Here is a 72,089-nt window from a genome sequence, read left to right on the forward strand (position 1 = left end):
ATTACAGCACCCTCTGTGACGAAATGAATGTTCCAGCCAAACGGATGTAGATAATTCTCGTAGAATCGTAATCTGCAATACAAAACGGGAGTTCTCATTGAACATTTCAAAGTTGCCGCCCGCCCACCACGCACGGATTGGTGTGACTGATCTAGTATGGTATCGTTGGATGACCTCATCCCCGACAGACAAATTGGAACTGTATCTGTTCTTCATCCGATGTGTAGTTTTCGAGATATTTCAATGTCTTCAGCAAAAATGAGCACCCTGTATAGGGGCTACAATTTCTATGATCTTTCCATCGTGGTCATTTTGGCATGTATATGTGGGAAGAAGTGATATGTAACGGGACTCTTCGTAGTAATATGGGGTGATCATGGCGTACTTCACACTTAAATAGCCATGAAAAGGGCTAAGTTCGCCAGAGTTCCTAAGTCAATAACATTTCTACTTTCATCTTGACTTTCACCTTTTCACTGTCCGCAGCCATCACCAACATCTTGTCATCGATGACCTTTATCTCAAGATGTTATCAGTTAGTCAATTAATATTAAGAAATGAAAAACCCTCTTCAATCTCACACAACGCCCTGTTCTCCTTCTTCACCTATTTTTATGTAAATAATGTAATTTATACTACTTTTTAGGCCAGAGGTATATATACTTTGGATGTAATGAATATTCTTGACTTTAATCTGTGTGTTATTAATTTTTTTAATATTTTACTGTATATTTGTTTCTATTTTTAGTGCTACATTCTGACTTGTTGGAGACAGGGAACTGTACACTGGAAAAGATGCAATTTGACACCATTGTTACATATCATTTTAATTCTGATTGGCTGGAAAAAGAGAAGAGGTGCGATGTACAACACACACATTTGTTCTATTCCCATCAACTTGGACTACTACCTTACGACTGTGTGACGAAGCGAGCTGGGATAATTTTAATTCCCCTCTTGTTTTGCCATCTACCTCCTTAAATTCTTTTCTTCACTTTCAACAATTTACCATTAACATACGTGAATATAATCTGCATTTTCATAAAATAGAAAGGTTGGCCCTCAGTTTTAAAGAATATAACACCAGATCTAATTTTGTGCTTAGTTTATGTACGTAATTGATTCTATAATTTATGTCAACTATTACTGGTTAGTATTTTTCATTATATGGTAAAATCAGTAATTGTTTCGGAACTTAAACTCTATTGTTTACATGTAAGTAAATATAAATTCTATACTAATTATAAACATTTGGAAGACGAAATATTAGTCATCTTAAAGTACTTATTTTGTTCTATTTGAAAACATGTTAGCAAAGTCAGCCCTTAATTAATTCCAAAGTAATTAACAGTTTTGTCAAAGATGTTATTTGCCTAACGATATTTGTTAATTTCGTGATTTAAACAATTAATTTGGCCAAACTCTTGCAGTAGAAAAAACTGTTAAAAAACACAATTTTTCGATATAATCAGTTAATGTAATGATTGAAATTTTTATTGAAATTTCTGTAGATTTAACTTCGAACAATGTATCGTTTCAGCGCGAATTATTGTGGTGATATACAAGGGGCCGATTTTTGGTCACGGACAGTCAGTCCACGGCCGATTGTCAGACGAGAAACCTGTGTTGGTTAGAAGAATAATGCTTCAAATTAACTGTGAAGAAGTGTCAAATAAATAGGCCGTGTGTAAAAGCAATGGCAGTGGCTGTTTCCATGCGTACCTGTTTATTCTTCAAGAACTGTGAACTTTTTGTTTAGTTTTTTACTGTTCATAGATGTTCAATAGTAAACTATTGTAACAGTATGAGGAGGGTTGCCTGCAAACGATTAATGAGGCTTATCTAAAGTTAAACAATAGTGCACTGGCCATATAACTGTGTATTATTAGGGAGTTTTGAACAGTGAAATTAAACTACTGTGAAACAAAACTGTGCACCTGTCCTCTACATTATAATCGGTAGTCAGTATCGGAATCCACAACCCATTTTTCAGCCAGTGTAGCAACGCAACGCAACAATGAAATTAAAGTAATGTGAAACAAAACTGTGCACCTGTCGGCTACGTTATTTACAGTAGTCACCATCGGAATACACAGCCCATTTTTCAGCCAGTGTAGCAATGTATTACGTCGACACCGAGGAGAAACGAAGAAATAAATAAAGTAGGCGAACCGCTACAACTGGTTGGAGATAGGGGTAATGGACTGTGTGATTGGTTGAATATAGGGGGAGGGAGGGGTTTTCTAATTTTTTCCACCGATGCGATTGGACTGTACCATCTTGAATTTTTCACACTACAATTGGCTGCAGATAAGGAGTACTGCCGTGTGATTGGTTGGGGACAGGAGAAAGGAGAGTTTTTTAAATTTTCCACTAACAGAATTGCAGTATTTCCACCCTCTTGGATTTCTCGTTCGCTCTTCCATATTTAATACTGTACCATGGTCGGCTGGAGATAGGTAGGGTAAGGGGACATTGAGGTGTGGGGAATGGGATGGGAAGAGTTTCTCATTTCTAATTATTGACTAACTGATAGATTGATTGATGTAGTTGATAGATGACATGATGAATTCAAGGTCATTGAAGAATCATACATAACTTTTTCTGAATCATTTGATGGTTACATGATGTCAGTCAAGGTCAGGGTTTTGACCAAGGTCAACGTCGTAATTCTTTGAACTATGAGAAATCTTGCACACTTCACACTTTTCAAGGACATTTAAGTGCACAGTGCTTCAGCATTACCTTATCGTTGTTATTGCTCTTCATCCTCGTAATTCTAACAACTGATCTCTCTGTGACGCACGACTTCTATCTTACAGCATCTGCCAATGGAATGCGACGAACTCACCTTAATGCTCTGTCCAAAATGAATTCTACATAGTAAGGGCCCCATACTTACAAGTAAAATTCCAGAATTGGTAGAACAGATGACTTACCTTCTCTTAGGATTATGCCAACAAATCCTGGCATCTGGTTTTCATAAAACTAGTTTTCTGTAGTCGCTCAGCTTCAGGTCACTCCAGACGGTTTCTGACAGATTTTTTTACACTCGTTATTTTTTCCAGTAATTGATAGCCAATAGTGTAAACGAACAGTAATAGATTTTGCAGCTTATTTAAGTGTAGTACGTTAAATTACTTTGACAGTCAACTGTACGAAATCCTGACACTCTTACTGCATTTCGCCGTGGATTTGAGTCATTGAAGTGGACTTATAGGAAAGATGAGAAGATTCTGCGTAGAATCAGCGAGGATATGAATAAATCTGAAATATTAATCAGAAGAAAGAACAGTATGAGAGGGCACCTGTGGAACTTGGCTACGCTCACAGGAGATAAGGAATCCAAAGTGTAAATGATAACTGCTTCCAATTTACCACAGTGGTGAAGGGGATGTCCAGGCAAAAAGTTTTGATATAGGACACTTGTGGGCTATTAAGCCGGTAAACTGTCTCAAACTGACCTACGAAAACCGCTTAAGGTACAGGACTAGCGCATCGCACGAGGATTTCAACACTCTCTCACTCTCGCTCTCGCTCCCTTTGCGAAAACTGCTAGCCCTAGAGAAAAAAATGAAAAAAATGAATAGTACATTTCTCTGTAGAGAACTCAATGAATGAGGATTGAACAAAATATGTAAATATAGACGAAAATGTACACTTCAACATTAATGCCGTTTCTAGCCAAGCGTTCAGGTTTCGCGTATGTATTTGACCACGAACGTCATCTGTGTAGTGTCCTCAATATGCGGCAAGTGTCGATTGTGGCGAGAACAGTGTTCAGTGTAGTCGTGAGTGCGTTGTGTGGGAGCGCCGTGGTTTTGAACGTGGGTAGCTGTAGGCGCTCGTCTGGTGGGAAGAGGCACCATTGCCAAGATATCTACCACATACAGGGAAAGCAGGAAAACATTCCATAAGTCACAACTCGAACGAAAATATGTGCTGCATAATGGTGATGGACCGTCACTGAAGAGGATTGTTGTTAAAAGTAAGAAGATGACAGCTGAAAATGTCACTGCAGAACTGAATGTCGCACTCGTGAACCCTGTTATCACAGAAACAAATGGAATGGAGAGCCATAAGTAGTAAACTACAAGCAGATCTGGACTTCCAAAGCCAGCGATCACTGATGCAAATACCTATAACAAGAAAATGTGATGCCAAAGCAATAAAACCTACACTTTGCGGCGATGGAAGTCAGTCGTCTAGTCATATGAGTGTTCTTGCACACTGTTCCCAACTTCTGGCCGAGCTAACGTGCGAAGAGTGAAAGATGTCAGGGGCTGGGTGATAATTTGGGCAACCACATCATGGTATTCCACATGCATCATGATTACTCTGTATAGTCGCATTTTGGTCAAGGATTATGAAGCCAGTTTGACTGATCAGGATCAGATCATGCTACAACGTTTATTGACAAGTGGTGATACTGTGTTCGAAGACAACAGGGTCCTTGTTTACACAACTCGCATCACTCACTCCTCGTTTTATGACCTTCCGCTTCTCCCCTGCCTACGACAGTCACCATATCTCAATATTATGGAGGCATTTTGCTCTGCTTTGGAGAGAAGGGTGTGACCAGTAGCCGCCTCTATCATCGTTACCGGAACTTTCCATTGTTTTTCAGGATATATGATATAAAATTTTCTTGAAAACGATAAATTATCCATATTTATCAGTTTCGAGATCTGTATTTATCCATTCTCAGGCTGTTTTGAATTTCAACAGTTTTCCCATACCGTATCAGGGATGGTGATGTGCTAAGTTTTTGGTTTTTCTTATTTTTTTGCATCCCCTGTAGTTTAAATTTGTAAGAGATGCGTGTATGCTAAAGCCAGCGGTTTTCGAATCATTCAATAAAAACATACAAAAGTGACCTTCAAGCGCACTTTCAGCTCCATATGTCTCTACAACTAACACCGCTACCACGAACTGCACCTGCTGTTTCAGAAATTTTAGTATGTTGGTATGTGTACCCCCTCCCACCACTGTACAAAGGGTTGAAACTACATAAGTTTTTTCCCAATTGACAGTCCCAAGATGATGGTTTTTGTGGTCCAGGAATTATGGTGCTGGATGCATAAAGTTACATGGCCGGTACTTTCAGCTGTCAGCATTATTGCGACACCAAACTCCGTCCCCATGTGAGACTTTTCAGTTGTACATTTCGTTCCAACTGCAATTTTAAGGCTGACTATAAGTCACCGCATTGAACTAAGCAAGTGGGGAAGCTCTTGAAACGAAAGAATATTCAGTGGCTGGATTTACTTTCCCGTTCCCCTGACTTAAATTCAATCGCGCACGTGTGGGATGCCTTGGGAAGACGTACTGCAACACGCCCACTTGAGAGAACCATCCGGCAGTTGTAAGCTGCGATGGAGGAGGAATGGAGCGCCCTGCTACAACGTTCCGATCGGTAGGGGAGCAAGTTGCAGAGCATGCAGTGCCGTCCGTGGGGGTCATACGCATCGTTAATAAACATGTCTCACCCTTACTAATGTCAAGGGAACAATCAAAACTCGCTTTGACTTCAGTGCAGTTATCTTCTTTGTAGTTTTTTCGCCTCTCTGCGGGCTTTATCAGTTGCCTTCTGTACTATACTGTAACAGTTCTTTCTATGTAAGGTCCAAATTTCGTCAGCTATATTACTTGGCAAAGACCCATCATGCCAAAGTTACTGTCGTCTTACGTTTTGCACACCAGTGTATAAGATCCCACTGGCCGTGTCTCGACGGGACGGTACTATGCTCGTCATCCGCTTGGACCTGGCTTGTTAGTCTTTGGTTCGTACAGACCAGAGAACTTGACGTGGACTGGGCGGCGTGAGATATGCATCGTGTACAGCTACATTATTTCGGAAATAATTAATGTGGCCTACGCACACTACATGCACAGGATTTTCCCCACAGGTAATGTGTCTTCAAAACACCACTTTTGGCGTAACTGATTCGGTATATTTGAAAATGAAATTTCGCGAATACATCTACATCTGCGAGGATACTCTGAAAACCACACTGAAGTGGATAAAACGTTCTCGGTTTTCCAGCCGCGTCAATTCGAATAATATGCTCGAGCTTTCGATGGCCATCTCCGCCATCGTCCTCAGGAGTTCACTGACTGCCGGGGCTGTTACGGTCTCTCGCTTATATAGGCATGATGACATTATCAGCAACCAATCAGATCGATCCAATGTGGCGCGCGCGCGTAAGTCGACCCGGGCAGCTCGTGGCAGCACCGGTGACGTCAGGTGGCGCCAGTGGAAGGCGCCACGTTTGAAACTGCCGCTCGCGCGTCGCGCATTTGTCTCTGCTTACTTTCGATGTCCAACACCAGTCCCCATGCCCTGCTGAGGGCATACCTATAAAAGCAAGAGACCGTAACAGCCCCGGCAGCCAGTGAACTCCTGACGACGATGGCGGAGATGGCCATCGAAAGCTCGAGCATATTATTCGAATTGACGCGGCTGGAAAACCGAGAACGTTATATTCATGTATGCCGAAGCGAAAAACTCCGAGGACACTACACTGAAATGCGTGGCGGAGGGTTCGTCGAACCACCTTCACAATAATTCTCTATTATTCCACTCCCGAATAGCGTGTGGAAAACCGAACACCTACATTTTTCCATGTGAGTTCTGGTTTCCCGTATTTTATTATGATGGTAGTTTCTCCCTATGTAGCTCGGCGTCAACAAAATATTTTCGCATTCGAAGGAGAAAGTTGATGATTGAAGTTTCGTGAAAACATTCCGCCGCAACGAAAAACGCCTTGTTTTAGTGGTGTCCAACCAAAATCCTGTACCATGTCAGCGACACTCTCTCCCCTATTTCGCAATAAAACAAAATGTGCTGCTCATCTTTGAACTTTCTTGATGTACTCCGTTAATCCTATCTGGTAAGAATCCCAAAACGCTCGACATTACCCAAGAAGAGGAAGGACAAACGAAGTGTAGGCAGTCTCTTTAGTAGATTTGTTACATTTCCTACGTGTTCGCCAGTAAAATGCAGTCTTTGGTTTGCCTTCCACACAACATTTTCTGTGTGTTCTTTCCAATTTGAGTTGTTCGTTATGGTAATTCCTAGGTATTTAGTTGAATTTATTTCCTTTAGATTCAACTGATTTATCGTGTAACCGAAGTGTAACGGATTGCTTTTAGCACTCATGTGGATGACCTCACACTTTTCATTATTTAGGGTCAACTGCCAATTTACGCATCATTCAGATACCTTATCTAAATAGCTTTGCAACCTGTTTTGATCTTCACATGACTTTAATAGACTATAAAGGACAGCATTATCTCCATACAACCTAAGACAGCTGCTCAGATAGTCTCCTAAATCGTTTATGTAGATAAGGAACAGCAGGGCCTTGTAACTCTACCTTGGGGAATGCCAGAAATCGCTTCTGTTTTGCTCGTCGACTTTCCGTTATTTACTACGAACTGTGACCTCTCTCACAGGAAATCACGAATGCAGTGGCATAACTAAGACAATATTCCATAAGCACGTAATTTGATTACAAGCTGCTTGTAAGGTACGGTGTCAAAAGCTTTCTGAAAATCTAGAAATACTGAATCAATCTGAAATCCCTTGTCGATACCACTCAACAATTCGTGTGAGTGAAGAGCTAATTGTGTCTCACAAGAACGATGTTGACTACGGTGTCAATAAGCCTTTCTCTTCAAGGTAATTCATACTGTTCGAACACAATATACGTTCCAAAATCCTGCTGCATATCGACGTTAATGACATGGGCCTGCAATTTAGTGATTACTCCTATTACCTTTCTTGAATATTGGTGTGACCTGTGCATCTTCCCAGCCATCGGGTACTGATCTTTCGTCGAGCGAGCGGTTGCATATGATCGTTCAGTATGGAGCTATTGCGCCAGCATATTCTGAGAGAAACCTAATCATTATACAGTCTGTGTCGGGAAACTTGCTTTTACTTAGTGATTTACGCTGATTCGCTACTCCGAGAATATTTACTTTTAACTTATGATAGCAGCTGTTGATTCGAACTCTGGAATATTTACTTCGTCTTATTTGTTAAGAAATTTCGGAACACTGATTTTAGTAACTCTGCTTTGGTAGCACTGTCATCGATAGTATTTCCATTGCTATCGCGTAGAGAAGGTGTTCACTGCGTCTTACCGCTAGCGTACTTTACATACCACCAGAACTCCTTGGATTTTCTGCCAGTTAACCAATTAACATACGTAAGTGATTAACATTGCAAGATCACAGCGCGAGATAATCCATTGCAAATATGAAATCCTGGTATATAATAAACGGTGTAACCGCCAGAATGTTGAATGCAAGCATGCAAACGAGTATGGACTGTGCAGGGTGTCAGTTTGTGGGATGGAGTTCCAGCCCTATTGCACGAAGTCGGCCAATAAAGGGACGGTTAATGCTGTTTGCGGATGGCGCTGAAGTTGTCGTCCGATGATATCCCGTAGATGCTCGATTGGAGACAGATATGGTGACCGAGCATGCCAACGCAACATTTCGACACGCCGTAGAGCATGTTGGGTTACAACAATGGTACCTGGGCGAGAGTTATCCTGTTTGTAAACAACCCCTGAAATACTGCGCATGAATGGCAGTACAACAGGTCGAATCACCAAATTTACCTACAGATTTGTAGTCAGGATGCGTGGGGTGACCACGAGAGTGATCCGATTGTCATTCGAAAATCTCATCCCAGACTACAACTTCATGTGTGGGACCACTGTGTCTAGCATACAGACAGGTTGTGTGCAGAGGCTCAACTGACGTCTTCCTAACAAAGATACGGCCACTACTGGCACCCAGGCAGAAACAGCTTTTATCAGAAAACACATCTCTGTCCTACCTTCCACTGAGCTTTCGCTTGGCGATGTTCTGGGGTGAGTGGAATGCGCGCTCCAAGGCATCTGGTTAGTTGATGTCTCTGAAGTAAACGATTTTTTACAGTTTGATGTCTCAGTATGGTGACAGTTAGTGCTCAGATTGCTACTGTAGATTCAGTGAGATGCACCCCAACCACATGTCGAAATAGCGGTTCTAGGCGCTCATTCAGGAACCACGCGACTGCTGCGGTCGCAGGTTCGAATCCTGCCTCGGGCATGGATGTGTGTGATGTCCTTAGGTTAGTTAGGTTTAAGTAGTTCTAAGTTCTAGGGGACTTATGACCACAGATGTTGAGTCCCATAGTACTCAGAGCCATTTGAACCATATGTCGAAAACGATGGTCTTCCCTCTGGTTAGTGTCACGTGGTCGCCTCCAGCACGGTCTTTTTGATACCGTACATCGCTGCCAGCAACCATGTACAGCGGCTACATTCCTGCAGTGTCGCAGAAGGAACCATTCAGCTTCTCGTAGCCCCATTACGTGACTTCGTTCACCTAGTGAGCTGTCGATTTTGTCACCTTAAAGGTGCCCTTAACAAACATCAGTTCATCACGTCCAATATCAAGGCTAACTAAAGTGTGTATTTAACGCAAACTCGATTTGAATCATCTTAGTGGTCTACTAGCGCCATTCTTATGCGACTAGCGCTAAATTTGAAAAAACATCGTCTATCAGGTTAAGAAACACCCCTAGCAATTTTCCTTTACGTCGTGCAACACCTTCTTGACGCTGATATTCTTTCCGTGTATCTATTTCAATATTAGGTATAAGCTTCATCTTTTTATTGTATTAATTAAGGGAAACCCTTTTACCTTGTATTATTTTACGACCTAGATTTCAGATAATATGTCTATTTCTTGGAATTCAACTGATCCCATAGATGGCAACCGAGCAAAGATGAACACCTCATTTCTTATTTTATCGATTCTTGACTTCACGTTTAAAAGTTATCTCTGTTAACAGTTTTGACTCAGTTACATTTGTATACTACAACACTCGTTCTGATACCAAGTACAACTACTACGAAAAAAATACGCGTGAGCTGAACTAGGTGCACAGTTACAGGAATTTTTTGTAGTTATCTGTTGATGAGTGAAGGCAGCAAGGGTCTTGTCCTATGTAGAGGTTGTAACAATGTCTCTAAGGGGTGAAAAACTGAAATGAGTTTGCTAATTTGGTAGTATATGTGAGACACACACACACGTGTTTTCTTTTCATTACCAGTCTTTACAGGTGCGTGAGCTTTGCTTTCGTTCCATTTATGTGTAAGACATCTACACTGATTACGTATCTGTGGTTTTGATTCAGGCGTAGTTCACCCATGGGAAAACCCGCCTCCCGCTCTCTTTGATCTCCAGCTTCTGTGGCGTTCTCTGAGCCTCGTTCAGATTGACCTCCCAGTCCCTCCATTGTCGCAGGTCTAACGCCCCTGGCGGATTATCTTACGAACTCTACTTTTCATGATAACCTGTTCTTTACCTTTTAGTCTGAAAAATCATCTACGTAGTGTCTGTGGGGTACAGAAAAACACAAACGAATCTTTGGCCTAAAAATGTTGCGTATCCTTTTAGAAACTTTAGCTACAAACGGAAAGCTATGCACTCTCCTTTTAGGTTTGTGTACATCGTTCAGCGGTGACAGTGGCGATCTGGCTCGCTTTTTCAATTTTTTATTGAGTATGTTGTCAGTAAAGTTGGATGAAAATACATTATTTTTAGTTAATGGTTTTATTGTGTTCCGTTCATGGTCATAGTCTTCCTGGGGTTTGGGGATAGAAAGGACACAGTGGATAGTGTAGTGGAAGCTTATATAATTGTAGGCTGTTGAATGCTGAAAGAAAAGTGGGACCAATGTATCAATACGGGAGTCTGTCAAGTATATTTTAAATCTATGTTAGCTATTTTCTGTCGGTAAGGTGATGTCTAGGTAATTAATGGTGGAACCCCCTAACTTCATTCTGACCTTTATGTTAGTATGTCGCTGATTCATATTTTCCAAAAAATTAGAAAGTTGTGTAGTAGAACCTTTCCACCTCTTAAAAAGATCAGTCTCCCATTAGTTCACTCACATTTTTACTAGCTATGGGTGTGAAAGTGAACTTTCTGTCTGTCCATCTACTTACTTAAAATAGTTTTGTTGATAGGCGAAACAATTTTGATTTAAACTACATTCTAGTATGCTAACTATGTTCTACTGTCCTTCTGGGTTAATGTTATATACGTAAAATGACTCCGACCCAACATCTATACACTTGTAAGTAGGCTAGGCTGTTTAGGTTTTTATATTGGTAACGCCACAGCCACGTAGCGCTCTGTATGAAAATCACTGGCTGTGCTGCGTGCAGTCTGTGGCTGGGTGGCATTGTTGTAATATTCGCTATTGTAGTGTTGGGCAGTTGGCTGTTACCAGCGCGTATCGTTGTGCAGTTGGAGATGAGCCGCCAGCAGTGGTGGATGTGGGAAGTGAGATGGCGGATTTCTGAGAGCGGATGGTTTCGACGTGTGTCCATCAGAAACCGTACATTTGTAAGAATGGATGTCATGAACTGCTATATATATTGTGACTTTTGAACACTATTAAGGTAAATACATTGTTTGTTCTCTATCAAAGTCTTTCATTTGCTAACTATGCCTATCAGTAGTTAGTGCCTTCAGTAGTTTGAATCTTTTATTTAGCTGGCAGTAGTGGCGCTCGCCGTATTGCAGTAGTTCGAGTAACGAAGATTTTTGTGAGGTAAGTGATTTGTGAAAGGTATAGGTTAATGTTAGGCCATTCTTTTCTATGGATTATTAAAAGTCAGATTGCGTTGCGCTAAAAATATTATCTGTCAGTTTAAGCACTGTCATGTATAATTTTTCTAAGGGGACGTTCCACACTCTTTCACAGGAATGCTTGAAACCAAGCTATGTATGCCAAACGAGACTGCATTTGTTGGAATCTTAACGTCTTTTAACTTGTTTACTAAATTTCAACTTTTCTTAATGCTGTATTTCCCAATGAAGTTCAGTTATTTCTTGATGGTGAAGTTGATGCTCCTGGTGGTATTTTACCCTGTTGCCTGTATTACAGACAGCACTGATCTGCTTGGCTCTTCTGGTTTGTCCAGCTGTAGGATTTATTTGAAGAATACTCTCACAAATACATTCAGAAAAAATATTGGAGCACTTATTTGCGAACTGTTTAACTTCCTCACTGTTTTACCTGTTGGATATCTCTGTAGTTTCAGTAGGTGAACTGAATGCCAAATTTCTTGCACTTTGTGTGTATAATCTGTTGTTGTTTTTTATTTTTTTTTAACAGCGTTTAAGTCCCTCCTTTACCTGCTCTAGTCACAATCATGTTACTGCTTTCAATCCTGTTTAAAGTTTCTTTGTGACTAAGAACTCATTGTTCTCCCCATACTGAAGTTAGTGTTAATTCTGCTGCTGCACCTGCTTAGTTTCTTCTGTATGTTGTACGTTTGTAGCTATATCTTTCTCTAAGGCACTAGTTCTAAATCTACTTTTAGGTGGTCTAACACTTTCTTTGTTATTAACATGGATATGGACGCAATCTTTTCTGATTCAGCTGTTAGAAATTGAATCCTCATTGACTATAACCAGGGTGTCGTACAATAAAGCTAGAAAATATTCACAAGGACGTTATTCGTATTCAAATAAACTTAAGTTGTAACTGACAATTAATTATACGAAGTAAAAATATCTGTAAACTTGAGATAATTTGGATAACAACAAAAACAGCTGACACAAAGTACCACATTACCACCGTTCGAAGTGAAGAAACACTGAGGAAACTTGTAGAAAACCTTATTCAACTTCAATGCCATCCAAACAGTTTGCTTCAAAAAATCTCATATATGGTGACGTTAATGGATTTATTGCACTGCTTTCTTTGTCACTATCTTCTTAAAGTTGAGCAGCTTAAGTAAACTGAAAAAATATGTTTTTAAAGCTACATTCTTTTTGTGGATTAAGCATACTGTAGCCCTGAGACAATATATGAACCGAAGTACATGAGAATCTATGAAAACCGCCCTAAAATTGGACGACATTGGCTGACATTTAACAGCCTAGGACTGAACAATGGCAGTCTTCATGATCCCTCTTTGTGACATTTAAGTACAGTCATGTCAGTTGACTACAAATTGCGTCGCCCTGTGACTGAACATGGTGCTATGTAGCACACAGTCCTGGACGGATTATCTTTTATATCTGAAAATTGAATACTTTTGCTCTGTATTTTCGTGCAAGAAATGGTATATGTACATATCTAAGCTAAAGCACTGTTGTCTTCTTCAGAGTCTGCGATGGAGATATCGTTTTACGTAATTTGTATTTGTTAACTGATCGGTACTTGTTAATTATCTTAGTTTCTAGTGCAAAGCTGCTGCATGTTTATTTACCGGTATCGTTCACAGAAATATAAAATATTGATGACTGTATCATGCTCTACGAAAATTTATTTTTAGGTGTATTTATTTCCAAAAAACTTTTTGCCATGTAAGTTTTAGCAATATATGTCGTCAAATACTATACCAATTAGGTCAAAATTAGTATCTTTATTTTGTATTTGGTGTGAGTGACGAGTGATACTTAAGAGTAGAAGTGTGACAGATGGAAATTCGTTACAGTGCGGACAGGGATGTAATGCGGTTAAGAGGAAGTATTTTCAAGTAATGTATAGACTGTGATGTGTATAAAGAGTGTGGAAGGAAATAATGTAACGAGGAGGAACTGAAGTTAAGTTATCTTATGATATGGCCAAGGTAATGAAGAGTGTTGTCACCTGTCACGGGCGATAACGGCCTTATTTTAGTACGAGCTAACGAACTGTACCCTGCAACATCGTTATGTAGTCCTTAAGACTGTATAAACACTTCTGGATGGCAGATGAAAATACGAGAATGTGGTAGAGAGAACAGAAATAGTGTACTGAAGGCGTTTCTCAAGAAAGGAGAAAAGAACTGCAGACATCGGGATTTGTTCAAGCGAAGTATTAATAAATATGCACTTCCCAGAGAAAATATAATAATAGTTTGGGTACTTATTGTTAGAATATAGCTTTAGTTTGTTACCAGGACACTTCAATTATATCTATCCTGAAATTTTCCCTGGATTACCCAAGACATTCAGTTTTCACCTAACTTTTGTGTGGAGTGAAATCTTCGGTTCATTAATTTTCAGCAAAATTTTATTAAAATTTGTAGAGGAGACGTCACCATTTACCCACCTGACAAAGCTGATCAACCACGGCAGAGAGAGACATGAAATATAGCAGCCAGCCGTAGCCACAGCCAACTACGAGTATCTCGGTTCAAGGGTAGGATCTTCTTTAAATACATCTTTACAGTAGCCGCAAAACAATAACAAAAATGTACTTGTTATGACTCCATACGTCGCGATCGTCACTAAATCAGTTTATACAATGGATTTAATGGAACCTCAAACTATCTATGCGTAGTAGGAAATGAAGTAAAAAAATTAATTTAACTTGCAGGCTAAAAGCTCGAGAGTTCACTCAAGGTTACGATAGGTAAGCCGACGTTAGTAGAACAGAGAGGCAGTGCAGTTTCTCTCGCAGTCTATCACCGTAAAACGGGAGAACAAACGCGAATACAGATTACTTATATCAGACTCATTGCTGATAACCTGACAGATAGAAAAACGATGGTAACAATCGAAGACCAATCACCCGACGCCCGTCCGGTAAGAGCGGGGCTGCATCAAAGATCGGTTCTATCACCCCTATTACTCAATATATATGTCAACAATATGCCAACAGTCGTTGGAGTACAAATAGCACACTTTGCTGATGATACGGCCTGCTTTACTAGCGGAAGATAAATAGAGGTTCAAATGGCTCTGAGCGTTATGAGACTTAACATATGTGGTGATCAGTCCCCTAGAACTTCGAACTACTTACACCTAACTAACCTAAGGACATCACACACATCCATGCCCAAGGCAGGATTCGAACCTGCGACCGTAGCAGTCGCGCGGTATAAAGCGAGGCCTAAATCAGACAATTGCAAGAACAAGTCGACGCTACAGCGACATGGCGCAAGATTAACTAAGTGCAGGTAAAGCTGGCTAAGACGACTGACATTTACTTCATTGAAAAACGCTCGCAAATGCCTTTTACACTGAGACTGAATGGACAAGACATTCCATGGAGTACTAAGGAGACATACGTAGTGGTACCCTGAACAAAAACTTTTTCCTCCATAAACATATAGAAGATTTTAGAAACAAAGCCACAGGAATAACTAAGAAACTTTTGCCTCTTCTAACAGTTCTGACCTAAGAACCACAGCCAAGTTATGACTGCATAAAGGCACAGTCCTTCCAAAAATATTGTATGGCAACTCTGTTTGGGGTATGGTTAGCAATTACAGATGAATTGCCTCCAAGTAATACAAATAATATCATACTCCGATGGATACTTGGTGCTAGCCGTTACACCAGAATCGTTGATCTACATAACAAAACTTAGCACATCGTACTCGCATTCGGGAGAACGATGGTTCAATCCCGCATCTAGCCATCCTACTTTACGTTTTCCGTGATTTCCCTAAATCACTTAAGACAAATGCCAGGATGGATTCCTTTGAAAAAGAACAGCCGCTTTCTTTCCCATTCCATCCTTCATCCGATGGGAGCGATGATTTCGATGTTTGCCCCTGCCCCAAATCAACGAACCAAACAACATAACGAACTCCATATGGACACAATAAATGAAAGATCAGGAATCTTTCTACGAAAATACATAGTAAAGTAGAAAACTTGAGAGTCTCAATAAAGCATATACGGACATCAGGTCGGACAATGCTACTCTCATAGAACGTTTATAAGTTACCACGATCATTAGTACAACGGAAATATGAACCACTACATTAGCTGGAGGTATCTTACGGACCAACTTAAATACACTGATAAGTAAATCCAAAAAGTTTAACAAGTAAATAGAGAGAGCACACATCCCTGCTTGAGTCCTGTAAGTGTGGATAGACGCTTACTTCATTTCTCTTTCTTTTTTTGAGTCATCAGTCTTCTGACTGGTTTGATGCGGCCCGCCACGAATTCCTCTGCTTTGCCAACCTCTTCGTCTCAGAGTAGTACTTGCAACTTGCGTCCTCAACTATTTTCTGGATGTAACTTTATTTGCTGGATGTATTCTACAGTTTTTTGGCCTCTGCAGCTCCTTCTAGTACCATGGAAGTCATTACCTGTTGTCTTAACAGAAGTACTATTATCCTGTCATTTCTTATTGTCAGTATTTTCCACATGTATCTTTCCTGTCCCATTCTGCGTAGAACCTCCTCATTCCTTACCTGATCAGTCCACCTAATTTTCAACATTCGTCTGTAGCACCACATTTCAAACGCTTCTATTCTTTTTTGTTCCGGTTTTCCTAGAGTCAATGTTTCACTACCATACAACGCTATGCTTCAAACATACATTCTCAGAAATTTCTTCCTCAAATTAAGGCCTATGTTAGATACTAGTAGACTTCTCTTGGCCAGGAATGCCCCTTTTGCCAGTGATAGTCTGCTTTTGTTGTCCTCCCTGCTCTGCCCATCATTGGTTATTTTGCTGTCTAGGTAGCAGAATTCCTTAACTTCGTCTACTTCGTGACCATTAATTCTGATATTAAGTCTCTCGTTCTTCTCATTGCTGCTGTTACTCATTACTTTCGTCTTTCTTCGATTTATTCTCAATCCATATTCTGTACTTATTAGACTGTTCATTCCATTCAGCAGATCATGTAATTCTTCTTCACTTTCACTGATACCCTTTCACCTTGAATTTTCGTTCCACTGCTGACCCATTCTTTAATTTCCATCATTGATTCTTCATTGTACAGCTTAAATAATAGGGGCGAAAGACTAGTTCCCTCTCTCTTTTTAATCTGAGCAATTCATTTTTGGTCGTCCCTCTTGGCTCTTGTACATATTGTGTACTACCCGCCTCTCCCTATAGCTTACGCCTATTTTACTCAGACTTTCGAACATTTTACATTCTCGAACGCTTTTTCCATGTTCAGAAATCCTATGAATGTGTGTAGAGTTTTTTTTTAGTTTTGCTTCCACTATCAACCGCTACTTCAGTACCGCCTCTCTGCCGCTGTTGCATATCCTAAAGCAAAACACATTATGAATTTTCTTTTCCACTCTTCTGTTCATTATTCTTGTCAGCAACTTGGATACATGAGCTGTTAAGCTGATTGTGTCATAATAATTGCACTTTGCAGCTATTGCAGTCTTCGAATTTATGTCGATGATATTTTTCTGAACGTCAGATGGTATGTCGTCACACTCATATATTCTACACACCTAGGAGAACAGTCGTTTTGTTGCTACTTCCGCCAATATTTTAGATATTCTGATGGAATGTTTTCAATCCCTTCTGCCTTATTTGACCTTAAGTCCTCCAAAGCTCTAATACTGGACTCCCTATCTCAGCTAAATAAATTCCTGTTTCTTCTTCTAACATCTACATCTACATCTACATTTATACTCCGCAAGCCACCCAACGGTGTGTGGCGGAGGGAACTTTACGTGCCACTGTCATTACCTTCCTTTCCTGTTCCAGTCGCGTATGGTTGGCGGGAAGAACGACTGTCTGAAAGCCTCCGTGCGCGCTCTTATCTCTCTAATTTTACATTCGTGATCTCCTCGGGAGGTAAAGTAGGGAGAAGCAATATATTCGATACCTCATCCAGAAACGCACCCTCTCGAAACCTGGCGAGCAAGCTACACCGCGATGCAGAGCGCCTCTCTTGCAGAGTCTGCCACTTGAGTTTCTTAAACATCTCCGTAACGCTATCACAGTTACCAAATAACCCTGTGACGAAACGCGCCGCTCTTCTTTGGATCTTCTCTATCTCCTCCGTCAACCCAATCTGGTACGGATCCCACACTGATGAGCAATACTCAAGCATTGGTCGAACGAGTGTTTTGTAAGCCACCTCCTTTGTTGATGGACTACATTTTCTAAGGACTCTCCCAATGAATCTCAACCTGGTACCCGCCTTACCAACAATTAATTTTATATGATCATTCCACTTCAAATCGTTCCGCACGCATACTCCCAGATATTTTACAGAAGTAACTGCTACCAGTGTTTGTTCCGCTATCATATAATCATACAATAAAGGATCCTTCTTTCTATGTATTCGCAATACATTACATTTGTCTATGTTAAGGGTCAGTTGCCACTCCCTGCACCAAGTGCCTATCCGCTGCAGATCTTCCTGCTTTTCGCTACAATTTTCTAATGCTGCAACTTATATCAGACAAATCTTCCCCCTCACAGAAGCCTTCAACGTACTCTTTCCATATAATCGCTCTCTCTTCGCATTTCAGAATGGAATTCTGGTTGCACCTTAATGTTACCACCCTTGCTCTTAGTTTCACCGAAGGTAGTTTTGACTTTGTTGTATGCTGAGTCAGCCACCCCGACAATCTTCATTTTCGATTTCTTCACATATTTCATGTAGCGATTTCATCTAAGCTTCGCTGCACTTTTTATTTATGTCATTCCTTGGTGTTTCTATTCTTGAATTTCCCTGAACATTTTTGTACTTCCTTCTGTCGTCGATCAACTGGCGTTATTCGCCGGTTGTCCATGGTTTCTTCGCAGTTACCTTCTTTCTACCTATGCTTTGCTTTCCAACCTCTGTGGATGACCTTTTCAGAGATGTCCATTCCTCTTCAACTACCGAGCGAGGTGGCGCAGTGGTTAGCACACTGGGCTCGCATTCGGGAGGACGACGGTTCAATCCCGTCTCCGGCCATCCTGATTTAGGTTTTCCGTGATTTCCCTAAATCGCTTCAGGCAAATGCCGGGATGGTTCCTTTGAAAGGGCACGGCCGATTTCCCTCCCCATCCTTCCCTCACCCGAGCTTGCGCTCCGTCTCTAATGACCTCGTTGTCGACTGGACGTTAAACACTAATATCCTCCTCCTCTTCAACTCTACTGCCTACTAAGCTACTTCTTGTTGCTCTATTTATCGCCTCGCTACAGTCTGGAACCGCACGACCGCTACGGTCGCAGGTTCGAATCCTGCCTCGGGCATGGCTGTGTGTGATGTCCTTAGGTTAGTTAGGTTTAAGTAGTTCTAAGTTCTAGGGGATTTATGACCACAGCAGTTGAGTCCCATAGTGCTCAGAGCCATTTGAACCATTTTATCGCCTCAGAGAACTTCAAGCGCATCTTGTCATTCCTTAGTACTTGCGTATACGACTTACTTGCATATTAATTCTTCCTGTCTAATCTCTTAAACTTGAACCTACTCTTCACCATCACTACATTGTGATCTGAGTCAATGTCTGCTCCTGGGTACACATTACATTCCAGTATCTGATTTCGGAATCTCTATCTGACCATACGTATTCTGACTGAATTCTACCAATATCATCCAGCCTTTTCCAAGTATTCCTCCTCTTGTGATTCCTGAGCAGAGTAGTCGCTTTAACTAGCTGAAATTTATTACAAAACTCAGAACGTTCTCCTCTCTCATTCCTTGTCCCAAGCTCATACTCTCCTGCAACTTTTTATTCTACTCCTTCCTCTACATCTGCATTTCAGTCCCCCGTGACTAATAGTATTTCATCTCTCCTTATGTACTGTAGTACCGGTTCAATATCCTCACATACATCCTCTGTCTATTTATCTTCAGCTTAAGACGTTGGCATGTACACCTGAAATATCGGTGTCGGTGTTGTTTGCTGTCGATTGCGATTGGAACAACACTATTACTGAACCGTTCATAGTAACACACCTTCTGCCCTACGTTCCTACTCGTAACGGATACTACTCCTGTTATACAATGTTCTGCTACTGTTGATGTTATCCTACACTCATGTGACTAGACATCATGTTTTCTTTCCATTTCAATTCACTGATCCCTTTGAGCCTTAGCATTTCTCTTTTCAAAATTGTCTAGCTTCCCTACCACCTTCAGGCTTCTGACATTCCACGTTCCAACTCGTAGAACGTTAACCTTTCGCTGATTATTCAATCTTCTTCTCATTGTAATCTCCCCCTTGGTATACCCCTCCTGGAGATCTGAGTGGGGGACAATTCCGGAATCGTTTGGCAATGGAGAGGCCAACATGACACTTTTTCTTCAATTACATGCCACATGTCCTCTGGTGTGTACGTTACGTGTCTTTAATGCTGTGGTTTTCATTGACTTCTGCATCCTCCTACCGTTGATCTTCCGCCTTTAGGCGCAGTTGCTGCCCATCCCAAGTACAGAAGAATGTCCTGACCCTCTGTCTCCTCCTCCATGTCTGAGAGCGACTTCTTGTACCCGGAGACTTCGGACACTAATGCTGATTATTAATAAAAATTGAAGCGGTGGCGGGACTGAGAACATTTTGATTACTAATCGAAGACGCTACAGCTACACCACCGCTGCCTTCATTGGATGGGGTGCAAAAAATAGTGTATGAAATAACAATAAATCAACACGTACTGAAATTACTGTGTGGCATTTTTGCATTAAATTCAGACATTAAATGGAAAATAGCATATACTTACATCAACTAAATGCGGTAGTGTATTATTGTTATTATTATTATTATTATCATTATGATAATTAATTTTTGTCTGTCATGAGTGTATAAACGAGTGTTCATACTTCTGTTGCCTACATAGAATTAGTGAGGCAATGCAGCATCAGAGGAGCTTAAAAACAGTGTGAAGTTACTGGCTAGATAGGTGCGAGGAAAGGGGTAACATTGTTTCATTGGATTACCACTTCGTCCTAAAGATGAAATAACCAAGTTAAGTTTAGTTACAGCATAGTGTGGTGTTAGTTGGACGCTGCAGTGTACAACACGCGTATCAGGCGTTGTAGTAAACAGTACACTGAAAGAGATTCATAGAAATAGGCAGCTTCGTATAGGAAAAGATCAGGATCAGCCAAGAAAATAGTATCATGCAAGCACAGAGATCTAACAACATTTGCGATCTAACATCCAAAACATGTTCGGGCTCACATGCAGTTCCTCTTTGTCGAAATGTCTTGGATCAAGCTCGTCTAGGGGTTGAACCGCACATGTCACATTACTCTCCATAAATTACCCACTTGTGATTCGTTGGCAAAATTGTCTGGATGATGGCAAGTTTGCGATATACAAAGTTAACATAACATATAAAAACAATAATAATAGTATCGGGAACTAAATTTCGACCCATAAATGATGTAGGCCACACAGTTGCGATTTGGTTAGAATAATGGTTAGAATAATGGTTCAAATGGCTCTGAGCATTATGGGACTTAACATCTGAGGTCATCAGTCCCCTAGACTTAGAATTACTTAAACCTAACTAACCTAAGGGCATCACACACATCCGTACCCGAGGCAGGATTCGAACCTGGGACAGTAGCAGCAGCGCGGTTCCGGACTAAAGTGCCTAGAACCGCTCGGCTACTCCGGCCGGCCAAACTAATAGCGAAAGTGGTCATATTTAGAGCTAGTATTACACTCGAGAGCATATCCATTTGACACAGTTCGATCATTCAAAATGTCATCGCGTAATACAAGTTATCTAGGCGAGAAGTTAGATTTCACACCTGGTGCGTGGCTGCTCACCGCTCAGAGACTAAGTCCTGCGATACCACACAACACGAAATTTTCAAAGACGTTTCACTTCCTAACTGCCTAAAGACCGACTGTCCGCTTTCGCGTCTCAATCCGAACTGTCCCTTTGGTGCCTCCAATCGATCTATCCGATTTCGCGTCTGCAGCAGCACTGTCCCTCTCTCCGTCCCCAGCCCCGTTTCTCACGCACCGAATATCCTCGCTCAACTGACTAGGGCAGTTCCCTTTCCTGAAGCCGACCATCTGATTGGCTACGGCTTATTCTACATTATTTTACATTTTAACATATTTAAATAATCAAAACTTGACCACTTTCGAGTTCTAAAAAAGGAACAATAATATCCATTACATAATAAATGTTAAATTCTTTTACATGAAACCGATACGATTTCCTTCTTAGCTTTGAATGCCACGGCCAGTACCCTTGTACCAATGTGCTTTTTGATAAATAAATAAAGAACAAAAGTAGCTATTATCCGCTAAACTTTACAATTGTCTTATTACATAATGATTCAATAAGGTGTCATGCTGTCATCGTTCAATGTGTTTTGTGTGGAGGCAATGATGACCAGATACTTAACTGTAAATACTGATAATTTAAATTTACTATACCTTTTAAATAAATAAAGTTACAGAGTTGATATTTAGAATGTGTGTCATTTTAATGACGAGCTTCTGTATGAAATGTCGATCGTTAAGATCGACCAAAGCGTTCAGATTTTAGCATTCCGGTCTTTGTTACAAGACTTCTTAGTTTCAATAAAGGCTAAACTATTATAGATATGATCAATATTCAATTTTTATTGGGATCACCATGAAAATTTATGGACGATGGCAGATTAAAATTACTATGGCTTGGTTCTCTGCATTACTACTGAATTAAATAGTTTTCATAAACGTTTCCCTTTATGGCCGATCTTAGAACCACCATATTTTACACTGTTACGTCTCCTTGGCCACAAACGGCTTCTACTGGGTTTCCCTATGACGTAGGTTCTCGTCTGTCTCACATGCACACTACAGCGCTTAGGCCTCAATAGGTAATAAACGCCAGTGAGTTTTTCCAGCTCTTGGTGAATCTGCGCCTTTGTGGCACGCGGTCCTGGACGATAGGGTTCGTTTCACATTTCCTGTCGCCTGACTCTTTCGGCCATATATTTTAAATGAGAACTCAATGCTCGTTAACTCACACATTTTGTATTCAGTAATGTAGGACAGACAGATTGCTACTTATCATAAAGAAGACACTTCAAGCTTCAAACAGACACAACTCAAAGACACTCACATAAAGCTTTCGGCCACAGCCTTCGTCGGTAAAAGAGACACACACATACATACACACACACCATTCACAAACACACACACAAGCAAGCACACCTCACGCAAACACGACCGCCAAAACCAGCATCTCGCGTTGTAATGCGACATCATTTAAGACGCAACAATCTGTAGGGGGCGGAGTAGGGAAGGGATGGTAGTGTACGGGTGATGAGAGAGACGAACGCCGACTGGTGGAGTGTGCAGCGACTAGACTGCCAACACACGGAATGTCAAGAAGTTGTGGGGAAGGGAGTTGGGGAAAAAACGGAGCAAGAAAGGAGAGGTGTGGGGAAAGTTGGGCGGATGCATTGGCACAGGGCTACAAATAAACTGAGTTGGAGATGAGGACTTTGAGGAGATGATAGTACAGAGGCGATGGAAACTGTTGGTGGAGGGTGTGGGGACAATATGTTACCGCAGGTTTAGGCCGGAATAACTACGGGAGCTGAGAATGTGTTGTAAATATAATTCCCATTTGCGCATTTTAGAAAAACTGGTGATGGCGAGAAGGATCCAGTTGGCTTGGGTAGTGAAGGAACCCTTGGATAGTGAAGGAACCATTGAAATCGAGTGTGTTATGTTTAGCTTCATGTTATGCCACAGGGTGGTCTACTTTGTTCTTGGCCATAGTTTGACAGTGTACGTTCATCCTGGTGGGTAGCTGGTTGGTAGTCATACCAACATAAATGGTGTGAATGGCGCGTGTGGGTCTCTCTGACTATGGCAGTGGCCGAAAGCCTTATGTAAGCTTTTTAACTGTGCCTGTCTGCGACTCGACATGTCTTCTCTTTCGCTAAACAGCGATCTGTCTTTTCCTATGTTGTTGATATTCCCACCTGCAGTTTCCTTTGTTTGAGATTTTCCTTTCATTTGATAAATTGGTCTTAAGTATATGAAAACAGTACCGATATGTGAAACAATGTGCAGTCAGAAAGCCGTCACGGGGCCTGGAATTAATCATATTTCGAGCAACAAAACTTAAACCTTTCATGCTACCCTGTTACATCCACTGTAGAACTGGATCAGCACTTCCTGAGCAATGTCTGGCAACGCACTGTACTTGGCCCCGAACAGTAGCATCGACGAAATGTGGTTGTGCAGCTGCTCATTTACTTAGCCACGCGTATTATTTGTCTACTGCTAACACCTCAGAAAAATAATAGCCTAGAAAAGACTCTTCTTCATAAGTGTAATTCAGATTTGACGAAAATAAAATAGCCACTTGGATACTGTTGCCAGTTTGAAAATAAATCTAATTTCACTTAAATACAGAATGCTTGGAAATCATTACGTAGCTAAACAATGTAGCATCATAATTGAGTTCCTATCTCAACGAACAGTAATTGCGATCCTTGAATGCTTTCGCCAAATACCATTTGAAAAAAAAAAAAAAATGGCTCTGAGCCCTATGGGACTTAACTTCTGAGGTCATCAGTCCCCTAGAACTTAGAACTACTTAAACTTAACTAACTTAAGGACAGCACACACATCCATGCCCGAGGCAGGATTGGAACCTGCGACCGTAGCGGTCACACGGTTCCAGACTGTAGCGCCTAGAACCGATCGGCCACCTCGGCCGGCACCGTTTGAAGGTATTAGAGCAGACTCCCCTGGCGCAAGGTAGCCTTCTGTATGTACTGCACTGTCTCACATTCGCTTTAAATGTACATCTACATGTACAGCTTCGTGATTACTTTGCAGTTCACAATCAAGTGCCTGGCAGAGCGTTCATCGAACTCCTTCAAGCTAACTCTCTAACGTGCTCTCAAAAAGCACACCGGAAAAAATAACACTTCATTTTTTCCGTGCCAGCTCTAATTGCCCTTATTTTATTATTGTGATCGTTTCTCCATACGTACATGGGTGCCAACAAAAGCAATAGAAAAGCAACTGGAATCACTCAACAGAGGAACGTCCACTGGACCTGACGGGATACCAATTCGATTCTACACAAAGTACGCGAAAGAACTTGCCCCCCTTCTAACAGCCGTGTACCGCCAGTCTCTAGAGGAACGGAGGGTTCCAAATGATTGGAAAAGAGCACAGATAGTCCCAGTCTTCAAGAAGGGTCGTCGAGCAGATGCGCAAAACTATAGACCTACATCTCTGACGTCGATCTCTTGTAGAATTTTAGAACATGTTTTTTGCTCGCGTATCATGTCATTTCTGGAAACCCAGAATCTACTATGTAGGAATCAACATGGATTCCGGAAACAGCGATCGTGTGAGACCCAACTCGCCTTATTTCTTCATGAGACCCAGAAAATATTAGATACAGGCTCCCAGGTAGATGCTATTTTTCTTGACTTCCGGAAGGCGTTCGATACAGTTCCGCACTTTCGCCTGATAAACAAAGTAAGAGCCTACGGAATATCAGACCAGCTGTGTGGCTGGATTGAAGAGTTTTTAGCAAACAGAACACAGCATGTTGTTATCAATGGAGAGACGTCTACAGACGTTAAAGTAACCTCTGGCGTGCCACAGGGGAGTGTTATGGGACCATTGCTTTTCACAATATATATAAATGACCTAGTAGATAGTGTCGGAAGTTCCATGCGGCTTTTCGCGGATGATGCTGTAGTATACAGAGAAGTTGCAGCATTAGAAAATTGTGGCGAAATGCAGGAAGATCTGCAGCGGATAGGCACTTGGTGCAGGGAGTGGCAACTGACCCTTAACATAGACAAATGTAATGTATTGCGAATACATAGAAAGAAGGATCCTTTATTGTATGATTATATGATAGCGGAACAAACACTGGTAGCAGTTACTTCTGTAAAATATCTGGGAGTATGCGTGCGGAACGATTTGAAGTGGAATGATCATATAAAATTAATTGTTGGTAAGGCGGGTACCAGGTTGAGATTCATTGGGAGAGTGCTTAGAAAATGTAGTCCATCAACGAAGGAGGTGGCTTACAAAACACTCGTTCGACCTATACTTCAGTATTGCTCATCAGTGTGGGATCCGTACCAGATCGGGTTGACGGAGGAGACAGAGAAGATCTAAAGAAGAGCGGCGCGTTTCGTCGCAGGGTTATTTGGTAACCGTGATAGCGTTACGGAGATGTTTAATAAACTCAAGTGGCAGACTGTGCAAGAGAGGCGCTCTGCATCGCGGTGTAGCTTGCTCGCCAGGTTTCGAGAGGGTGCGTTTCTGGATGAGGTATCGAATATATTGCTTCCCTCTACTTATACCTCCCGAGGAGATCACGAATGTAAAATTAGAGAGATTAGAGCGCGCACGGAGGCTTTCAGACAGTCGTTCTTCCCGCGAACCATACGCGACTGGAACAGGAAAGGGAGGTAATGACAGTGGCACGTAAAGTGCACTCCGCCACACACCGTTGGGTGGCTTGTGGAGTATCAATGTAGATGTAGATGTAGATGTAAAATATTTTCCCCCTCTGAGCAAAAAGATGGTGACTGAAATCTAATGAAATGGTTCTACAGTGAAAAGCGCCCGTGTATCATATCCATGGCACAATACATAACACATTAAACAATACAAAAAGAGCTGTCCTTCTTTGAACTTCTTCGATGTCCTCCATCAGTCCTATCTAATGTGGGTCCCACAAAGCACAGCATTATCGCAGAAGAGGACAGACAAGGGTAGTTTATGCAGTCTCCTTAGTAGATCTCTTACATTATCTAAGTGTATGGCCAATAAATCACAGTCTTTGGTTTGCTTTCCACACTACGTTATCTATGTGATCGTTCCAACATATTCGTTATTGTAACCTCTAAGTATTTGCTTCAGTTTATAGAATTTATATTTGTGTGGGTTACCGTGTAAACGAAATTGATCGGATTCCATTTAGTACTCATGTAGATGACTTGACACTTCTCGTTATTTAGGTCAGTTGCCACCTTTTGAACTATATAAATACGTTGTATATATCGTTGTGTAATTCATTGTGATGATTTGATGGCTTTACAACACCATAAATGAGAGCATCATCTGCAAACAATCTGAGAGGGCTACTCAGATTGTCTCCCAAATCGTTTATATATGTCAGGAACATGAGAGGTCCTATAACACTTTCTTGGGGAACGCCAGACAGTACTTCTGCTTCTCTCGATGACTTTCCTGAAGTTACTACTATCTCCCTGGCAAGAAATCACGAATTTTGTCGCACAACCTAGAAAGTATTCTGTAGGCAAGGAATCTGAATAGAGGTCTTGTGAAAATCTAAAAATATGGAATCAATTTGACGTCCCCTGTCTTTGGCACTCATTACCTCGTGAGAATAAAGATGTAATTGTGTTTCACAACAACGATATTTTCTGAAACCTTGTTGGCTGTTTGTCAATAAATCGTTTTCTTCGAGGTAATTCATAGTGTTCGAGCATAGTATATGTTCCAAAATACTATTGAAAAACGACGTTAGCGAAATGGGTCTGTAATTCTGCTGATTACTACTGTTTCCTTTCTTGGGTATTGGTGTGACTTTTGCACATTTCCAGTTTTTGGGTACGGATCTTTCTTCTATTTTAGAGGTTATATGTGATAGATAATTATGGAGATGTTTTATCAGCATACTCTGAGAGGTATTTGACTGTTATAGAATCTGAACGGAGTCTTGTTTTTGTAATATTTTAAGCTGCTTCATTACACCAAGGACATCTACTTATAAATTACACATGTGGGCAATTGTTTTTGATTCGAGATCTGGAATATTTACTACGCATTCTTTTGTGTAGAGATTTCGGAAAACCGCGTTTAGTAACTCTGCTTTAGTGGCACTATAATCAGCATCATCACCGTCGTCATCCCGCAGTGAAGGTATTTATTGCATCTTGTGTACTTTACATACTACCAGAATGTCTTTGGGTGTTGTAGGAGATTTTGAGACAGATTTTCGTTGCGGAAATTACGAAAAGTTTCTCGCACTGAAGTTCGTTCTAAATTTCGAGCTTCAGTAGAACTTCCGCAGTCTTGGGAATTTTGCGTTCTATTAAATTTGGCACGTCTTTTTTCGTTGCTTCTGCAACAGTGTTCTGAACTGTTTTGTATGCGATGGGTGATCAGTATCATCTCTTATTAATTTATTTGATATATATCTCCCAATTGCCGTCGATACTGTTTGAATTTCAACCAAGTCTGGTCTACGCTTACATAGTGAGATTGGATTGGGTGGAGACTGTCTCTTAGGTAGCTTGTCTGGAGCAGTGTTATCCGGTTTTTTTTTTGTTAAATGTACGACGGCTTCCCATGTGCAATGGTCAAAGTCCACAGTCCTTTTTCTATCTGTTCAGGATGTCTACTATGCCTTTGACAGACATGTTGTGACATTCCGAAGACAAAAATGGTTCAAATGGCTCTGAGCCCTATGGGACTCAGCTCCTGAGGTCATTAGTCCCCTAGAACTTAGAACTAGTTAAACCTAAGGACATCACACACATCCATGCCCGAGGCAGGATTCGAACCTGCGACCGTAGCGGTCTCGCGGTTCCAGACTGCAGCGCCTAGAACCGCACGGCCACTTCGGCCGGCCCATTCTGAAGAAAGAATTTCTTAAACATATACAGAAACAAGCACTTTTTTAGAAAAGTGTGGTTAACTTTCCGAAAAGAGAGACTTTACGTCACATACACGTGTGCTTTTACTTTAGTGCCGGAAAGCTGTAAGACTATGGTACATTCGAGTTCCAGGTGTTACAGATATACGGCAGCTTACTTCTGCAAACAACAGAATTATCACTGTCAGATTTCCGATTATATGAAATGTAGTTTCAACAATGCTATTTATTCTGTCGATAGAAGTACACTCGACAGCAAAAAAAGTGAGTCACGCCTGAATTCCAACATGTAGGCTGCATCTGAATGTATGAAACCAACATAGCATATCTGTGTTGCACATCGTCGCAACCCTCCACAGTACCACAGTGCAGTCATTGTAAGACACACAATGGGTACCGCTAGAGAACATCGCCTTTATGACAGTCCGTCCAGATGTAAAGTAACACCACGATAGTACAGAAGAGATCAGACAGTCCTTAACGTTTGTAAACTAAACTTAATTACAATAAGTGCCATTTCAAACGTTATGGCACAACTAATTTTGTCACATAAATCGTTCAGTCACCCTTAGGCACAATTAAATATTTGATACAGTATATGGAATTAAAAAGTTGTATTACAATTGGAAACAAGTTCTTTGCTGTCTAAAAGGTTTACTCAACACATGCTGAACGTCGTTCAACGTTCAACAGGGAATGGTTTCGCATCAACTTTATGTAATGAAATGTCGTGTGACTAGGGCCTCCCGTCAGACAGACCGCTCGCCGGGTGCAAGTCTTTCGATTTGACGCCACTTCGGCGGCTTGCGCGTCGATGGGGATGAAATGATGATGATTAGGACAACACAACACCCAGTCCCTGAGCGGAGAAAATCTCCGACCCAGCCGGGAATCGATCCCGGGCCCTTAGGACTGACATTCTGTCTCGCTGACCACTCAGCTACCGGGGGCGGACAACTTTATGTCATACTGAGGGGTTAAAAGGAAACGTGATTAACGGCGGCAAGCACTCTACGGAAATCCCAACATTAACAGCGAATCACAAGTAATATCATTTTTTACATTACTCATCGACAGTTACTTGTACACAAAGTTGTACTTTAAATGATATGACCAACGTCTTCGTTCTGGATCCGGATGCAAACCCAGAACCTAAAGCAATTGTTAACCAAGCAAAGCTTTGTGCCTTATCGAGACTCGATCACTAGGCAGAAAGAGACGTCAAATATTGCCGTTTCCACTAGTATCAGTTATCAATTCGCAACTTGAACGTAAATGACGATAATATTTGTGCGAAACCAGGAACCATAACATGACAATTACCTTGTTGGTAATTAACCTCGAAAGACGTTGGATGTTGTTGCATTGTCAAGGAACAAAGGATGCACATTTTTAAAATTGAAATGCCATCATGTAATGCTGGTGACAAGGATGCGAACCCAGCACCTGATTGGATTGTTGAATACGTACTTAAAATCAGAATGTAGATATCACACTTTGTCACCAGTAGTGAGGTTGTAACCTTAAATGACGACTGAAGTTGCATTGCCTGACCGGGATTCGAACAAGGCGCCTACAGCCGTCGTTGTCTAACCAGGAACAGACGAAAAATGTGCAATGTTAGTCCACCATTAGCGAGATGTGCGCACGTTTAACTAGAAATAAGGCGACGAAAACGTCTGTGCTGACCGAGAGTCGAACGCCGCACACATGGTTATGAAGACACGTTAATAATTTAAAAAAAATGTTCAAATGTGTGTGAAACCTTAAGGGACTTAACTATTAAGGTCATCAGTCCCTAAGCTTACACACTACTTAACCTAAATTATCCTAAGGACAAACACACACACCCATGCCCGAGGGAGGACTCGAACCTCCGCCGGCACCAGCCCCACAGTCCATGACTGCAGCGCCTCAGACCGCTCGGCTAATCCTGCGCGGCTAACACACACAAGTAACTTCTTCACCCCTAGTAACTCCAAGTGCAGAACGCCAGTAAGCTCCGTAGTTCACTATTCGCAGTAAAGGTATCATCCCTTCGCTGCCGAGCCGGCCGAAGTGGCCCTGCGGTTCTAGGCGCTACAGTCTGGAACCGCGAGACCGCTACGGTCGCAGGTTCGAATCCTGCCTCGGGCATGGATGTGTGTGATGTCCTTAAGTTAGTTAGGTTTAAGTAGTTCTAAGTTCTAGGGGACTGATGACCACAGCAGTTGAGTCCCATAGTGCTCAGAGCCATTTTGAACCTTCGCTGCCGACTGGGGCAGAGCGGCATTCGTTTGAGCTGCGACAGATGGAGGAACCCCGGAAGGCAGAGACTCTGTCACCAGCAATCCGTTGTAAACTAGAAAACGTATTTCATTTAATGAACCAATGGCCACGTAAGTTCACAAGGCTCTTACTTTATTTGAAACTGAGACGTTGAACATTGTGGTGCTGGACTGGGATTTGAATTAGATTTCACTGTGTTTCCAAGATTAAAATCCCTTCTAGGCCTCCTCGAAAGGCACCTATCTTGTTTCGAATCCTGATTAGCGCAAAATATTCATTATTTCATTTCAAGCCCTAGCATGTGCACTCTGAACTACTAGTGAAAAACAGTTGCATTTTCAACGTCTCTTCGAGCGTTGTGAGCTGTAACGTGTTCGTTTCAACTGACAGCCACATGATGAGCTTTTTATCACAACATTACAAGATGAAACGTTTCCTTACATCTTTTCAAGTTCAAACATTCCTCTCCATCCTACTGGCGAAAACGGATTTGGGTTTGACGTTGTGCTCGTTGTGATCACCAATGACGATATGTTGTGGATTCAACTTCTAGCCAGCAGAGTATTTTCCATCACATCATTGAAAGTACAAACATGCCACTCCTAGCTATTATTGGAAAAGAATTTGATAGTTAAAGTGTCTTCATGACCACGTGTGCGGGGTTTGAATTCCATTCAGCACAGAACTTTTCGTCGCCTGATGTCTAGCTAAACATCCGCACACCTCGCTACTGGTGAACCAACAATAGCTGTTTATCGTCTCTTCCTGGCTATAAAAGGACAGCGCTAGATGCTGGGTTCGAAACCCAGTCAGGCAAAAAGAGTTCTATCGCCATTTAAGGCTCCAGCATCTCGCTGTTGGTGAAAATATTTAATTCTGATTTTATGTACTTCGTTAACAGTCCGATTAAGTGCTGGGTACGCATCCCTGTCACAAGCTTTACATAATCGCATTTCAATTTTAAACATGAGAATACCTTGTTCCTCGTGAATAACACCATATTAAACTTCGTTGGGGGTAGCCCCCTGGAAGGTAACTGTTATGACAAGATTCCCAGTTCAGTAAAAACATTTTCGTCTTTTATTTTCAGGATCTGAATTGATAACCGATACTGCTGCAAACGTCTATATTTCACGTCTCTTTATGCCTAGTGATCGGGTCTCAATAAGGCACAAACAAAACTTAGCTTAGTTAGCAATGGCTGTAGGCGCTGGGTTTGAATCCTGGTCCAGAACGACGACATTGGTCATGTCATTAAAAGTTCAAATTTGTGTACACGTAGATGCTGATGTGTTACGAGAACAATATTGCTGGTGATTCGCTGTTAATGTTGAGATTTCTGTAGAGTGCTTGTTGCTGTTAATCGCGTCTTTTTACTGGTTCGTCCAATATACAGTGTGCAGAGCCACTCGCCGTTGAGCGACGTTCAGCACGTGGATGGAAAACCTTTTCGAGAGCGAAAAACTTTTTACCAATTGACGTACAGCTTTGTAACTCCATATATTGTCTCAAGTATTTAATTTTGACTAAGGATTACTGTACGATATATGTAAAATAATCCGTTTTCTCAGAACTTTTGGAATGTCACTTGTTGTAATTAAGGTTAGTTTATGAGTGTTATGGGGTGTCTCATCGCTAAGAACGTGTTTTCTAATATGTTCTGTATGCCGATATTAGTTGACGCTTAGACTGACTGCCATAAAGACCTTTGGTCTCTAGTAGTCTCTTGTGGTATCCATTGTGTGTAGTCAAACGACTGTACCCCATGGAATTTTGATGTTTAGAGGGCCTGCAACACAGCTACGTTATGTTGGTTGTATTGGCCAGTGACCCACTTTTTTTGATGTCAAGTGTACATACAGCTTTCAAATATTCGAAAGTCTGCAGGCTTAGGGCATTTCGTATGTCCCGTTAGTATGATACTGTTTGCTGGAGGAAGGGACAGTGAGTGGAATGTGGGGCAGCCACTTTCGATAAAGAAATAAAAAAATTGTGTTATGTAATTGTAGTCATAAACTAGGACATAGAGGTTAATTTACATCTGCAGAATGTCTTTCCTTGTAAATAGTTGAAACAACTTTTTTAACTCATGTCAAAACTGTTCATGTGCTCGACAAAATTATTATACAACTTTTAATGTACCTGCTCTGTTTAGAGTGGGATTACCATTATAAGTGGCTCTTACTGTATCCTAATACGTGGAAACTCTGTCACGTATAAAACTATGAGCCATATAATTAATTAATGTACGCAGTCGGACTATAGCACGAGAAATAGAGGTTATCGGAGCAGTTCACACTCAAGTCAATAACGCATCGATAATTAGAAGACTGGAAATCTTAAGGCAGTAGATCTCAAGAACTGTTTACAAACGTACTGCTGGAAAGGAAGTGACTTAGACATTCACATGTGCAATCGAGCATCTGAATATCACAAAAAAATCGACTCTAATATTCCAGGAATAATCAATGTATTTAAGCAACTCGACCCATAGTTGGTTACCGAGCGCTAGTGATGTAACCTACAACTACGGGTACAACAGTCAAGTACGAAATATTGAACATACACAGTTCCATAGAATTACGTATAGCTTCTCTGCTTGTTGTTCCAGCGTCACACTCATCTTATATACTGTAACTAGATGCATAGAACAGGATACATGATATTCATGTGATGCTGTATCTGATTTAGAAGTATCATACAACAGCGCTACAATGAATTACTCACTTCAGTCAAATTATATACAGTGGGATAGCCCAGAAAGAATGGTCAGAATTCAGTGATATGACTGGAACGATCTTTCGAGGCAGAGAAGTCTAATTAACGTTGGCCGTAAAATGCATACCTCTGGACCTTTGAAACTGTGAGCATTCCACCTTCGATATTGTGAGAAAAGTATCTTCTACTGCAAGCTCTTTGCTTTCCATATTTTGAGAGGTGGTAGAATAGACCAAAACAAGGAGGAAATGGGCTGGAAATGCTTATCTGAAAAGTTGTGAGCACTTGTTCGTCTTCGCTACTTTGAAACACTTCTATGCTGTTGAACAAGTACATATGTCTTAAGGTATTCATTTTAGAACTCATATTTACTTCACAATTATTTCTTATTCTGGTTCATACTACCTCCTCGCAAAATGTTGAAACCAAAGAGCTTGCAGGAAAAGAGATTTGTTTCACAGTATCGAAGAGGAATAAGTGCTCATAGCTCTTAAGATATGAATTTCAGAGCCCATGTTTACTGAAATTTTTGGCTTCGAATGATCGTTTCCGTGAAAACCCTGATTACAGACCATTCCTCCTGGGACACCGTGTGTATTGTATTCTGCTATTCTACTATGGTTGCAAAATATCGGTCCTGTTAATGCAGTCCAGCACTAATAAAACACAAGACAAAATAAGGTGAGAGTATTTATGCACGATTGCATAAGATTAATTGTTAATGCAGTTAAGAACTAACTAAACGACCAGAGAAAGCGAAATAAGGTGAGAGTTTTTATGTACAGCTGCATGTAATTGAATTGATAAGACAAATAATATAGAACGTGTCCTCTGAGTCCAGAAATACCACTTGTGACACAAATTCAAGTGCATACTCATCATCTGAATAAAGTTTTCATCACAATATAAAGTGTTTAATACGGTAAACTGAAGGAAAAAGTGACAGACTCACTCTTTGGCTTCAGTACCAAGCCTCGTGAACACACAACTGTACAATGGATTAGCAACGGCTCTTGGAACGTAAGTCCACTCGCGGTATTCATAGTAGTTCCGCATCGTGAATGAATGACATTTCAGCCCTGGGATCCAGTCATCTCATGAATGATTAATTAAATAAGTTTGCAGATAGGTGATGCCTACAGAGAGCCGCAATGAAGTAAACCAACTCAACAAATAGAAACCCTCCGACAATCTGCATTCGACACCAAACCTCCTCGCTTCATTGCCGTCCAGACCAGACCAGCTGACAGCAGAATAGCGAATAGAATAGGTTTTAAAACAAAATACCCCGTTCTTCCGGAGCGGTCAGCCCTCTCATGGGCCCGCACTTCCTGAAGTGCCTCAAAGCATGCTTCTTTCAACTGTATCAGACTAAAACTCAAATGATGTCCGTGTTTGTTGCTAATGATGTGTACAGAATCATCTTCATAGTAATACTGCAACATAAATTTCGAAAGGTAATGAAAATACAGAAAAATAAAATAGGCCACTGAAACTGGCGATTTAACAGCCATGTTTCGGACTGTAAACGTATTTCTTTATCTCGTCCTCTATTGCTTACCTCTAACATTATTTAATGAGCCCTACGGCGAACATATCGCTTCTAAGTGCCATTAATACCCACAAATTGGCAATGGAGAACATGTTCTAGCATGGAAATATTTCTGTCTAATATCATCCCGCATACGAAAGACGATATCAAATTGCGGTATGATGCATCGCTGCGCAGGTGAAAATTAGAATATACGATCGGTTAGAAGCCATGACAAGGATATTTAAGTACATTTGTAGCATAATAAATAGATATTGATGTTGTTTCATCAATCAATGTTTATTGCAAATAGGTTTTGACTGTTGTAATTCAGCTAAAAGCACACTGTTAAACATAAATTCCCCTGAAGCTCTCAACCTAATAAATGTCTTGGATTTATTACTAATGTACTGTTGCAAAGGAAGGTAATGTCTTAGACACGTTCACGTGCAATCAATCAATGTCTTTTATTAATAAATAATGTTTCATTTGAGACACGTATACAATATTAATAAATAAATCTTTGGCATGATGTGTTTCTTCCTGAAGTAAACTGTCGCCCTTAGGACTAATATCCTGAGAATCTAGGAACAGTTCTCACGTCACGCCTGAGTTCAGTCAGCAGCAGGAAGTATCAGCAGCTACCTATACTTCCAACATTGTTTTCAGACGTATGTCTGAAACAAAGTGGTGGACGTCATAATTCTTCTCGTTTTTCATGTCGAAGAAAACACAAATAAATAAATACGGTGTCATTAACTCAGCAGAGTTTTTTCAGTCTCCCTCAGCTTGTAAGAATCTGGAAAAAACAATAATTAATTACAAAATTGTTTATATCATACACAAAACGCTTACTGCTTATTTTATTGAACAATTTTCGTAATCCATTGTCTGTAAAAGATCCAATGTTTCTAAAATCTGTCCCACTCATCAAAGTACAGATGACTTCTCGTAACGGTAAAAGAATCTCCTAAATATAATTGATTATAATTAATAATTATTGATGATAGTGTTACTATTTCAGTATCGGAGATCTACGTTGATCGTTAAGTCCTGAGAAAGTACTTCTTTTACCATGTCGTTGCCACTCTGACACTGTAGGTGACCCAATTATTTGCTGTGCTGAAGTTCGAACATGGAAACGCTCCAGATAAGATAAGCACGCAGTACGATTATTGATCAAAGAATTTTAAAAATGTTGGTATAGACTGTAAAGATAGGTTAATAAAGGAGATGTACGCAAACCCATAAGTGACAGTTATCGTATGGAACCAGAAGACTTGAGAGATGAACATTGTATGGAGAGTAAGGTAAAGACGCTCACCGTATCCGAAGCTGTTCATCTTATACATAGAAGAACTGGAAGGAAAGGCCACAGAGAACGCTACAGGTAGGAGAAATCAGAAGAGGAAATTCAGCAGATGTTGAAGAGTACTGCAAGAAGGGGTGAGGTGTATGAATTCGGAAAAAGAAGTGACGAGAATAAGCAAGAAGGGAGCTCCAGTTAACATATTCTTGCAAGGGATATGGACAGAACAATTAAAATCTTTATTTACATGGGGAGTTTTATGAGATGGAAGGGAAGCTGTTCAGAAGAAATAGGAAGTAGGATATCTGTGGGAAGGAAAGCATTTGAAGATGTGAAAAATATCAGTGAAGCCAAGAAAATGATGTTTTAAATGCTGTGTCTGGCTTGTAGTGTTATACAGCAGTTAATCATTTAAAAGAAAGAATTAAGACGCTTACCAATTTCGGAAATGTGGCCATGGGAAAAAATGTTTAAGACGACGTGCACTGACATACATTTGGTATGTGTAGTTCAATGGTCGGATGCAAGTCTCTTTGACGACCTGCGTGTCGCTAATCAGCCTCAATTATTCAACCAGGGAAACGAGATCTACAGTTTAGCGCGGAATCCGAACCAAATGTCGTTTCTGGCGATCCTTCACAACACTGAGCGCTGAAGATTAAATGAAATGCGGACAGAAAATTTCCATGGTCCGACCACGATTCAGTTCTCTGACCTCTGGGTTTCCACGAACGTGCCTTGCCACAAGACTACCACGCCCGATTTCTTCTGAAGTGAGTACTGGGTTATCAGCTCATAATCAAATACGGCTAATACAGTAGCAGGTCTAACAATAAATGAAAATACAGAAATGCAAGAAACCCCTTCGAACAGCATAGTGGACACATTGGCAGCAGGTTCAGATGAATGTAAGTTACAAAGATGATGAGTCCTGGGCTGACTGATTTGAAGTCTACATCATACCAGTCTTCGGGTCGAAGAACGCAACAGCAACAATAACAAAGTCAACAATAACAGTTCACGCGAGGAATGAAAATGTGAGTTCCACGCTCATTATTAAAACAGAAAAATATATGTTGAGACAGTATACCCTCTGCGAAATTTTGAAAAATATAGCGGAGGTTATTGCACATTGTCCGCGAGAAACGTAGAGGTTTAATGCCTAGTTTTAATCTGCGATCAGGTTTCTCCATAGTGTACACTGCTGTGAAACACCTCCAGTGAAGGTAAAAATCTTCTCAGTTAGTTCGGCCACGTTGTATTCCTCTTCAAACTTCTAGAAAGTTCGACGTTTCGATCCCTCTGATGGGAACATCTTCAGGAGTCTTCTAGTGTTCACAAATGGCTGAACAAAGTCGGCAGCATCCCCTCGACTTGCAATGGGTGTTTTCCCGAAACTTTTGGGGAAAAGTTATGTCACTGGTTGTTTAGCCACCTGGGACACCAACTGAATCCTGAAGACGATACCTGAAGGTGGATCGAAACGTTATCCTAGAAATTTGAGCAGGAATGCGGCACAGTCATGGATGACAACGAACACAGAAGACTGCAGACCTAAATAAAAGACATGTTATCGAAATTCGGGGTCCAGAGAAGCTGGTCGGTACCTACTACTGTGCCTGGGTGCCCGCCGTGGTGGCCGTGGCTTGCTGCGGCTGCGGCTGCTGCTGGGAGTAGTACGCGCTATAGGCCAGCTGCTGGGGGTCCCACACCCGCGCGTACGGGTTCCCGTTGCCGTTGCCATTGCCGTTGCCGTTTCCGCCTCCGGCAGCGGACGCGTCCCAGCCCGTGGGCGCGCCGTACTGCGTGCTGGGTGGGCCGTATTCGTTGCTAGGAGGGCCGTACTGGTTGGTGGGGGGGCCGTACTGGTTGGTGGGTGGCGGAGCCGGGGCCGGAGGCCCGTAGGGCATGGGCGGGGCGGGCGCCGGTTCCATTGACATGGGCATGGGCATCATCATGCCCGCCTTTTTGCACAGCTGCACCACCAGGAAGCCCACTACCAGCAGCAGCGCCAGTTTGCTCATGATGAACGCCTTCAGCGACTTGATGCCGATGATCGCAAGGAAGATCGGAGTGAGCGCCTTCATCTTCAGCTTCAGTAGCAGCAGGAGGGGCATCAGCAACTTCTTCTTCAGCATGCCACGGGCTGCGAAGAAATAGAAAAATAAACTGAAAGAGGGTGTCACCACGCAGTCACAGACAAGTATTTGCTTTTAGTACCTTTACGATCAGAGCAACGGGAAAACTGGTGGAAGCAGACCTCGGAGAACATCAGTTTGGATTTCGGAAAAATGTACGAACACCTGAGGCAACATTGATCCTCATAGCATTTGTAGACTTGCCAATGTTGACTGGAATACTTTGAAATCCTGAAGGTAGCTGGGTAAAATAATGGAGCAGAAGGCTACTTACAACTTATACAGAAGCAGATGGTAGTTATAAGATTCGAGGGGCATGAAATGGAGTGAGACAGGTTTTTAACCTATCGCCCATGTTATTCAATGTGTACACTGAGGAAGCAGTAAAAAAACTATCGAGTAGGAATTACAGTTGTGGGAGGAGAAATAAAAACTTCGAGGTTTGCCGATGACATTGTAATTCTGCTAGAGACAAGAAAAGACTTGGAAGAGCAGTTGAACGGAATAAGCAGTGTATTGAAACGAGTATATCAGATGAAAATCAACAAAATCACAACAAGGATAGAAGGCCGCTGTGGCCGAGCGGTTCTAGGCGCTTCAGTCCGGAACCGCGCTGCTGCTACGGTCGCAGGTTCGAATCCTGCCTCGGGCATGGATGTGTGTGATGTCCTTAGGTTAGTTAGGCTTAAGTAGTTCTAAGTGTAGGGGACTGATGACCTCAGATGTTAAGTCCCATAGTGCTCAGAGCCATTTGAACCATTTGAACAACACTTTATAGTCGATGTAATGTAGTTGAATTAAGCCAGGCGATGCTCAGGGAATTAGATTGGGAAATACTTAAAGTAGTAGATGAATTTTGATGTCTGAGCTGCAAAATAACCGATAACGGCCGAAGTAGAGAGGATATAAAAGGCAGACTGTCAATGGAAAGAAAACCATTTCTGGAGAAGAGAAATTTGTTAATATCCAATAGAGAGTTAATTGTTAGGAAGTCTTTTCTGAAAGCATTTGCCTGGAGTGTAGCCATATATGGATGTGCAGAATGAGCAATAAACATTTTAGATAAGAAGAGAATAGGAGTTTTGAAATGCGGTGCTGCAAAAGTATGCTGAAGATTAGATGGCTAGATCACGTAACTAATGTGAAGATACAGAATAGAATTGGGGAGAAAAGAAATTTGTGGCACAACCTCAGTCGAAGGTGGGTTCACTGATAGGACACGTTCTGAGACATGAAGGGATCGTCAGTTTAACATTGGAGGGAAGCGTATGGGGTAAAAATCGTAAAGGGACACCAAGAAACGAATATAAGTGCAGAAACACGTAGGTTGTATAGTTATTCGGAATGAATAGTCTTTTAGAGGATAGAGTAGTATGGAGAGGTTCAGCAAACCAGTCTTCGGTCTGAAGACCACAACAACAACAATTATGAGACCGAAAGCACACAATGTACATTTACACAGTCATTCCATTGTGTCACAAAGGTTGTCTCTCAGTCATCAGTTTCGAAATGTTTTTGCTCATGGAATCTATGATAAAATATAACCAGACAACATCTAAAACTGTGAGATTAAATGTATGAGTTGGAGCTTTACCTGGTCCTTCATTGTGCCTTCTTGCAGGTGATTTTCTTACTAGATCTGTTTCCTGACTAGGCTCACGCTACACTTCGTATATTTAATCATTGTTGGCTGTCTAGTTCATGGTTGTAAGTTTCATTATAAAGTGCACTCTGGTGCAGCGAAAGGTTCAATTTGTAAATACATACAGTCCTTAACGGCAATGTTCTTCTCGAGTAATGTCGTGGTATTATCCCATAAATACAAAAATAAATACAAAGGTGGAAGATCGTAAGCGAATGTACAGGGTAATTCCGTGATGGAGTTATAGCTTCAGCGGTGATGGAGAAGGGTAAACGTATCAATTTGTGGTCCCTGGTCCGGTTACAACTGAGTCTAAAATCGTTGTGATACCTCTGACAGTAATATTGTTCCACTGCAAGCTCTTTGCTTTCCATATTTTAGGATGACGTAGGGTGGACAAAACAGTAAAAAATGTCGAGGAAACATGGGCTATAAAGTACATTCTTTAAGAATTATGAGCACCTTTCATCTTTGCTAGTGTGAAACTCATGTATTCTACTGATCAATTGCTCCTAATGCTTAAGATATCCATTCTGGTACTCATTTTTACTAGGCAATTATTTCTTGTTTTGGTCCACAGTACCTCGCCTCAAAATACGGAAAGCAAAGAGCTTGCAATAAAGAGGTTCACTGTCAGAGATAACAGAATGACTTTCACCTTCAGCTTACGACTCGGTCGTTTCTAAACCAAGGTGCCCTACATCAAACTGATACATTTACCTTTGTTCATCATCCCTGAAAGTTGGTAATAACTTCACAAAATGACTTCCATTAATTTTGTGCCATTCAAAATATCTTTAGTGCAAGCTCCTGATAGACCATTTATACTCTGTGGTCAACTACCAAGGTTCTGTGCAACACAGTTGCGGAATAGATACTCTAGATATTACATTTCGAAGGGTACGCTATATTTACGAGTAAAGGGTAGTACTGTCCTCCAGGAAACGAGAGAAAATCGCATATGATTCTGTAAATATTTTCTCGCTAGCTCAACTTCTTATCTTTTTACAGAGGATATTGGAAAATGTTTCTCACGTGCTTGAGAGTAATTCATTTACAATTCTTTTGAATTGGAAACAGGACATCTAGTTTAGTTCCGTTTATTAATATCGCAGCTGGCTTCGCAATTTACTCCTGTTATATTAATTTTCCGCATTAGTTCTCACATTTAACAAACGACTGAGAACTTTTATTCTGATTGTGAGACCTTTAAACAATTCGTACCTCGTCAAGAGAGGGCGTTCGGGTTTTGTGATACCTGCATCCTAGGAAAAAACTGATGGTTTATTGCTGGGTCGTTGGTAAATTCTCATAGCTACCTTCTCTGATCTATAGCCAAGATTTTTTCTTATCATTATTTGTAAATTAATGTTTTGCTTACTCTTTCGTGGGTTACTGTTTACAGTGGATCTCCAAAGACGTCTAAACACCTGCTCTAAACGTGATAGACATTCCTCATCCAGTTCATAATAGCATGTGCGACATATGTTGACGGAATCTCTCTAACTCTGACCCAGGGCGTAATGCGGGACACAGCAAAGGGTAGGTGCGTTTTAGACCACATTATTCAAGTGTTATCTTCTGACGTGTGGAACGCTACTGAACTAGGTTTTCGGTGTAAATGTAGCTAAATTTCTTGTGAGTGTGAAATTGTTTTCCTACTAATTACTGCACGTAATTCATCCACCAGTCATTTCGAAGTCAGCCATAGCTCTTACTCAGCGGGAAGTCCCTGTCACAGCACTCTTATCAGTCATCAAAAATTTTGGGCTATGCAGTGACTGATCTGCATGCGTGCAGTTGATAGTCCGTTTCTAGATGTCTTGTATCTTCATCTACTTCTAGGTTATTCCTCTGCATTTCATAACTGAGTGTCGGTTACAGGGTTCTTAACCACATTCAAGCTATTTCCCTACTGCTCCAATCCCGAATAACACTACACACTCACAAAACACACATTTAAATCTTCTCTATTGCTAATTTCTGCATATGTAGGTGAGAACCAACGAAATATTTTCGGATTCGAAGGAGAAAGTTGGTGATTTCAATTTTATGATGTCATCATATTAATTAGAATAGAATATTTGTTTTCGTTTTATTTGGTGCCGCGCATGTAAGTGAATGTTTGTTCATATTTGTTTTGAGAAGAATGCATGATCTAAATCACCGCAGCTTGGCATATCTAGCCATGAGCTTCATACGTGTAATGATAGTTTAACGTACAGATAAACCTCATATTTCGCAGACTGATTTATTTGACTACCTTTAACTGTCAGACGCGTGCGTCATCGAGCGCTGCCCAGCAGAATCGTCACAAAAACGTCGTGGATGATGAAAGAAATTAGCCAAATAAATCGAACGGCTCGCGACATGTGAGCTGTTTATCTGCACATTAATTGCAACAGTCGCAGTGTCTACTGCGAGTGTTGTCTGTATTTGATAGTTAGCGAACAAACTCCAGACTAATTCCACGTAAATGCAACACTACATACCTTCGGATAGCGACCTCTCAGTTTCATTCTCCGACTCCGACCTCTCGGTGGGGAACTTGACGTCGAAATCCGCGAGTCCCTTGGAGGGCCTGAAGATGAGTTCGGCGCGCCCGAAAGCGAACTCCGGCAGCTGCAGCTTGAACTGGTGCGTCTCTAGGAACCTCTGGGCGCGGCTGAGGATCATGGCGTCCAGGTGCTCGGCGTCGGCGTCGATGTCGGAGGCGGAGCGGCCGGTGGCGGCCGCGGGACCGGAGCCGGTGGTGGCGTCCAGGTAGTCGAGCACCTTGAGGCGCAGGCAGGACATGGGCAGGCCACGCGCGCCCAGGCACTCGTCCACGACGGAGCTCAGCAGGTCTTCCGGCGTGGCGGTGGAGGAGGAGGAGGAGGAGGAGGAGGCGAGCAGCAGAGACAGCAGCAGCAGCAGCAGCGCGCTGGGGGCGCCGGTGGTCGGCGACGGACGGGCCATGGCGCAGCACTCGGCACTGGGAAGGCGGCACTGAATGCCACACCTCCTGGCGCGCCGCTTTTATCGCGCTGGCACCGCCGCCATCAGGGTCACGGGAACGCACGCGCCGTCACGCGCCGCACGTCCGTCGCATCCTTTTGGCAGCAGGCGGCGCAGCGCCACTCCGGCGTCGTCGGGCGCCGCCCGCTGTGGGCGTCGCGCCGGCGCAGTCGCAGCCGGCGGGCAGAGCCTCTGCAACGGGCTACACGAGAACACTTCTCAGGAACACTGTACCGACTCCCAATATGTTCCTAAACGCCGCTTATAAGCACGGGATTTTTCCGGTGCTCATACCTATGGTTCTGTTAGAAAGGTAAGACCAAGTGTTCCGCATAGCTTCCGGGCCAGGGACCATTTGCATACCTAACGGAAGGATCGTCTTACTGTAATTATCCTACTGTACGGGGAAAATCTCTGATTATTACATGCTTCCTCCAGCTTAGGCAAATAGAGGGTATCGGTTATTCTTTTTTTCCATTTTTAATTACATATAGTCAACGGTAAGCCTTAAGGGGCTTCTGGAGACACTACTTAGTTTTTGGGCGGTTCCTGAGATATCTCGGAAAACGTGGTTTCGAGTATCAGAACCGAGCTATGCACAGCAAATTCCTGTAATTTTTACCATGTGCTCCTAAGACTCTAGTCTCCAAAGACCTTGAAAAATTTCTTGATCTATTTATCCATTTACAAGGTACAGTGATTCAAGTTTGCACTACTTGTACACTTAAAATACGCACGTTTTATTCGTTGTGAAGCGAAATCGTAGTTTATAAGTGACGTAGCTTCGAGAAATATGCTTTAAAGCGTCTCCGTCGTCATAAGAAGGGATCTGTGAACCCCATGTTATAGTACTGAAGTACACGAAAGAAATTTGTGCACATAAAATTTGACCGGAGGCGTAAAATTAGTTACGCGTTGTGTCAGTTTCAGTACACAAACTATCGAAATTTCACAAACCCATAAAGGTCAGTTCATATGAGTGACCAGCAAAAGAATACACCTATTGGAGAACAATAAAGGATCCTATGCTCCTGTTTTAGAACACTCTGACTGATAATTATTTTACTAGCTGCCTCATTCTACTTTCCTCAGCACCTTTTTCCAAAAATTTTGGCATCTGAATATATTCCTGCTTTTTTATGCAGGGAAAGAAGGAGACAACATCAGTGGACAACAGATAGAAAAGTAATATACAATGGAAGATTTGGTTGTGGTACACAAAGAGCAAGGTTTGCCTTTACAAATGTCTGCTTGTGTCTGTGTATGTGCGGTTGGATATGGGTGTGTGCGAGTGTATACCTGTCCTTTTTTCCCCCTAAGGTAAGTCTTTCCGCTCCCGGGATTGGAATGACTCCTTACCCTCTCCCTTAAAACCCACATCCTTTCGTCTTTCCCTCTCCTTCCCTCTTTCCTGATGAAGCAACCGTTGGTTGCGAAAGCTTGAATTTTGTGTGTATGTTTGTGTTTGTTTGTGTGCCTATCGACCTGCCAGCGCTTTCGTTTGGTGAGTCACATCATCTTTGTTTTTAGATATATTTTTCCCACGTGGAATATATATATAAAAACCACCGCGTCTGCAGCATCGCGCTCCTCAAAGAGCTGAAGCACAATTCTGACCTTATGATACTAGCATTCTGCAGGAAGATACTATCGTCCCCATGGAAGACATTAAGCGATGAGGGATGCAGATCACATAATCCACAGCTGTCAGGGTGCTTTCGATTACTACCACGGATTCCGTGGAACCCCTGGTGAACATCGCAGATGTGCGTGTATCGAACAGCTGCTCGCTTGGATGAAGGCGTATCCAGACATTTCGATCGTCAGGGTTTTTTAAAAAACGTCGTTCGTCCAGCCTACCGACTCGTTTCAATTGATCCACTGTCCAGTCTCACTGATCTCGTGCCCACTGCAATCGTAAATGAAGATATCGTTGGGTAAATATAGAAACACGTTATTATCATACGTTGCGCCAATAGTTGTCGCCTAAACACTAGTGCCTACACTATTTTACTCGTCACATCAATTACAGATCACCGCGTATCCTGCTTTATGAAGCGGGAATGCCTCCACCTCCAAGTTCTGCGATAAGACGTGGGCATCCTACACCTTGTCACCTACTTGAGGTTTTACCGTCCTTCAACAACTTTCCGTAGATGCTCTCGACACTATCACGCTGACAGCTGACCAGATTCAGCGTTTTCGAGATGCAGGAATTTTAGTTTATATTATCTGCATGGCCTCTTCGACTGTCTGTTGTGGTTGTTTCAAACATGGGTAGTTTATTTCAGCTACCAAAGACGGATGGTCTGAGATTTGACGCAATGTACGAAATTGGTCTAGGGCCGTACTCGCTTCGGCGGTACATATACTAAAATTGGAACGATACAGAGAAGATTAGCATGGCCCCTGCGCAAGGATGACACGCAAAATCGTGAAGCGTTCAAAAAAACAAAAACAAAAAAGGGGTAGCGTCTTTGATTCATAATCAAAACGTCTACGGTCCTGGGTTCGATCGCCGCCACTGTCTAAATTTTGATTAATAATCAGCATTGGCGGCCGAAGACTGCCGGCATAAGAAGTGTCATGATGATCCGTTGGCAGAAGATTCCGGAATAGTCCCCCATTCGGATCTCCTGGAGGGGACTGCCAAGGGGGAGGTTACCATGAGAAAAAGATTGAATAATCAACGAATAATCTACGAGTCGGGGGGTGGAATGTCAGAAGCTTGAACGTGGTAGGGAAACTAGAAAATCTGAAAAGGGAAATGCAAAGGCTCAATCTAGATATAGTAGGGGTCAGTGAAGTGGAAGGAAGACGAGGATTTCTGGTCAGATGAGTATCGGATAATATCAACAGCAGCAGGAAATGGTATAACAGGTGTAGGATTCGTTATGAATAGGAAGGCAGGGCAGAGGGTGTGTTACTGTGAACATTTCGGTGACCGGGTTGTTCTAATCAGAATCGACAGCAGACCAACACCGACAACGATAGTTCAGGTATACATGCCGACGTCGCAAGCTGAAGATGAACAGATAAAGTGTATGAGGATATTGAAAGGGTAATGCAGTATATAAAGGGGGACGAAAAACTAATAGTCATGGGCTACTGGAATGCAGTTGTAGGGGAAGGAGTAGAAGAAAAGGTTACAGGAGAATATGGGCTTGGGACAATGAATGAAAGAGGAGAAAGACTAATTGAGTTCTGCAACAAGTTTCAGCTAGTAATAGCGGGTTAGACAGAGATTCCGAAATCAGATACTGGATTGTAAGATGTACTCAGGAGCAGATATTGACTCAGATCACAATATAGTAGTGATGAACAGTAGGCTGAAGTTCAAGACATTAGTCAGGAAGAATCAATACGCAAAGAGGTGGGATACGGAAGTACTAAGGAATGACGAGATATGTTTGAAGTTCTCTAAGGCTATAGATACAGCAATAAGGCATAGCGCAGTAGGCAGTACAGTTGAAGAGGAATGGAAATCTCTAAAAAGGGCCATCACAGAAGTTGAGAAGGAAAACATAGGTACAAAGAAGGTAGCTGCGAAGAAACAATGGGTAACAGAAGAAATACTTCAGTTGATTGATGAAAGGAGGAAGTACAAACATGTTCCGGGAAAATCAGGAATACAGAAGTACAAGTCGCTGAGGAATGAAATAAATAGGAAGTGCAGGGAAGCTAAGACGAAATGGCTGCAGAAAAAATGTGAAGACATCGAAAAAGATATGATTGTCGGAAGGACAGGCTCAGCATACAGGAAAGTCAAAACAACCTTAGGTGACATTAATAGCAACGGTGTTAACATTAAGAGTGCAACGGGAATTCCACTGTTAAATGCAGAGGAGAGAGCAGATTGGGGGAAAGAATACATTGAAAGCCTCTATGAGGGTGAAGATTTGTCTGATGTGATAGAAGAAGAAACAGGAGTCGATTTAGAAGAGATAGGGGATCAAGCATTAGAATCGGAATTTAAAGGAGCTTTGGAGGACTTACGGTCAAATAAGGCAGAAGGGATAGATAACATTCCATCAGAATTTCTAAAATCATTGGGGGAAGTGGCAACAAAACGACTATTAGCGTTGGTGTGTAGAATACATGAACTGGCGATATACCATCTGACTTTCGGAAAATCATCATCCACACAATTCCGAAGACGGCAAGAGCTGACAAGTGCGAGAATTATCGCACAATCAGCTTAACAGCTCATGCATCGAAGCTGCTCACAATGATAATATACAGAAGAATGGAAAAGAAAATTGAGAATGCGCTAGGTGACGATCAGTTTGGCTTTAGGAAAAGTAAAGGGACGAGAGAGGCAATTCTGACGTTACGGATAATAATGGAAGCAAGGCTAAAGAAAAATCAAGACACTTTCATAGGATTTGTCGACCTGGAAAAAGCGTTCGACAATATAAAATGGTGCAAGCTGTTCGAGATTCTGAAAAAAAGTAGGGTAAGCTATAGGGAGAGACGGGTCATATACAATATGTACAAGAACCAAGAGGGAATAATAAGAGTGGACGATCAAGAACGAAGTGCTCGTATTAAGAAGGGTGTTTGAAAAGTAAAGGGACGAGAGAGGCAATTCTGACGTTACGGATAATAATGGAAGCAAGGCTAAAGAAAAATCAAGACACTTTCATAGGATTTGTCGACCTGGAAAAAGCGTTCGACAATATAAAATGGTGCAAGCTGTTCGAGATTCTGAAAAAAAGTAGGGTAAGCTATAGGGAGAGACGGGTCATATACTATATGTACAAGAACCAAGAGGGAATAATAAGAGTGGACGATCAAGAACGAAGTGCTCGTATTAAGAAGGGTGTAAGACAAGGCTGTAACCTTTCGCCCCTACTCTTCAATCTGTACATCGAGGAAGCAATGATGGAAATAAAAGAAAGGTTCAGGAGTGGAATTAAAATACAAGGTGAAAGGATATCAATGATACGATTCGCTGATGGCATTGCTATCCTGAGTGAAAGTGAAGAAGAATTAAATGATCTGCTGAACGGAATGAACAGTCTAATGAGTACACAGTGTGGTTTGAGAGTAAATCGGAGAAAGACGAAGGTAATGAGAAGTAGTAGAAATGAGAACAGCGAGAAACTTAACATCAGGATTGATGGTCACGAAGTCAATGAAGTTAAGGAATTCTGCTACCTAGGCAGTAAAATAACCAATGACGGACGGAGCAAGGAGGACATCAAAAGCAGACTCGCTATGGCAAAAAAGGCATTTCTGGCCAAGAGAAGTCTACTAATATCAAATACCGGCCTTAATTTGAGGAAGAAATTTCTGAGGATGTACGTCTGGAGTACAGCATTGTATGGTAGTGAAACATGGACTGTGGGAAAACCAGAACAGAAGAGAATCGAAGCATTTGAGATGTGGTGCTATAGACGAATGTTGAAAATTAGGTGGACTGCTAAGGTAAGGAATGAGGAGGTTCTACGCAGAATCGGAGAGGAAATGAATACGTGGAAAACACTGATAAGGAGAAGGACAGGATGATAGGACATCTGCTAAGACATGAGGGAATGACTTCCATGGTACTAGAGGGAGCTGTAGAGGGCAAAAACTGTAGAGGAAGACAGAGATTAGAATACGTCAAGCAAATAATTGAGGACGTAGGTTGCAAGTGCTACTCTGAGATGAAGAGGTTAGCACAGGAAAGGATTTCGTGGCGGGCCGCATCAAATCAGTCAGTAGACTGATGACCAAAAAAAAAAAAAACACTAAATTGATCACCACCAGTAAATAAAGGGTTCTTCTTAACGCAGTCCGCCCCGATAGCTGAGTGGTCAGCGCGGCGGTCTGTCGCGCCAAGGGGCCCGGGTTCGATTCCCGGCTGGGTCGGAGATATTCTCCGCTCAGGGACTGGGCGTTCTGTTGTCCTCACTATGATTTCATCACCATCAGCGGGAGGCAACGGGCAACCACCACTGGAATCACTTCCCTAGACGTCCATGCTGTGGACCTCTCTGACGAGGCTTCCCCCATGACCAGACCTGCAATAAGGCAGAACACAAAGTTTAAGTTCTTAACACAACTTACGACAGGATTCCAATCGTTTATTTCAACAACAAAATTGTTGTAGTCCTATTTCACCTTCAGCATGCTGGAGGTCCTCAAATCTGTCCTTTATCGAAGTAGTTTATGTCAGTGAATTTCCCAGCTTTGTCACGTATCGACACCAGATGGTTCTCCATTTGTCTCTGGTTCGCTTATGTACTTTTTAATATGTACTTTCCTTACTGCATCACGTACCCACAACGCCAGTGGGTGGATTAAACCTCGCCGTGTGCACCAGTCATTATGTATTAGCCCATCATATAATGCTCATAGGTAACAGAAAAATACAAAAGTTGAAATACGGCATCGCTAACGATACTGCTAGTCTAGATGTAATATCTGGCGAATACTCCTAATAAAAGATTTTACTGGTGGTCATTCTGCGAATTTAAGAATTTGACACCTTAATGTTCCATATCGAAGTGCACTGAATGTGGTGGGGGGGGGGGGGGGGGGGCAATGTAGAAATTTATCTGCTATGTATACGTTTCTACTAAGACGAAAATATAGGACTAGTTGAAGCACTACTAATACATGCTACAGTTATGAAACTCAGCTTTAACGTTGCAGCAAGCATGATTTTGAATTTTATCGTTCGTAAACTAGAAAGTGTCTTACGAGACGTAATACCTACTTCACACCGAATTTAAAATACATAACTGATAAAAGCCTATGTAATAACTCTTTTCTGATAGTGATTACGTACACTGTATTGAACAACTTGTCACGTTAGTTAAAATATTAAAAGCGTTCTTTCAGTATAGTTAGTAATGCATTGAACACTCCTAGAATTATAACATTTTGACAGGAAGTGTATCATAAAAGGAATTTTTATTACATGCTTTAAGTTGCTGTCAGCTTTGCTTCGTAAACTTTATTAAATAAACTTACTTCCATACTTTATAAATCACCATGATTTTGGAAGCTATGGCAGCTTAGAAAATTTTACACCTAACAGAAATGCAAAAATGGGCGGTAGGTGAAAAAGGTTGACTACCTATGCTTTAGTAGGATAATTATGAATATACACTACGATAAAAAAAGAAAATATGCACCATGAAGGAATTATCCGAATGGGACGGAAATCAATAGAAATGATGTACATGTGCAGACAAATGATTACAACTTCAGAAAAACTGGATTATGTATTCCAGAAGAAGAGTTCACTAATTGAGCACCTTAGTAACACGTTGGTCCATCTCTGGCCCTTACGCAAGCAGCTGTTGTGCTTGGAATTAGCTGATAGACTAGTTGGATGTCCTCCTGAGGGATATCGTGCTAAATTCTGTCCAATTAGCACGTTAGATCGTTGTAGGGTCCTGCCCATAATGCTACAGACTTTCTCAATTGGGGAGAGATCCGAGGACCTTGGTGGCAAAGGTAGGGTTTGACAAGCATGAAGGCAAGCAGTGCGGGTGGACATTATCTTACTGAATCGTAAGCCCAGGATCGCTTGCTATGAAGGGCAACAAAACGGCGCGTAGGATATTGGCTACGGACAGGGTTCCAGCAAAGGTTCCACAGATAGTCCTGTAAAAAGAAATGTCGCCACAGACCATCATTCCTGGTTCTCAGCCGGCATGGAGAGCAACAGTGAACTTGGTATCCTACTGTTGTCTATGTAGTCTCCAGACACGTTTTCCTTGGTCATTGGGGCCTAATTCCAAGCGGCGCTCATCACTGAAGACAATTCTACTCCAGTGAATGAGATTCCAGGCCGAAGACGTGTCTGTAGACGTTCTGGACAGCGCTGGCATACCAACTTGCCTGTCGCCCGACACACGGCCTGGCGACCCAGAGCGATGATCTGGGATTCCATTTCTTTTCAAATCAGGGCCCGTTTGGTTGGCATCCTCGGCACTCTTATGGCATAGTGGTACCTCAATGATATGTATGCCTCTTCCTGATTCCCTTCATGGCAAGCCATCCTCGGCTTATATTTCAACAAGATCAGTCGAGAGCTGGTGTAGTTTGTCTTCGTGCTTGCATAACCCTACCCTGAGCAGCAAGTTCGCCGGACTTCTCCCCATTTAAGAAGGGTTGAAACGTTATCGGCACTATAGGCGAACCAGCTCGGGATTTTGACGTTCATCCGCACCGGTTGGACAGGATCTGAAACGATATCTCTCAGGACATTCAAAAATACTGTGAATCAATGCCAAATTGAATAACAGCTTGCATAAAGACCAGAGGTGGACCAACGCTTTTTTGACTTGCTCTGTTAGTGAAGCTCTTTCTCTTGAATGCATCACCAAATTTTTCTGTTTTTCTGTGTATGTACATCATATCTACCGATTTCCGTCCCATCCGGATATTTCCTTAGTGGGTCTTAGTTTCTTTTTTTTTTTTAATCTTAACGTATATATTTCGTAATTAAATGTTCCCTGAGACATTTAAGTCTCTTCATTATCCCCGATAATGACCGAAGCAGGCAGCAATGCTAACTATTACACCACTACAGGACAATGGTCAACATTGCTGCACGATCTACCTAAGTTGAGTGCTCTCCCCAACACAAACTTCAATTCGTAACTTCTGCTTATTTCCCCTCATATTGTCACTACTGCCGGAGCTCTCCGACATTGGAATAGCACCTCAGCGTTGGACTTAATGGACGTGTAATTATAAGACCCATAAGATCACCTGTGGTACAGGACTCAACGCTGGGGTGTTATTCCAATGTCGGAGAGTCCTGGCAGTAGTGACACTGTAAGAGAAAATAAGCAGAAGATACGAATTGAAATTTGTGTTGGGGAGGGCACTCAACTTAGGTAGTTCGTGCAGCAATGTTAACCATTATACTATGGTGGTGTAGTCTATTTCGATCAACAGTGTAGTGCATTTAAATTGCTAAAAAGAACTAGTAGTTGAGTAGTACTTTCATGAGATAGCTCAAGGGCCAGAGATCTAATAATTAGGCCATGTGGGCGTGGAATTAGTAGTTAGCCAAAGTGACCATGTATCCAGTAGTTGACAGAACAAGTGGCTACAGTTGCCCTTGTCTCTGAGGTAGACACCACACATTGTGAATTTTATATTGATTAGAACCAGGAGTCAGATGACTCTTATTTTTAATAGTGGGAAGCCCATGTGTAGTGCGACAGAATCACAGTGAAAACAGTATTAATAGTAAAAAGTAGATAAAAATTGTAGCTCATATACAGGGTGTCTCACTTAACTCTGCCACCTACGATATCTCTGGAACAACAATAGATGTTTTTGTGATTTATCATGCTATTGATTGCATACGAAATAATAGGAGGTGTCCAATTAAGAATACACAAGTTTGTGTTGAAAACAATATTTGTTTACGTTTTAAAATTTCGTATAGTATTTGGTTTCCTAAGCTCTGCCGTACGTTCATGCTAGTTAAAATCGTTTTTGAATATCTACTGATGTTCCAGAGATATTTGAAGTGACAGAGTTAGGTGAGACAGCCTGTATACATGTTAGTTGGAGAGACACCCCTAATATAAATATTCCTTATGATAAACGTAATTTTGTAACGATTTCATATCGTTTCCCTACTGTTGTAGATCGTAGTCCCTTTAAAAGCTCGATCTGTGTTACCCACACCAACCATAAAACAACGAAGGAAACCTATACCCCCCTCGACCCCTTAATAAACGTTAACTAGGGGAAAATACAACGAACTATATTATCGTCAACATTACGATTTTGCCACGCATACTGCACAAAATTATATTCGTAGCTGAAACCTATTCTGGGATGTGCCAAGATTTGTTTTATCTTCATTTATTGGTGTGCCAATCTCACCTAAAGCGTTGTGTTGGAATGAGTCGGCATCAGAGTGCACATGATGAGCCACAGTATATGAATAGTTGCACTGCAGATACGGAGGCATAACGTTAACAAATGATGATTTCTCCTTCATGTGTCTTACAAAACTTACGGAAAGATATAACCATCATTTGACTGTATGAATGAATGACTGCTCATGTGTATCACACAGTAAATTGACAATTTGACTGTGTGCGGATGGACTTCGAGGATGCAGGGCCAACAGGTATGGCAGCAGTTCAACTCAATCACCCTTCGTAAGCTTTCGCTTCCTGGTACAGACAGTTTGTTCCGTAGTAAGTTGTAAGAAATTGGCATTCATTTTCTCTCCGTACAAACAAATGTATTTTGTTCTGGTTAGTGAGGAAACTAACTAATACCAATGAATGTCTACCACCAGAGAATTTAAGATGTTCCACAGGATTGTAGCCTATTCCCGATGTTACTAAGTCTGTACACTGAGGAAAGAGAAAAGGAAACCAGAGGAAAATTTGGAGAAGGAATAAAAACTTAAGGCATGCCGATGACAGCAGCAAAAGAACTCGAAGAACAGTTGGACGTATTGGACATAGTCTTCAAAGGATCATTTTCACTCTCAGCAGACATTAAGATATACACTGTCCATTAAAGAATTATATTCGATGAGGCAGTTTAATCCTCCAGGCATACCTTTGCAGCACACTGAGGTACTGTTTTAACTGGTCTCTCGAGAATCAGAGCACACCGCGTAAACTTTCCTTATATCAGATATCCAATGAGCTAATGAGAATTCAATCCGGGTGTTATACTATATTGTAACTTATGTAATAGTTAAGTTACCTGTGAGCACACATCGTAGCTACTCGTACATGGAGTGATGGTGTGTAGAGTCAGTTAAGTACTTGCAAAACATACTGTTTGCAAGAAAGATAGATATACGTAAACGTCACTTGTTGCTCCAAATGACATGAACGCAGAGACACAATGCATATTCTTCCGTGTAACGCTTTCGGAACAAGATACAGTAGTACTCCAGCGGTATTCGAGAGAACTTTAATTCAACGCTATTTAAGGGAACTTCTGTACAAGAGAACCACGCAGTTCTGTTGCCTTCTAGACGTCAATTAAGGATATTACAACTCAAGCACTTCCTTAATTAGTATTGTCACTAACTGTTCGCAGCCAAAGATAAATATAATGCAAAAAGTATGTGGTATGCAGATAGAATAGCTAAGTCTCAGGATAAAATTAAAACCATATGGTCAGTCGTAAAGGAGGTGGCTGGTCTGCAGAGACAGGTCGAGGATATAGAATCAGTGCGTAGTGGGAATGTCCGTGTTACTGATAAGTCGCATATATGTATAGTATTTAATAATCACTTTCTGAATATAGCAGGTGAACTAAATAGAAACCTAGTCCCAACAGGGAATCATATAGCGCTCTTAGAAAAAAGTGTTCCGAGACTGTTATCTGAAATGCTCCTCCAAGATACTGACAAGAGGGACATTGAGTTAATAATTAAATCACTAAAGACCAAGAACTCTCATGGATATGACGGGGTATCTAGCAGAATACTGAAGTACTGTTCCATGTATGTTAGCCCAGTACTTAGCTATATCTGTAACTTTTCCTTTAGGAGTGGTCGGTTTCCTGACCGATTAAAGTACTCGGTAGTGAAGCCACTTTATAAAAAGGGAGACAGGGATAATGTTGATAATTATAGACCTATTTCAATGCCATCGGTGTTTGCTAAAGTTATCGAGAGGGTTGTATATACAAGGTTACTGCAGCATTTAAATTCACATAATTTGCTATCAAATGTACAGTTTGGTTTTAGAAATGGCTTAACAACTGAAAATGCTATAGTCTCTTTTCTCTGTGAGGTTTTGGACGGATTAAATAAAAGGTTGCGAACGTTAGGTGTTTTCTTTGATTAAACGAAGGCTTTTGACTGTGTTGACCACAAAATATTACTGCAGAAGTTGGAACATTATGGAGTAAGGGGAGTAGCTTACAATTGGTTCGCCTCTTACTTTAAGAACAGAAAGCAGAAGGTAATTCTCCGCAATATTGAGAGTGGTAATGATGTTCAGTCCCAATGGGGCACTGTTAAATGGAGCGTTCCCCAAGGATCGGTGCTGGGGCCACTGCTGTTTCTTATTTATATAAATGATATGCCTTCTAGTATTACAGGTGATTCAAAAATATTTCTGTTTGCTGATGACATCAGCTTGGTAGTGAAGGATCTTGTGTGTTATATTGAAACATTATCAAATAATGTAGTTCATGAAATAAGTTCGTGGCTTGTGGAAAATAATTTGATGCTAAATCAGAGTAAGACTCAGTTTTTACACTTTCTAACTCACAATTCAACAAGAACTGATATTTTAATCAGACAGAATGGGCATGTTATAAGCGAGACGGAACAGTTCAAGTTCCTAGGCGTACAGATAGATAGTAAACTGTTGTGGAAAGCCCATGTTCAGGATCTTGTTCAGAAACTAAATGCCGCTTTATTTACCATTAGAACAGTATCTGAAATAAGTGACATTTCAACACGAAAAGTAGTCTACTTCGCATATTTTCATACGCTTATGCCATATGGTATTATTTTTTGGGGTAATTCTTCTGATTCAAAAAGGGTATTTTTGGCTCAAAAACGGGCTGTTCGAGCTATGTGTGGTGTAAGTTCGAAAACCTCTTGTCGACCCCTATTCAATAGTCTGGGAATTTTGACATTGCCCTCACAGTATATATTTTCTTTAATGTCGTTTGTTGTTAGCTATATTAGCTTATTCCCAAGAGTTAGCAGCTTTCACTCAGTTAATACTAGGCAGAAATCAAATCTGCATGTGGAATGCACTTCCTTGACTCTTGTGCAGAAAGGAGTGCAGTATTCTGCTGCATCCATTTTCAATAAGCTACCACAAGAACTCAAAAATCTTAGCAGTAGCCCAAACGCTTTTAAGTCTAAACTGAAGAGTTTCCTCATGGCTCACTCCTTCTATTCTGTCGAGGAGCTCCTGGAAGAGCTAAAAAATTAAGCAAATTCCAGTGTTACATTCTTGATTTTCTTTATTTAAACTAACGACGTGCCAGCTGAATATGTTTCTTATATTTCATTTTATCTGTTTCTACAATCTACAACTGAATATGTTTCTTATATTTCAGTTTATCTGTTTCTACAATCGTGTTATAATTTCATGTATGGACTCGTTCCATGACCATGGAGACTTCTCCTTAATGTGGTCCCACGGAACAATAAATAAATAAATAAATAAAAAGGAAAAGAGCACCTTTGAAGACAGTATTCTTCACATTTTGAGACATCTGGACATCAAAGAAGTTTCATGTGACTGATTCTTCTTCCATTTTGGTGCAGAGATTCATTTGTAAATACAGAAGTCCCAAATACGCATTCTCGACATGTAGCCTGTCTTTGTTCAGATAACCATCTTCATTGTTAGATTACCATATTCCGTTCTCTAAATTTATCGTTTCCGAATTGGTTCAGCTGCACAGACAGTAATTTTGTGGTTATGTATGTTAATCAAATAAAATTGTGTTAGTTTGTCATTACTAAGCAACGGGGAAAATCGGAAATAAAGATATGTTACCATAACATGACTAGTCTGAATCATTACGAATACAGTGCTGTAGTAACAAGTATCATGCTGCACATAATGAAACTTAAATTACGTTCAATAAATAATGAATTTTAGTGGACTTTGTAGCTGAAATTATGCGAAACACAGAGGTAAACTTTGTATTAACGATGATGTACTCAATAATATACAATGTTCACTTTGAATAAATGCAGATGCAGCTATAAGGAAATGGAGAAACAGTTTTCTATCCACGACACCATTTATTCAGTGATTTTTAAGTAATAATTCGGAAGTAAATACATCAAGAAGAACCGTTCTTGTCAGACCGTTAATGCCAGATATTTGGCGAGGATGTAAAAGAAAACTGAAACTATCCTATGCAAAAGTATTCCAGAAATGCAAGTACTAAGCTTATTATATCCTCAGAACTAGTAATATTTGCCTTTTTGCCGGCAATTATCGTCTGATGAAGCGATACACGGCGTACGTTACAGCCTAAGCTGTGGGCATCGGTCGTAATGTTCAGAATTACGCTACTTGACAAAGAAAGTGAAGCACCCAGAAGACGTGGTCGGATGTCAATATAAATTCGTGTACGTACGCATTACCGGCGTTATGTGAATGATTAGTGAACCGCCCTGAAGAGGACCACAGAAAACCGATATTTTATCCAAACTGATACCGGTCGTGGAAGCCTGCGACCTTAAATGAACGATTAGAGCTGCAGTTCTGTGTGCTAGGTAGAACGGCGGCCATAGGGCACTGGTGTTCTTCTTGCTTAGCGTTGTTAGCAGGTCTGTTACTGTATGTAAGGGCGGTGAAAAATATCAAACGTTGAGTGATAGTTGTGAAGGACACGGAGATGCCGCGCACGCATGTGAGATAGCGTTATCAGCATCTGACAGAGTCCAAAAGGGGAATAACTGAGAGGACTTGACCTGTCCAGCTGATCGAATCACACAATACTCAGATTTGGGGTGCAGTCCCATGCGATAGTGGCCCAATGTAGGACTGCGTGCGAACGTAAAGACAATATTCCGGTCGACCATGCACGACAACCACAATGGACGAACACCGTGTTGTGCACCAACCATATCGTAGCCCCTTCACATCTGCTCCTGGCATCCAAGAACCAGTATCGGACTCCTTGCACCAGTCTGTGTCATCTCCCACCACTGCTCAGACACTAGCAGCAGCCAAACTAAAGAATTAGCGTCTTTGTATAGGCTGCCGTTAACATAACAAGACAAACGGCTGTGTTTAGAGTCGTGATGCGTTAGAGAAGCATGGGCTGGTGATAAATGGCGTCATGGTGCGTTCAGCGATGAATTTTCGTTGCCCTGGATAAACGCCGTCAGTGAATACAGCGGTGATCTACACTTCTGGCCATTAAAATTGCTACACCAAGAAGAAATGCAGATGACAAACGGGTATTCATTGGACAAATATATTATACTAAAACTGAGCTGTGATTACATTTTCACGCAGTTTGGGTGCATAGATCCTAAGAAATCAGTACCCAGAACAACCACCTCTGGCCGTAATAACGGTCTTGATACGCCTGGGCACTGAGTCAAACAGAGCTTGTCTGGTGTGTACAGGTACAGCTGCCCATGCAGCTTCAACAGAATACCACAGTTCAACAAGAGTAGTGACTGGTGTATTGTGACGAGGCAGTTGCTCAGCCACCGTTGACCAGACGTTTTCAATTGGTGAGAAATCTGGAGATTGTGCTGGTCAGGGCAGCAGTTGAACATTTTCTGTACCCAGAAAGGCCCGTACAGGACCTGCAACATGTGGTTGTGCATTATCCTGCTGAAATGTAGGGTTTCGCAGGGATCGAATGAAGGGTAGAGCCACGGGTCATAACACATCTGAAATGTAACGTCCACTGTTCAAAGTGCCGTCAATATGAACAAGAGGTGACCGAGACGTGTAGCCAATGGCACCCCATACCATCATGCCGGGTAATATGCCAGTATGGCGATGACGAATGCACGCATCCAATGTGCGTTCACCGCGATGTCGCCAAACACGGATGCGACCATCATGCTGCTGTAAACAGAACCTGGATTCATCCGAAAAAATGACGTTTTCCCATTCGTGCACCCGGGTTCGTCGTTGAGTACAGCATCTCAGGCGCTCCTGTCTGTGATGCAGCGTCAAGGGTAACCGCAGCCATGCTATCCGAGCTGATAGTCCATGCTGCTGCAAACGTCGTCAAACTGTTCGTGCAGGTGGTTGTTGTCTTGCAAACGTCCCCATCTGTTGACTCAGAGATCGAGACCTGGCGGCACGGTCCGTTACAGCCATGCGGATAAGATGCCTGTCATCTCGACTGCTAGTGGGTACGAGGCCGTTGGGATCCAGCACGGCGTTCCGTATTATCCTCCTGAACCCACTGATTTCATATTCCGCTAACAGTCATTGGATCTCGACCAACGCGAGCAGCAATGTCGCGATACGACAAACCGCAATCGCGATAGGCTACAATCCGACCTTTATCAAAGTCGGAAGCGTGATGGTACGCATTTCTCCTCTTTACACGAGGCATCACAACAACGTTTCACCAGGCAACTCTGGACAACTGCTGTTTGTGTATGAGAAGTCGGTTAAACCGAACTAATCTAAGGACATCACTCACATCCATGACCAAGGCAGCAGTCGAACCTGCGACGGTAGCGGTCGCGCGGTTCCAGACTGAAGCGCCTAGAACCGCTCGGCCACACCGGCTAATCAATTGCATATCATATCATCTTCTTCCTGTCGGTAAAATTTCGCGTCTGTAGCACGTCATCTTCATGGTGTAGCAATTTTAATGGCCAGTAGTGTAGATAGAGGCGTCTTTCTTCCAATTCTTCTTATGAGAGGCACAGTGGTGTTCCTTACCCTGTCATGGCGTGTAGAACCATTGTTTATGAATTCAGGTTACGGCTGGTAGTGACTAAGGGAGCCATTATGGTAAAACGGTGTGTCACAGACATAATGCGTCCTAATGCGTTACTTCTTAAGGGTCAGTATCATGGTGCCATTTTTCAGCAGGACATTGCTCGACCTCTCACGCCACGTCGTCTGTGTAATGTTGAGGTATTCGCATGGTCAGTAAGTGCCCCGGATCTGTCTCCAGGAGCCGGTTGCTGTGGCCGAGCGATTCTTGGCGCTTCAGTCCGAAACCACGCTGCTGCTACGGTAGCAGGTTCGAATCCTGCTTCGGGCGTGGATGTGTGTGATGTCCTTAGGTTAGTAAGGTTTAAGTAGTTCTAAGTCTAGGTGACTGATGACCTCAGATGTTAAGTCGCTTAGTGTTTAGAGTCTTTTGAACCACTATGTCTACAGCACACAAGATATCAAGGGCCAATTACTTGTGACCTATAACGCTTCAGGAGGGAATACAACAGCTGCGTGACACCTTCACGTACCGTGTTAGCGCATACATCCAGGCCAGAGAGAGTGCAAAGTCATAACGATAAGTGAGCTCATACTGCTAAGTTCTTTGTAAATTTGACTTGAAATTACTCGATACACTCTCTCAGTGGGAGCAGTTTAATTTTGTTGTCTCCTCCTCTTGTGGGCGCTTAAGCTGGATATTCTGCTGCTACGAGTTAATCATGAGAGACTGACAGACGTCAGCAAAGTGTGGTCCCTCTGATCTACCTGCTAGGAATGCAGCCGATGTCAATAGCTACACTGAGCAACAGGACCATCTCCTCCAAACTCTCTAATTCCTACACATTGCGACGCATAGGTTTGAAATTTGGCTTTAAGGTGCGTACGACGCTCCTGTCTAACGATGCAGAAGCACAGTTATATGCACCGTCCTTCTCGGGCTCGACCAAGCTTTGAACCTCACTTTGTGTTGACAAATGCGAAGAAAGGCTACAGCTCAGAAGTTCATGAGAGTTGTAAGGTGGGTTAACGGTGTAACATTGACACGAAACGTCAATTTCGGACCAACGCCATCATGAACGTGTCATATGATAGGTTATCACAAGCCATCTTATCCACATTTTACCACAACTTTTGACGTCTCTGTGATCGGGATTAGAACCGTAAAACCGTTGGAATCTCGCAGTTCCGAGTTTTGTTACGAGTGGCCGAGGAAAACACTCCAGACACACCGCCGTATATTCCGCAAGAAAAAGTCTCAGGAGGCGGAACCATCTCTTCCCTGTGGCGTTGACTTCCATACATTTCGCCGCCGAAAACGACAGTTGCATTGCGAATAGTAGCAGGAAGACCTTGTTGAGAAACGTTGACACCGGTGACACTCTCGGACCTGCCCACCCTTGTCTAAGGACATCATCGGGTTGCATCCCCATTAAACGTGTTTTGACCCTTTTAGAGCCCAGGGTAATGGCAATTTTTGCTCTCGTGTGCAGGTTGCAACCACTAGGGACCGTTCAAAACCATTAGACGAAATGTGAACATTTAGACGAAGTGTTAACATGATTTGTGGCAGGATAGGACATTCCTCCTATTTCTTGTTCTGTAGCGTGATCACGGCCCGGGGGCAGGGGGTGGGGGTGGGGAGTGGCTAGGTCATTGGTACAAGTGAATAAAACGGCAAAGGGTGCCTCTAAGACCCCATTTCGGTAAAACCCACTGAGCCGTTCGTGGATCGTGTTCCTGCCGTCGTGTATTTTACACCTTGTTTTTAAAGTGCTTCCACCTCACTGCGTTAATTTAAATTCCCACTGTCACTGAGTTGCTGCTTTGCCTGACCGTGAGAGGCGTTAGCAGCGCATATCAATATATCCCCTCTCGTAGTATCTTTGCTCGACTGCTATTACTTCCCAGTCGTTGTCTGTCGTAAGGAGAGTTCGGGTTGCGAGCTAAGGTCGGCCAGTCAGTTGGAACGTGTCTGGAGCGCAGTCCGGACCTGCCAGTCGGGGAGTTGCAATGCGCCACTAGTGCAGTCGGAGCAGCAGTGAGGTCTACGTCCACATTGCTCGCCCGACCATTGCCGCTACGCTTCACTTGAGCCGGGCCACGGTCTTGGTGGATCGTCGGTCGGTCGTTCTACTGGATGACGCGTTTTGGCTCGCCGATCATTCATGAGTCGGCTGTGTGTGTCTGTGTGTGCATCGACTCCCGATTTGTCTTCGTGCGTGCTTAGTGATTGTTGGGTATGTTCAGGTCTTTGTGCAAGTGTTTGTTAGGTTGTGTGTGTGGTTGGCGTTATTTCCACTTACGACTATTTTAGATGTTGTCGGCATTCTGCGTCGAGTCGGTCGGTTGCTGCGGACCGAGGGAGTTATCTCTGCGCGGTGCAGTCGGATGGGTCCACTGGCAGTCCCTGCGCAGTGTCGGAGCATGTGTGGAACTGTCCGATTGCTACGAGCTTCGTGGTTCACCGACCCAGAACGTCGAAGTTGAGTAATGGTTTCAACTACCCAAGCCACATCCATTCATCTTGTGTTATTCGCTTCGGTGGTTCGCTGTTTGGGAGGTTTTCCTGTGAACAACACCGAGTGTTTCTATTGCTGAAATTTAGCCGCCATGCGGAGCAATTAACTATATTGGTTGACTACAATTCAAGTGCACCAGCGGAATTTTCTGCCTGGTGGCCGTTCAAAAAATGGTTCAAATGTCTCTGAGCACTATGGGACTTAACTTCTTAGGTCATCAGTCCCCTAGAACTTATAACTACTTAAACCTAACTAACCTAAGGACATCACACAAATCCATGCTCGAGGCTGGATTCGAACCTGCGACCGTAGAGGTCGCGCGGTTCCAGACTGTAGTGACTAGAACCGCTCGGCCACTCCGGCCGGCTTGTGTCCGTTAGTGTTCCTGTTACCTCCTCTGGTCACTAACGTAATTTCAGGCAACGTCCTTTCCTCGCATGTTGTCGCTTTCCAACATGGTGTGTAGTTTTGACAGCTAATACATATTTCATTGTGGATAATCACGTTCGTAACCTTTGGTGTTTGAGTTCTCATGTGCCAATTGGTGGTAAGGAAGTCGTTTTGTCGGTCGGTCCGTGGCTGTCCCCTAGTTGGATTCCGACGGATCAAGTGTAGTTGGGCTCATCATCTGTCTCACCTAAGTGAACGAGGGCAGACCGACCTCCCTGGAGGCTTCTGAGTGCCGTTTTCTTTATTGTCCTTCTCACCGGTGTTTAATTGGTTGTTTATAACGTATCATAACCAATGATTTAAAGAGTCTTGTTTTTACCGGACTTAAGGTATTTTTGAATTTTGGAAAATCAGTTGTGGGCCTTAAGCCGCTTAAAACCTTATTCTTGACATTACCCTTTAAGCAAAAACATTGCGGCCTTCTGCCTTAATAGATTATGGTAATATATTTTAAAATTTTCAATTTAATGGCAGCCCTCAGCTGCTTGTATTGCACCTTGTATATGTTTGTTCTATCTACCTTTGCCTTGAGGCTTTCCAGCCTAGCTGTGATACCACATATGTTTTAATTATTTTATTTGCTATTTTAACTATATTTTTATTTGGTTGACTTTTACGATTTCTTGTTTGGAGTCCCTCCGCCGTGAAATAATTGCCTTTTTGAAACTCGAAGTTGCAAAGGTTTGCCGTTTTGGTTTAAAGGTGAAATTAAATTACAATATATTACAATTTTGAGTGAACCTGACCAACACCTTATTTGGCCCTTTCCACAATCCTAATCACCTGTTCTGCCCTGTGGGTTTAGCGGGCTTCTCACCCACGAAGGTACCTGCCCATCTTTATCACTATGGTACTTGCCCGTTTTTATTGATAATTTTTAAAATAACTGTGTGCAGAAGTAACCCGTAAAGTAGGCAGGTAGGCAACTCATTGATGCCCCTGCGAATACAGTTGGCTGGTTGCAGGCACTTCGGACTACATTACAGATTGCATCTATACGTATTCATGTTTAAAATTACCAATAAAGATGGGCCGTGCCACCAACAGTTTTGCTGAACAGCGGCATGTATATGCCACTGGTGAGCGTCTCAACTCCGCCCCCCCCCCCCCCCCCCACACACACATGTTATCACCCCACAGCAGAACGCGAAATAGGTGAGACGAAAAGCGTAAGAATCCTTTGCTTCTTTCGATCATGTTCAAATTTCGCCGAATGATTTTGAACGTACCCTACTTGTTCTTTCCTGTACACGAGAGAAAAAATTTCGGTCGTGTTGCACCCCAATAGGGTCGGATCATGATAAATGAGGATAAGGCCCCACAGTGTCCTTAGATAAAGGTGGAAACGCCCAAGAGTGTCAGCGCTGTCGAAGTTTGTCTAGAAAGTCTTCCTGTTGATCATCGCACTGCAAAATGTCCTTATCGACGGCGAAACGTGTGGAAATCAACCCCAGGGAAAGGGGTGGAGCCGCTGACGCCCTTCATGCCGTCCCCTGAGGCTTTTTCGTGCATGTCTGAGCGGCGATGTGTCTGGAATGTTTACCTCGGCCACTCATAAGAAAACTGCGTGATTTCAAAGCTGGGCGTCACGATACTAACCAATCACAGAGGCGTCAAAAGTTGGGATGATAAGCGGGTAAGAAGGGTTGTGACACTAAGCAGGTAAGAAGGGTTGTGACACCCTTACTATCATTTGACACGTTCACGGTAGCGTTGATCCGAATTGTGGTGAAGTTTGGCGCCAACGTAACGTCAATAACCCATCTTACACGTCATATGAACTGGACTCTGGCCTTTATTTTAGTTAATGTCGACACTTTCCTGTTCGAAGCGTTGTGGAGCCCGAGAGTGACATCGCACGGCACCATGCTTTTTTACTACTACAGAGGAAGATTATATGCACCTTTGAGCCAGATTTAAAACTTATCCGTGGGAATAGAAGACCTTTAAGGGGTTTTCAAAGAGTTATGCAGTGTATATGCGACTCGTGGTGGGCAGTGGGCAAAATCCAGCTGAAACTTGGTGCGAATCATCAATGGCTGCCAACGACCACACCAGTCCATCATATTAACACAATTTTATTATTAACATACTTTTACTGTACATCCGAGCGGTCTAAGGCGCTGCAGTCATTCCACTCCGTAAATGAAAACGGAAACCACGTGTGTACGTGTACCTCACCCCTCATGGTAATGTACATGTGCGTCCGTGAAAAAGACCAATAAAAAGGTGTTAGCATGTGGACGTAATGTGCTTTTCCAGTGTCTCCTGTACCTAAGGTCCATCACCGTTCCCTTTGGATCCCTACGTAATTCGGTGCTCTCAGATACACACGATCGAGGAGCGGTACTCAAGCGTCAACTTCAGGTTACATTATCTCCGGATGTAATTAACATTTTACAATGCAACAAACGGCACTGATTACGTATTTGTTTATATGTTCAGATGTGCTAACAAAACTAACGGGGTGCCATTAAAAAAAACGTAGGTTTGTGTTAAAAAACATACTTCCGTGCATTTTTTTATGGTTTATATTAACCAATTACACTAGCCCCTCTCCTCACGTTCGGTCTGTGGAATCGATTCGTCAGTATTTGATGTGGTTTACGAAATATATCCAGCGTAAGGTAACTATGTCGCTGCGTTAGAAAATCTCGGAGGACTTCATTTTGATAGTGATTATGCGGTGCAAGCAGAGGTGAGGTTGTGGCTCCGTCAACAAAGTCAAACATACTACAGTCACGGTATGAGCAAACTGATGTCTTGATGGGAGAAATATGTTAGTCATCGGGGTGACTATGCCGAGATATAAATGCGTAGACATGAAGATTGAAGATGTAGAATATTCATAACCTTTATTTTATTTGAATAGCTTTAAGAGTTTTGACATAAGTTATTCTGACGCGATAAATTTGACTACTGCCCCGTAGAGTGCTGGCTAGTGGACAGCATTGTTAGGAGACACTGGTATGAGGATTCTTTTAGACCCTTGGACGAGCGAGGGCAAAATGTAAGAGAAACAGAGTCGCCAAGCAACGAGTAGAGTGCAGTGGGCATACAAGCAGACCTTCTGATGATTTTTGGTGTCATATTTCACCTGACTCAATTTGCGTGTGACATTGAAGTCCACCAGTGGCACATATCCTTTCCTGTCTCCACCCACACTTCGCACTCGCTGAACTGGGATTACTTGACGTTTGTATGCCATGAACTTCCATCAGCAAACATCAGTTAAATAGAGGAAGAAGACTGAAAGTAAATACTTATCCACACGTTATTGATATTCTTCTTCTTGTTAACAACAGACCAAAGCTGAAATGGAGCAGTAACCCAGAGACTGCCTTCTAGATTTATCAGATCTTCTTTCATTCTACTGTTCTGCACTGCCACCAGAGCTTTCTTAGATCTCTGAGAGTCAGGTAAGACCCACAAGAGTACTGCTATTCGCCAACGCGTATAATGTGACTGCTAGTGGATCCATGCACTTGAATGTAGGCCTAGCAACTCTTAGTGACTTTCAAGTAGTGACTGAACTGGAAAATTTACAAAGTGTTGTTGCTAAAGTGCAGAATTATGGGTATGAGTGGCACTGTAAGTGCAGTTTAAGGTAATTAGAGATAAAGATAATGGAGGATTGTGATCCATCTCATGCATTAGTTGACATTCAATTGTTTAGGAGAGAGTTTTCAGCAGCCTATATGTGCGCTTGAATTAACTTCAGGGGACACACACATTTACATATAACATTCGAGTGTTGTGAGTTTCAGTTATCTATTCTGTGCACTAATGAATGCTACAGATAAACTTACACGCTGGTGTCCATAGATAAGGGCAGCATACTATAATTTTGTGAACTATTTGTCCAAGAACAGTGTAAATACAAGCAGTGTACGAATGCATGCACTCCCCGCTCCCAGTGCCAAAGTGTATAAATGTGACCCCTGTAAGTATAAAGTCCACTGAATCAGAATTCACAGATGGTATTACTATGAACATTGTCACACCTGTTTGACTGAATGCTATGTAAGCCAAATTTAAGATGTATAGAAAGCAACTGTTTGGAAAACACTGCTCAGCACAGTGGCTGCGATATGCATATTTTCAGGTAAGAAAAACCTAAAATATTGTTCTTGTTGTCCCACCTATCGACATCCTATAATTGGATGCAGCCAAACATAACAAGGGTGTTAAGTGTAAGGCTGCACACAATGTGTTGATTGTTTAATACATCTTACTCTCCAGCATGTAGGGCTGTTGTCAGTGCACAGGAGGCGGGCAAGTATGTCCCAGCTGTGGGGCACTAGAGAAGTGTGTCCCAGACCATCCACCAGGCTGCCCACCAGCTGAGACCCAAAGAGGCAGAGGAGTCTCACAGAAATGCTTGCCACCACCTCGACTCACTCCACCCTTCTGCACCATATAGTGCCTGCCACAGACACTGGTGCGTACAGCCACCCAATTCAGAACTCACTTCGAAATGCTTGGCTATCAGATTCCTTTTTTTAAGCAATGGAGTTCAGTACTGGATGCTTTATGCTGATGCTTAAAATTGTCTCTTCGTACAGAAAAAAAGGGTGCAATATTAATTACCTGCTTCTTACTATTTTTTTTTCCAAGTTCATTCCTCCAGTCATCTATAGCGATTATGCTCTTTTGTAAACGCCAACAATAATGTAAAAAGGTAGAACTAATGATTTTATTAAGATTACTTTTCCTTTACATTTGTGCTTTAAAGATGTACATACAAAAGTGAAAAATTTTTGTATGAACTTTAAAGATGTGTATCTGTATCATTCCGTGGTGAGGTATCAAGAAGATGTACAGCAGTGAAAATAATTTTAACATTTTTTTCACTTGAAAAAAAGATGATGGATATACTATATTAAACTAATTAAACTACATGTATTATGGAATCACAAACAATATTTTATACTTTTCATCTTGAAAACTTAATATAGACTACAATATTTAAACTTTAAGAAAAGATTACAAAAATGATTTTTACAATAATAATCTAAAATACTACTAAAATGGTTTTTAAACTATTTAGTTTTCTGTATATATGCAATATTTACACTGAATGGGGAACTATCAGCACACAGGTAAAAAAACACACATAGCAGACACAATTTGCAATCTTTCACACACATACACTTATGATGAAACACTTCACCTATCTATTCCAAACACACACACACACATATGTATATACACTCACGCATAGTGTGTACTATTAATCACTCTCAAGTGGCTATTGTGCACACAGATGAAGCATTCGTCATCATAGCATGTTAGGCCAACTTTCAGCTACAGTGCAGTATGTACATAATGACCCTGAAACTGAAAGACTATTTGGCACACCACATGCCAATATTCATCTGCACTAGCAGGCAGGCACTCATTGTTGTACTCAGTCGTGAGAACTGCACAAATCACACACACACTTAGTCCAACTTTAGATGGCGCTTTCATTTATACAGCATACATACATTTTAAAATTTCGGACCCACAAACTCCACAATTTGTGCGCCATTCGTCTTGTCTTCAACAGCGCCAATAATCTTCTGATTCTGATGTGTTATGCCATAAGGATTATCAGTCATACATCGAGATATGTCGAATTTCTGGAGGATTGTACCCAATTACCTCATATGGATTGCAGCCTTTTACCCAGCATATCCAACTGTTCGTATCCATATAAAGTAATTGGGGACGGGAAAGTTTGGTTGTCCATTCACAGTTGAATCGGTACATGTAAAGTTTAGTTGACTGTAGAGAGGTCCAGAATACACATGCTGATACAGACATGCTTCTTGAACTTCACCTTAGCCATCTTCACAGCGACTAGTTCTCACTGAAGATTGTGATATGCTTAAAATTTGGCCTGGTGGTGTAATCACGCCCATCCCATAGCTAAACTAAATGAATCTTTCAGTTGTTATAACATTCTTCATGGATTTTCCATAAACAGAATTATTCATTATAAAAAACTTTTCGAAGCCATACGCTGTGAGGGTCCTCCTTTGGTATTAACATCAATGAACTCCTTCAAGCAGGGATTCCGCTAAAGAAGATGCCATATGTGATTCTAATAGGTCATCCCCAACCTGAGACATTGCCAGACGTTCCTGTATTGTAGAATGTATCTTCCAGCATTGTTATCAGCTTAGGGATGGAGCTATTCCATGGGACTAGGCACTTAGGACACTGTGACAAGTTGCTGTGAACATCATGCAAACTGGGAGGATATTCCAGGGTGGCCTTCAGGATATATCCACATCTCCAGCCACACGTTGGTCTCTATTTCAAATCTGGTTGTTTAATCTACGGACAGGAATCTAAACCCTCAAAATGGCAGTGACTGTTTCATGGCATGCCCATGGAAATTGTTTACATCCTTGTAAATAATTTAACCGAACTGTCAGATGACTTGTACTCCTTCTCAGTAATTCATGGCTTATCCATCTTGCTGCACCATGCACATACTAGCACATGAATACTGCACTCTAAAAAACCAAGATGTCAACATCTCTCAGCAGTTCAATGTTGGTACGTGTCTTTTTTAAAATTGTATTGCATAAGAGCTCTGGTGAGGTATAATAGAAGGCAGGATCCAGGCATACACTCCACAATTTATCAAACACGTCTGGGAGCTTTTTCACATCTGTTAGGATGTACCAGTTAGTATCTCTTTAAATTAAAGATATCGAACTCCTGCCAAACATTCACTTCATACCTATACTCTGTATCCATTATGGCAGAGCCTATGAGTTTGCTGCTGATTGCAGTTACATCAGGCAACATGGTTTCATGGGGTCTGTCTATAAAAGTCAGGTATTCGTATGGAAAGCCCTATTTCTTTGCCACAACAAGAAAACATTCATCATCAGGATATGCACCTCTGATATGCATATGCACCCCACAGTAAGTTACTGAAGAGATGTGAGTTCGACAGTTCGCACATGACTGGGTGAGCAATTTGTCAGTGGCTGGTAGTCTATATTTGACAGCAGTGTGTGCAACATCTGAAAAGGAAAGCTTTTGTGTCACAGCATGGTCTCTGGCTAGCTGTAACGCCACTATGGGATGGGGGACTTGATGACCGTCACTCATCTTGATGCAGCAGGCATTGGAGGTGCCACAGTATATGAGTGATATGTGCTGTACTAGTGCTGGCTGTTGTGCCAATGCAGAGGCCAGCCTGTGCTGAATGCAAGAACATCATTGCGACACATGTGGTGTCCACGACGATGCAAGGTGTATGTTACATGGCATCTTCTTGGTAACTGTTGTCTTCTTTTTATAAAGTTCAAATGCAAATATAAATTATTATTTTTTTTTGGTCATGCCACTCAACCCATTCTGAGCAGTTTATAATATGAAATTGTGGCTTGATAACTATTTTGGTATGGAGTACAATTACATTACTTCAACAAGTAATATATTTACACATCATCTCAGTATGTTGGAGCCTGAATTGTCATGAATATCCTATGACATAACACAAACAGTAAGTGTAATGTCGATGTTTTTTTCGTTATATAAGCCTGTACTTCAGGTTTCGCAAAATAACACACTGCCGTATAAAGAAATTCATTTCTCTTTTTTTTTAATTTCAGCTAGAATTGTAGGATATACAGTATGTATATGCACGTAGTTCTTTACCTGCATCAGGTAATAATGATGAACCTTGTGTACTGCAACCATAGGCACACAATTCATCAAAATTTTTTGCGAAATCTTCCTTAGAGTTGTTGTGGCTAATTAATTCTGTAAGTGTATTCCGTATACTTCCTAAATTTCCATGCACATACACCTCCTATGACACTAGTTCACAGCAGTCTGAATCGCTGGCATACACAAATTTTGTTTGTAAATGCCGATTCCTAAATGTCAGTGCACTACTCCATATTCTAGTTCCCATATGAGTTCATCTTAACTGTCTTTGGGTAGTTGCCAACACATACAGTATGGTCGTCTAGTATCACAGTAGGTGCTCAAATGCTGAACATTGGACATATACCTGAGAAATTTTTAGATAATACACGCCAGTCATGCTGTGAAAGCAGTACGTTTTCAGTTGTCGGCACACATATTTGGACTGTACATTACACAGAATAACATCACCTTAGCAGGTGTAATATCGAGAACGATATTCACGACAGAACTGTGTGTGGAATTTGAGCGAACATTCTCGTGATATTAATAAAAATGGAGTTCATCGATACTAAAATAATAATAAATATTTATTCTCAGTGACATAATTTAATATTCTGTGAAAAATCATAACTCACACAATAATCATGGAAAAAGATAATGGAAATCATTATCTTTTGTTACGAGTGATTCTTCTAGAAAAACTCTTCTTATTGTTCGAGCTGTTGTAACGATCGGACGTGATTGATGTCTTGTAACACTGAGGTCTGTAAAAAAAAAACTGTATTATGTTGTTAATTAATATTTGGAAAATAGAGTTTCTGTGTCACTGAAATGAATTTTCTTTGTTTAAAGGTTTATTTTACTGTAATTCTCGTCCTACATAAATGTTAAGTTTTCTGCTCGGCTACAAAGGAGCGCAGCTATTAGCGCTTTTGGTCTACAGCGTGGTTTATTGGTAAATGCTGGATAATAAGCGCTTAACATTGAGAAATATTTTCAAATGTTAATGCATATAGTGAAGATAGAAAAAGATTTCATATATATTATTTGTTAGTAGTAAAACAGGACCTGAAGCAGAATCGGCAAGTGATTGTCTTACGCTAGCCCCCATCGTAGTGAAATATTGCAGCGGGCAGTTTTAAATAGATTTTCTAGATGGACATAAATGTTTTAGCACGTAATTGCAATAATAATTGTGTATTGGTGGCCCAGAACCCACTTTGAGGAAGTTAATTCGACTTAGATGGTGAATAATCATTAAACAGTGCAAGTAGCATATTACGTGATATAAATTCTTATCTGCTGATGTATGAAGCCTGGTTATTTGTAACAATTTTTATGATATATTTTTAAAGGGAAAATACATTAGTGTTGTGTGCGTGTGGTATTGTGTGACAAACCTGTCAATTTTTCTTAAAGAAAAGTGCTGTCACCTCAAATAACACTAGCGTTAAATTCGATAAACGATCTGAAACATAATGCCATTTACACTGCTTGACAGACAACATTGATACACGTTCCAGGTGGAGATTTCTGTAACAAAATAACTTTCATTATCCAGGAAAATCAGTGTTTAAATAAAACTTCATGTTACGTTGATAATAAGTAAGTAGTTTTATTGTAATCTTGCTGAAATTGTACAACACGCAATCAAACCACAATACTCGGACACCACACAGATGAGGTACGCCAGAGTTAGAGGTCGGACGAGTGGTGCTGATGAGGGTGGTAGTGAGAACTCATTGTCTGGCAACAATTGATGTATGTCACTGTGCTGTGGTACAGAAAGGTCAGATGAATCTTCAGGCTCCTGCAATTCAACTGGGGTGCATTGTGTAGCAGGAGAAAAGGCAAACAACTACAGAATGTATGATAATAACGTCTTTGTTTGTACTCATTTCAGTTCTTTGATATAGGTGAGGCTACTCAGTAATAATAACATATTTGTTTCAAAGTAATTCAGTGCAAATTAATTGAGAACAGACGGTGGAGCGTCCCTTGAATAATATTATTGGTACAAATACTTGTCTTATTTTAGTCTTCTTCTGCTTTTTGGAGGTGGTCTGTGGTCTCTGCCGATAGTGTTTTGTAGTGGTCTCACAACGGAGCACAGACCGCAAATGTCCGCTGCTGCTTGAGAGAAAAATCGGAGGGTGGGTTG

General features: G+C 41.7%; 1 protein-coding gene and 1 non-coding gene across 3 annotated transcripts; one reads left to right on the forward strand and one right to left on the reverse strand.

The window, feature by feature from the left end:
- Positions 1 to 35,316: 35,316 nt before the first annotated feature.
- Positions 35,317 to 42,928, reverse strand: LOC124606972. 2 transcript variants are annotated; one of them, XM_047139114.1, is made up of 3 exons: positions 42,447 to 42,928; positions 37,786 to 38,320; positions 35,317 to 35,664 (listed from the first exon to the last, which is right to left on the reverse strand). In XM_047139114.1, coding segments are annotated over exons 1-3 (1,002 nt in total). In that variant the 5' UTR covers positions 42,913 to 42,928; the 3' UTR covers positions 35,317 to 35,663. The 2 variants fall into 2 exon arrangements, with proteins under 2 accessions (XP_046995070.1, XP_046995071.1); XM_047139115.1 differs by having other exon boundaries at positions 37,782 to 38,320.
- A 2,370-nt stretch (positions 42,929 to 45,298) lies between these two features.
- On the forward strand, positions 45,299 to 45,405 carry LOC124608706. The gene has a single exon (XR_006979307.1). It is a non-coding gene; the product is annotated as a U6 spliceosomal RNA (small nuclear RNA).
- The last annotated feature ends 26,684 nt before the right edge of the window (positions 45,406 to 72,089 follow it).

Source organism: Schistocerca americana, chromosome 3, assembly GCF_021461395.2.
Source record: "Schistocerca americana isolate TAMUIC-IGC-003095 chromosome 3, iqSchAmer2.1, whole genome shotgun sequence".
Taxonomy (NCBI): domain Eukaryota; kingdom Metazoa; phylum Arthropoda; class Insecta; order Orthoptera; family Acrididae; genus Schistocerca; species Schistocerca americana.

What these genes read in the sequence shown, in the direction of transcription:
- LOC124606972 (XM_047139114.1), bottom strand. Translation starts at nt 42,912, where the DNA reads ATGGCCCGTCCGTCGCCGACCACCGGCGCCCCCAGCGCGCTGCTGCTG. An exon ending in TGAGAGGTCGCTATCCGAAG is followed by an intron (nt 38,321 to 42,446) that starts GTATGTAGTGTT and finishes ATTTCTTCGCAG; the next exon opens with CCCGTGGCATGCTGAAGAAG.